The sequence below is a fragment of the Carassius gibelio genome, chromosome A24 (assembly GCF_023724105.1).
Source record: "Carassius gibelio isolate Cgi1373 ecotype wild population from Czech Republic chromosome A24, carGib1.2-hapl.c, whole genome shotgun sequence".
Taxonomy (NCBI): Eukaryota; Metazoa; Chordata; class Actinopteri; order Cypriniformes; family Cyprinidae; genus Carassius; species Carassius gibelio.
In genome coordinates this window covers 18,328,337-18,389,284 of record NC_068394.1, presented here as the reverse complement: position 1 = coordinate 18,389,284, position 60,948 = coordinate 18,328,337, and the positions used below count along the sequence as shown (strand labels likewise).

The 60,948-nt window shown below is 36.0% G+C and overlaps 3 long non-coding RNA genes across 4 annotated transcripts; 2 read left to right on the top strand and 1 right to left on the bottom strand.

Moving 5' to 3' along the window:
- The first annotated feature begins 12,839 nt into the window (after positions 1-12,839).
- On the top strand, positions 12,840-34,147 carry LOC127945826 (uncharacterized). The gene is made up of 3 exons (XR_008150947.1): positions 12,840-13,571; positions 14,252-14,346; positions 33,528-34,147. It is a non-coding gene; the product is annotated as an uncharacterized LOC127945826 (long non-coding RNA).
- A 2,130-nt stretch (positions 34,148-36,277) lies between these two features.
- LOC127946586 (uncharacterized) lies at positions 36,278-38,606 on the bottom strand. 2 transcript variants are annotated; one of them, XR_008151122.1, is made up of 5 exons: positions 38,508-38,606; positions 37,498-37,625; positions 37,276-37,356; positions 36,608-36,735; positions 36,278-36,487 (listed from the first exon to the last, which is right to left on the bottom strand). It is a non-coding gene; the product is annotated as an uncharacterized LOC127946586 (long non-coding RNA). The 2 variants fall into 2 exon arrangements; XR_008151123.1 differs by having other exon boundaries at positions 37,276-37,351.
- A 1,744-nt stretch (positions 38,607-40,350) lies between these two features.
- LOC127945965 (uncharacterized) lies at positions 40,351-41,623 on the top strand. Its single transcript, XR_008150986.1, has 2 exons — positions 40,351-40,438; positions 40,757-41,623. It is a non-coding gene; the product is annotated as an uncharacterized LOC127945965 (long non-coding RNA).
- The last annotated feature ends 19,325 nt before the right edge of the window (positions 41,624-60,948 follow it).

Below are 60,948 nucleotides of genomic sequence, written 5' to 3'. Positions count from 1 at the left end.
TAATAATAATAATTAAAACAATTATTGTGGTCTTTTTTTCTTTCTTTGCTTTCAAAATGTTAAACCATAGAGATGTTTTTTTGGTGGGGAAAGGATGAAGCATGAACCACATCAGATTACATGTTTATGTAATTACAATACAGTCTTTGAGATTTTATAATCTTGGTAAACCATATCACATTCTCAGCAATTGTTAGAATTAATATAAAATAAGTTACTGGGCAACTGTTCTTACTCGCACTTGGAAATTGTTGAGTGATAATTGAAGGTAAACTTGCTCAGTAGCTCACCTGGTACAGGTTGTGATGCAGAGCTCTGGGGCATGAGTCCTATGAAACACAATACAGATGCAACTAAAATGGCATAGTTGCTTCAGCAAATTAACTTTTATCTCAGGTTTACCTTTAACTCTACCGATTAGGTTTAGGTAGAGTTTAGAGCACAGGTAGGAGCTATTTAAAAAAAAAAAAAAAAAAAAAAAAACAGATTTATAGAGCATTAACTCGCCAGTTTTAGAGCCACTCACCAGACTTTTAATATCTGACCTGTCTTAACACTTAAAACAACCAGTGTAATAAAATTCATTTTCATGACTTTAGCACATTTTACCTTGATATTGCCAAGAAATTAGCAAGAAGCAATGCAATATCTTTGGCACAGCCATCATTTCCCAATTAGCCTGGGCTGTTTTTAATGTTTCTTTTGTTGTTGTTGTTCTTTTGTGTGTGCGTGTAAAAAAAAAAAAAAAGAGTCTTACTCTGTGTGAATGGGTCTTACCTATTTGAGTCTCGCAACCGCACGACTAGAATATTTTGCCTGGCTGTTAGTGTGAAGTAAGAGTTGAGAACAATTTCAAACAGATTTCTACAGTTCTCTCTCTCAGAGTAGCTGGGTTTCAGAGAAGCCTATAGAGTACGAGCAGTATCCTTCCACAAACTTTCACAAATGCACACACGAGCAGTACTTCCTCCAAACCGCTCCCTCCACAAATCCCAATTCACACGACAACTCCCTTCTCTCCTCGTCCATCTCCCCAACTACAAATATTAAATGTGCAGAGTGATAACACAGCCAGGAAGTCAACATTTAAAGCAAATGTCAGCAACATGTTGAGGCCTCCTGTCCAGTTCTCAGTCCTGACACTGCTCCCGAGTGACTATTGAGTCCTCACAGCTGAGGATTTAATCATTTCAGTCCTCTCGTGGCCACTGGGCTTGTCAAAAAACACGAGCAAGGAAGGAAATCATGGCGAGGCAAATTAAAGCAAGGCATCTCCGGTATAACCATCACCAAATTATTCAGCGACAAACTCTAGCTATAGCTCAGGCACAAAGCTGTTATCTCTATTATTTGTAATTCAGTTCTTTAGTGGCTCTATAAATACACTTCACTCTTCAGCAAAACATATACTGCATCTATCTATATATATATTCTTTGTTTTTGAATCCTAACATGCAAAAATACATGGTGCTACCCTATATTTTTAGGACGCATCTTCATTACAACATTTTTTTTTTTTTTTTTGTAAAAGTTAATCAATAATTCACAAAAGTTCATCAGGTGCTGCATCTGGGCCCACTGAACTATGCAGAAATGTGCAGAGTTTGATTTAAAATGGTCTTATTCACAATGTATGTTATATTTTGATTATTATTATTATTATTATTATTTAGAAATCAAGTGTTTCGATAAAAAAAAAAAAAAAAAAAATATATATATATATATATATATATATATATATATATATATATATATATATATATATATATATTTCTGGTGTACAATGAGAGTCATATATTGGTGTTTCTTTCATGTTAGACAGTTTATTTGTATGCATTTATTAATTTGTTTTAGTTCATGAAATATTTATATTTTCTTATATGAAACTTTCGTTTATTTTTACTCTTTTCACATGCCTTTTATTTTACTTTTTACACTTGTCCAAGACCTATACTTTTAACTTTACAAAGTGAAAATCCATCATAAAAAGACAATTTTATGATTAAATTAATTAAATTAAATTATTGTTTTAAATGATTCATCTAAACAAAGTGAAATATACACAAACCATTTCAATATTTTGCATAAAAGACAGTGTCAGTGAAGATCTTGAGACAACATAATGTTAGAATAAAGAACAAAGTAGAAATAAAGGTAAATATCACATATATTACCAACATATTAGTATTGTGCATAATTTCCACTAATTTACGACAAATTATGCAAAGTGTTATAAAATATGATTTAATTGTAAATATTTTGGATATGTAAAATGATAGATATGAAATAAGCTTTAGTTAAAGGGGAAGTCGTGGCCTAATGGTTAGAGGGTTGGACTCCCAATCGAAGGGTTGTGAGTTCGAGTCTCGGGCCGGATGGAATTGTGGGTGTGTGGGAGTGCATGAACAGCTTTCTCTCCACCTTCAATACCATGACTTAGGTGTCCTTGAGCAAGGCATCGAACCCCCAACTGCTCCCCGGGCGCCGCAGCATAAATGGCTGCCCACTGCTTACGGTGTGTGTGTGTGTGTGTGTGTGTGTGTGTGTGTGTGTGTGTGTGTGTGTGTGTGTGTGTGTGTGTCTGTCTGTCTGTCTTCACTGCTCTGTGTGTACACACTTAAACAAAGTAGTCATACAATTTATATATATTTTTTTATTAATTTATTTATTGTTAATTCTGTCATCAACCTGTCCAATATTTTATTTTATTTTATTTTAATTTGGTGTGGTATCTGTTGGGTAAAACCTGAACAATTAAAACATTTTTTTTTTTATTTATTTTTTTTTTATCTTGAACTGTGTTCTCGCCACGAGTATGTTTTTCAGCAGGTTTGCAGAGACAAACCTAGTTTTAAAATAACTTATTGAAAACAATTACTTTACATCATTCAAGACACCTTAATTAAGCGATTCCTGGTATGTGAGAAGATCACATCACATCACAGGAAAAAGTAAGAATAAAATTGTTGCCTGGGTCCATTTTTGACCCACATATGCGTTTTGGGAATTGCTGAAATTATTGCAGGCACTTCATTTTCGAAAGGTTCAGCCAGCAAGTATTGCATTAGACTTTCAAATAAACTTGAGCTCCTTTCTCATAAGAGATTGGCACAGCAATAAGGAAAGTGATTTCAAAGTGTTGCAGGACTGAACGGCCTGGGGTGTTGGTTAACCATACTGTTTTAATTAGCACTATGTACTTCCAGACTGATATCAGAGAATGTAATTGGAGTCGGAACAAGTGTGTGCCATTTTCATTTTTACATTTCTGGAGCATGATTGGTGAATTGCTCGGCTTTAAGTGCATTCAAAGGAGAAGTCATAAAATGCCAACAAGTTTAATGGAGAAAGAAACTTTTCAAATCCTTTCTCCCAGAAAGTTAATTACCGACACCACTACTGCACGATGAAAAATGTCATGGCTTTTGCTATCAAGCCAATTTCCTTAAATTGGTATTACTTGAGGAAATGTGATTTGTATCTGAACAATGCTGCACCACACACCTGCCACAACAATATTTACACTCATTTGAATATTCACTCATGTTTTCCAACATTAGTTCTTGATTGTTCCTGTCTAAAACCCCAGCGCTTCTCCCTTCGAATGACACGGGGCTGCAGAGACAGACATAATCTCGCTCATTATGAGGAATGTAATTGGAGCAGTGTAGTTGTGAGGATGTTATCGGAAATAAACAGCACGTCAGGCAGCCGCCCTCCTGCCTCAGAGCTCCTGGGGAGCTGTAATGAGACTAATAACATTAGCTGTCTGGGCAGGCTTCTCTCCACTCTTCCATTCTCTGTGGGGAGTCAATCATAGGCCACGAAAAACCGGGCACATACAGGGGGGGCTGGCCGTTTCATCGCACGTCTTGAAAATGGAAGATATCTGCAAGACCAAGAGTAATGAAATAGAAATGAATAACAAAACTGTTAGCATTTCTTTAAGGATTAATGAGCCCTTACAGTTACGCTGGTGTCATTATTAAAATATTAGGACTCATTGTCAAGAGCTGTTTAATAACTTTATCCAAAGTTGCTAATAGCTAAAACTCTAAATCTATTTATTAGTGATAAATGGGGTATTGCTGAGGCATAAAATTGTTCGTACAACTACAGCACATATTAAGAGAGCTTATTAGGAAGCCTCACTGTTGCTCATATTAACAAACATTGAAGGGTGCAAGTCCACCAATTATCAGATACGGCTGAATTGTCCCCCCAAATATTTGATATCACTGATGCAGTTTTCTTGCACTCCATTACATTGGTTGAACAGTGATGGCCAGTGTCAAAATGTTTGAGATGTCCAAATGAATCAAAGCAAGCTGACAGAAATTCTGCTGACAGAAGCCTAATGGGAATTCCTTAGAATAGGGAACATTTATTCACTATTAACTATGACTTTTCCCTCAATAAATTCCTAAATTCCTTCCTTTGCTGCTTATTAATGGTTAGTAAGATTAGGTATTGGGTAGTACTAAGGTCATGTAGAAAAAGGCATTATTATGTGCTTAATTAGTACTGATACATGGGCAATATTTAAGTAATATGGCAGCTAAGAAGCAACTAGTTAAGAGACCCTAAAATACTGTGAATTTGAATGCAAAGCTTCAGCTTTTTAACCATGAGAGACTGTTAAATATTTAACAGAAGAGCCTGTCCTCCACCAAAATAACGACCATGTAGGTCGTTATGTGCAAGCATTTATTACAACCTATATTTACGTTTTAAAGTTAAGCACCCTCTAGCGGGTGTAAAAATAATGACAGTATCGCGTTGCATCTGTCGTCATGAATTGACGTATAACGTCATTACCAATCAAAACGCACGTTGATTTAAATGCAATGTATGGGTGTTTTACACCAATCTCACAGTATTTCCTACATATTTTACTACTGTAGGTGGCTTATTCGTTCTAATGACCACACCTAACCCTACCCCTAAACCTAACCCTCACAGAAATCATGCTAAATTATGATTTATTGAGCATATACATTTTCGTGCACGTCTGTTCCCCGGGATCTAACCCATGATTACATATCAAGGTATAACGCAATAATCTACTAACTGAGCTACACGAAACGCAAACCAGAGGACAAATAAAAGAGTACAAAACATTAATATGAAAACGACCTTTTGCCGATAGGGGCGCAATTGTAGTATACGCTCTGATGAGTCGTATTTCAGGGATTTGGAAAAACGACCAATACAAGCGTAATGGTTGGAGGACAGGTTGACCTTTACACATGGTTAATTCATGTAATGCAACTCATAATTAAATATGAGAGACAGGAGACTTTAACAAGGCTGTTAAGGCATGTAGGAATAGAATTAAGAGGGCATTTGCATCTTTTATTTGCAAAAAGTTAAAATGCACAGCTTTACAATGTGTTCTAGTTCTTTACATATTCTTTCCTTCTTTCTTTACTCTTTTTTTTCTTTATTTAATTTTAAACCGTTAATTTTGTTCATTTGTTTAAAAGAAACAATTCATCCAAAGTAGATACATTAAAAAATAATAAATATATATATATATATATATATATATATATATATATTGGGCTTTGAGACTTCAGATAGTGCTGCTGGTTGAGGAGGTTATTACTTTTCTGATTGAAGTGGGCTCTTCTGACTTGGGCCTCCTCATCAATACCCTAGCAACCACTCAGAAGACCTTAGCAACACATATAACAATGCACAGACAACTACTGACACACGATACAATAACAGCAGTGAGGTTTGCATACAGAAACCCCACATTTTCTTCAGAATCTTTGATATGAAACTATTCACCCATCATCTTTGCATGTCAACAAAGTCCGTGGACAACCCATAAATTATGTCTGTCACATTCAATAGCATAGATACTCTCTCTAAAACATTTTCAGCTGTACGAGTTGTACCTCAAATGTGTTTGCAGTTGACATTGCAGGTTTGTGGTCCTGACTGACTGTATGTGGCAAGGCTGTGGACCGCCTGTCAGTCATCCGTAATCCCAGTAGGAGGCGGGGTTACAGAGGCCTGCTCCCACCCCCTCTGAGACCCCTCCACTGGGCACAGCTAGATCAAAGGCCACCGGGTGGCTGGGAGTGACAGATGGACCTCATTTGAAGTCATGACGAACTTCAGCTAGAAAGAGTTGAAGCATCTGGGGGCAATAATGGGGAACACAGCAGATAAGAAGCTTATTGTGAACACTGATGTGTAGGAGGGAAAAAAAATGAGGGGGGTGGAGGGTTTGAGCAAACATGGGGAGATTTATAATCCAAGCATGCGTGAGCATTCAATAGAGACATATCATCTGAAAGAGTGAAAGAGACAAAGAGATAGAGAGAGCTCAGCTGACAGCATTTAAAGCATCACAGATGCGATCCCAACATGATGACAGTTCTGAAACATAGTCAGCAATATTATAATGTTGTTTGAGATACTTTAATTTGGTGAATTTCCAAGGCAGCATCAAATTTAATTTTTTCAAAAAGATGAGTGAAACATTCTGCAAGACACTTAATTGCAATAAGTAAAAGTTTACATTTGTATTAAAAGCAATAAGCTGAATTTTAGAGTGCTTTTTGACTTACTTAAGTAGATGTAACAGTATTTTTTTTCAATCTAATTTCATAATCACTACTGTCTTTGAAATATGGTAAGTACAGTTAAATGTACAAACATGCATCATTTATAGTAAACTATCAAGCATTTATGGTCATCTATAATATTAAATGTCATTTTTATTGAATGTTGTATTTAAATAGATTTGCAATTGCATATTTGCAATAATGAAGTGGCAGTTTATCTAATTTAAATATATTAATGTCAATGTTATATTGAATAACAAAGTAATTACGTACATTACATGTGCTTTTGTATGTAAGTCAACATGACAAAATATGTCCTTAAATGCTTATTTAAAGAACAAAAATAATTGTTACAAAACAACGATTCAATCAACTGTATTCAGTTTTGTCTACATGGATGTCAATTGAGGGAAAGCTTCACTAAGCTGAATAAACAGCTTTTGTGAGGATACAGCTTATCGTTTAATCTATGAACAAATCTTCAATGTGTTTTGTATGGTGTTATTTTTTAGTCAAAAGTTATGATCGTGTAAGACATGCTCACGAGCACATTATGTTATTTCACACGTGCAAAAATGAACCTTCAGCTGGCATGATAAAAGTACTCGCGCACAAATTCAACAACCGAGAGGTGTACATGTAGCTGAGAGCGAGCGCCTGGCATACTCTCATAGGTTAACTCTGCTTGTACAGTGGAATCCTGCTCGCGCACAGCGAGCTTCTGCTCGCGGAGTGCTGTTTTGCTCGCCCAGTGGATTTCTGCTTGCTCAGCTGATTTCTGCTCCCTCAAGTCTACACTGTAAAAAATTGCTGTAGTTTCTACAGCAAAATTTTACAGAATTTTACTGTATAAACATTTTACAAGATGCAGCTGTAATTCGCAATGCATTATGGGTCAAATAAGGTTTTACAGTTGTTAACAGTATATTTCCACCTCAACTGTAATTAATTTACAAGAAGCAGGTGTTTCCTACACTAACTTACTGTAGTGTGGCATTATGGGATTGCGCATGCATCATTCAAATTCAGAAACCCAGCCGACTGGAGCAGCCCGAGAACGATTGAAGATAAGAGGCTTTATTCATAATTCCTGGTAAGTTCACTTAATTATACTTATTTAAGTTAATCTATAAGCGATTTCATGTCACAATAGCCTCCTATCCTGACATTTAGTGGCCTTGGTAACTTCTGTGCAGTAAACTGGGAATTGCTATCATAGCATAGTTACGCCAAATGTTCGATTTTTGGAAGTAAAATGTTCTTATTGAGAGCATTTAAAAGTAGTGTTTACCCAATGCGAACGATTGTCATAGTAACTAACGTTACTATCTATCTAAATAACTGATGAAGAGCAAAATTTGAAATTTAATTCGTTTATATGTGTTCAACTATCCCATATTGACTCGACGCCTTACTATAATAAGTGAAAGACATCTTTATATACCTGACTGGACAAGTTAGCCTGATTAAAAAAGAAAAAAAGAAAAGAAAAAAAGACAGAGGAAGCATCGAAACGCGAGAATGATTCTGATTATATTAACGTTTCATTCAACATCAAAAAAGCTTAACAGCACACATAAACTCACAGAAAATACATGAGGTAAGTTAAATGTTCAATTGTTGAGTTTATTTATAACATATAAGAAGCATCACAAGTGAGCTGTTTTGCTGAGTATCATGATTGCAAATACATAGTTCAGTAAACAATTAGTTAACAAGTTACTCACTTTTTTAGACACAATATTAACTGTTGTTGTATATTTCACCGACGAATATAGTTCCAAACAGAGACCAAAGCAAAACTATTTTGCTCATTCTCAAATCAAAACTCTCCAAACTTGAGCTAAATGATTCATCTTTTTGAACATGTCTTTTTGTTTACAGCGTAAATAAACATAGAAAGCATGTCCATGTGACCCAGCTGACACAGAACAGGCTATGAAGTGTGTGTACAACAGATACTCTTCAAAAATGGCACTACACTGAAGCAGAGGAGGTGAATTGTTGAATAAATCTATGAATAAATGAATACATTTTTGTTTTCTTTGCATACAAAAAGTATTGTGGTCGCTTCATAACGTTACGGTTGAACAAGTGATGGACTATTCTGATTATGTCTTTCATACTTTTCTGGGCCTTGACTGTGTTATTTACTGGAGAGTCTATGGGACAGTCACAATCTTCCCAGTTGCATTCAGAATATCTTAAATTGTGTTCCGAAGACGAACGAAGCTTTTACGGGTTTGGAACGACATGGAGGTAAGTGATTAATGGCAAGATTTTCATTTTGGGGTGGGGTAACCTTTTAAGTACTGGTAAATGCTGATTGCATTATATAAGTGGCATTTTGACATTTATTTTATTGAGCTAGTTTCATTTGATACATAACTTTATCCTGATGCTTTTGCTTGTTTTTATGTGCAGATGTTTTCTTGGAATCACAACACTCACTGGATACAAGACGGATACATAGAGGCAAAACAAGTGGAAAAGTCTCAGAAGAGGGACAACCCTCATGTGTGCTCATCTCAGAAAGTTGATGGACTTTCAGTTTGTATTTATTAAATTGTCTTTTGCAGGAATATTCTTAATTTAATAGAACATAAGCTCAAACAACAGAATTTGTGGTTTAATGTTGATTCCAGCATTTTATTTGAATCCTTTTCTTTAAAACATTTTATTTTTATTTTTAAATGTTTAAAAAAATTATACAAATTCTGTTGATTGACCTTCATTATAGAAAGTTGAATGTTCTACTCTGAATGTGGCTTTTTTAAAGTTATTTGTGATGCTATTGCTTGGTAACTTAACCCAACTCCGTGCTTCCTCTTATGAGAGCTGTCAATCAAGTTACAAGGATGTCCCTGTGTGAAAGTGACCAATCATAAGAGGGTCAGTGCCCTCCTTGGTATCCACCCCCAAAATGTCAAAAGTCATGTAGACTCAAGGGAGCAGAAATCAGCTGAGCGAGCAGAAATCCACTGCGCGAGCAAAACAGCACTCCGCGAGCAGAAGCCCGCTGCGTGCGAGCAGGATTCCACTGTACAAGCAGAGTTAACCTATGAGAGTATGCCAGGTGCTTGCTCGCAGCTACATGTACACCTCTCGTTTGTTGAATTTTTGCACGAGTACTTTTATCATGCCAGCTGAAGGTTTTGCGTGTGAAATAACAATGTGCTCGTGAGCATGTCTTACACACTCATAACTTTTGACAAAAAAATAACGCCATAGTTTTGCGCTAAACAATAGTTTTGGACTGAGCTATTTTTAGAGTTTGCACAAAAAAAAAAAAAAAAAAGAGAAGAGTTTTATAAGAGAAGTCATAGACTTTTTGCAACAGGTGGGATTCAGCTCATGACTCATTCATTAGCTGTGTCTCATTTCAAAGGCTGTGCTCTCCGGAGGTTGCATTCGAAGGCTACATATGTCATCAAGGCTGTCTCATTTAAAAAAAGGATGTAGGAATCTCTGAATGTGACCTTCTTTCACCTCATGCATCCTTCACTTCTACAGATAACCCACAATTCTTTGAGTCATCTTAAACAACTGTTATTTATTTGAAAACAATGGCGGTGCTGACAGATGTAACCAAAGACTATGTAACGTTACTAGCGAAGATGCAAATGTAAAAAAAAAAAAAAGTATTAAATGAAAAATGTAAGTATTTTCACTTTTTTTGTATTACCTCAGTTGGTAGATGTGGTAAACAGGATTACAAGTGTTTAGTGACATTTAAATGTTGAGAAGGAGAGAAATTGTAAATTTGTTTAACTCTCAGTTATTTTACATTTAGGGTGCATTCACACTTGGTTTCGCTTGCCTGGTCCGAACCCAAGTTCGTTTGCTTAATCTTACAAACATTCTACAATAAAGTGATTTCTACTTTAAGTTTTATGAAATTAATTTTCAATATTTTAATCTTCATTTAACTAGCGTGAGAGTGCAACAACATAGCAACGTGATACTTCCTGTTTCCTTTCCAAGGACGTCTTGTTTAATTCTGGGCGAGGACACTCTGTATGTGCATCCATTGGAAGATGTGACCTACCTACAAAGGCTGCGACCTCCAGAGGATGCAGCCTTGGAAATGACACACAGCTAGTCCTATGGTATCTGTAAATGGATGTTAAGTCGAACAACTCTGACTGAACTTCAATGATGTCAAGGCTATAATATGATCGCTTATCAAGGCACATGTGATCCAAGTTGACAGTTACACTTTCTCCAATTATAAGTAATACGTCTGTACCCTCTCATCTCTCAATAGTAAGACAATCTCTAGCTGTAAACATACATTTGTTGCTGCTGTAAAGCAATCTGCCCTTTTCGCAGAATTTCGTACATGCTCATCAAACTTAAAATGTCGGATCAGACATTTGGAATGGAGTTCGGAAAAGAAACAGAATCGATTCACCTTATCACAAGTCACCATCAAAATGATTTTGAGACTTCATATTTCTGATGCTCACATTAAATTGCCACTAAGTACACTTAAGTGGCATTTTATTTCATTTATATTAAATTACCTGAAAATACAGATTTTATTTATTTATTTATTCATCTATGTATTCATTTATTTATTTATGTGTATATAATTACACAGGTACAGTGGGGTTTAAAAAAAATATATATATTTTGCTCTTTGTCTGAAATTCTAAAACTTTCTCTTCGGTGTCAGATTTTTGGACCCAATTTATATTTAATCATCTTACATGATTAAATACTTTTTACAATTAATCATATTCATACGTCAAATTCTGCTGGTCAGCTCTCAGCATCTCACAAAAGCCAAAATCATGTTTAGCTTGCTTCTTTTGTTGGCTGATTGCACCTGTTTAAATGCTCTAATACAATGCACTTAGCAGCCGTATGCTTATTCTGGACTTTAATGACTTTAACTGATTTTAGGCACATGATCTATAGCTGTTGTAATGGATGACGCTTCTTTTGCTTATTGATGCCAGTGAGAAAGTAAAGTAGAACAGACCCACATACATTAAAAAAGACATCTCACTGCCTCTTATGTCACATCCCCCCCCCCTTATTAGCCAGTTGTGGTGAACCGTGTCATTTCTGTTGACAATTCCCTTGGAGCGACAGGAAGATTCTATTACATCTGTTTACTGGCTTTTGAATTTTGAGCATTTTAAGAGGGTTTGAGAAGGGCTTGTAAACATCAAAGGACCACAGTCAGCGGGTGTGCATTTCCAAAGATTACATGCTTATCTGTGACCAAAATATTCCGAAGAGGGGGAAGAAGAGTACAAGCATCATTAAGAAGTCTACTAACCTATTTCCGCCATTTAGTGCTTGTTTATTGTGAATACATTCTTTTGTGCCGAAACAAAACTCCCACATTTATAGGAATGAAACCGGATGAAAAACATTTTCCACAATAATCAACAAAACATTCAGAAATAATTAAATACAATTATAGCTGTATCGGAAAGCAAAGAATGAAATCTCTAAGCAGAAAATATCTTGGATGAATATGCAGCATGTAATAGTGTCAGCCTGAAAATGGAAGCAGCAAAAAATATGTGTGCTTAGCTTGAGGGCCCGTATCTGTTTAACTCTGATAAATCTCACTAAAGCCTCGCAGCCACATTTAATATTAACATCTTTAGCATGAAAAGAAAAAGATTCCGTTGTGAAAATCACTTCTTAAATCTTAAATTAAATTACTTTATTTTATTTTATCGAGTTAAGAGACAATCCAGTTTAACTAAGCGGGGCATGCTATGTGGCATCATACAGATCATAAGTTTAACTTTTTATACATAAAAAGAGAAACTGTTCAGCCAAAAATGTTAATCCCATACCCGTGTACTGCCCCTGTGGAAATTAATATATTATATTATCATTATTTATTTTCAATTGACCAGTTCATGGTGACCATACAATCAATCAATCAATCAATCAATCAATCAATCAATCAATCAGTTGATCAGTCGATCAATGGTTCTTTGAAGAACTATTTGCTGAATGTTCTTTTATGGCAGGGGTGTCTAAACATGTAATGTAGGAAATAATGTACATTAATGTAAAAATAAACCTTGACAGAGTGATCAGGATCTGAGCAAGTTTTTCAGAGAGTGTTTAAAATGGACTACAAAGGTCAAACAGAGCTGAAAAATGGTGAATCAAATTGTTGCCATCAATATTTCTTGCATGCCTTAAATCTCATGCAATCAAATCCTTTTCAAGGCAAGTCAGCTATATTGGGATCACACTCAGACAGCTATTTTCAGTCATGCAAGCACATCAAGCAATTGAATGAGAAATGCCAAATCACTTTATGGCTTTTATTTTTGTGTGATATCTGGAGCTTCCAAAGCTGTTATCAAACAATAATTGTCTTAAAGATATAGTGATGATATTGCAACACAGTCTCACTCTCTACTCGTCAAATGTCTGACGCATGGTCAAGTGATCTGGCGTCACTTTTTTGACGCACTGGGTATACCTTTGGCGTTATTTTTCAACGTGCAGGTTAGTCCGATAGACTTCTATAGAACTCAGTAGCGTTTATATTTGACTTCTTGGTTCAGCACACCACAACTACACTGAATAAATAAAAATAAATAATAGGCTACAAAAATATATATATATATGACAGAGATCGTTTTTATCTGGCCCTCCAACTTGTTTTTGAGGTTTAAATATTCTCGCAATCTGATATTAAAGTGATCTCTGTGCCAAAGCTTAGCGCGTTCATCAGTGGTGAGTTTAACAACACTCAACTGCAGGTAAAACAGCACTCAGCGGTGAGTTTGACCAAAGCAACACTCAACTGCAGGGAAAACGACATAAAAGGTGAGTTTAACAACGCTCCAAGGCGCGTGCAAGTAAGCAGTTTAACCGTTTTCTTACAACCAATTTCGCTTATCGCTTATTCATAGTTCATCATCTCTATGAAATCACGTTCAAGAAGTCTCATTCAGCACACATCGCGATACTTGCCATCAGTTTCCATGTGCCACAGGGTCGGTGAGTAGATATAATTACGCTCTTTTAATGCCTGTTATAAAATGTATTCTGTCTTTATTAATCAGATTAGCGCCATATTGTTTACTCGCTGTATTATATCAGTCATCCGAGGCTGTCTTTGAGTTTCATTGCGTTTAACTAAGTGAACACACCTGCTAACTAGTGTGATTAAACCCTGTCGGTCACGTGACGTGCCATAGACTTTCAATATATTCATTTCATGTCAAAGATGTACATTTGTAGTAAAATCATGGTAACCATGGCATGTACAATAGCAACAAATTAAATATGAAGTTAAAACCCAGGAACGGGACATTTACCATGTTTTTACCTCAGTAACTGTAGTTCTACTATGGTATATTAATAATCAATACAACAATAAAATAATCATCAAACTAACTTTGGTTGTACAACTGTAATTGTCGTTTTTGATGTGCTTTTATATTACAGATATCACACATTTACTGTACCATGCTTTTGAACATTTTTATGTAAATCCAAAAAAAGTAAATGAATGAAAGGACACATTTTTCCCTTCCTGCAGTTCATTCATATCAGTTTATATTTTAAATATTTTGCTCACAAAACATTATTAAAATTCTGTTTATAATTCTATTTTATTCTACCCCTCCCCCTTTCTTATTTTTATTATTATGTTTTTTTTTTTTTTTGTTGAAAAGATGTAAAGGAAGCAGTCATCCCTGTGGTGTTTGTGGAGAGGTTTTCCTTCAGAAATGGAGAAGACTGAAAGCTGCGGAGGCAGACATTTGCAGCAGTAAGTCTGTGTTGGTTTTACCTTTTTATCAAACTGCTGTTATAAATTGCACAGCATTTGTTGTTTCTTAAACTTTTGCACTGTCCAAATACCCACACTTACCATCTTTGCACTTGACCAATCGATTATTTATTTGACGTATTTCCTATGTTTAGGCCAAGTGTTCGAGTGAGCATGGTGACCACAAGTGTGTGTCGAACTTTTCATGACCTGATGACTGTGTTTCCCAATCCTGATCCTGGAGAACCCCAGCACTGCACGGTTTTGGTGTCTCTCTTATCTGCCTTGGAGTCTTCACTGATGAGCTGATGAGTTGAATCAGGTGTGTTTGATCAGGGAGACATCTCAAATGTGCAGTGTTGGGCTTCTCCAGGACCAGGATTGGGAGCCACTGCCTTACGGGACACACTTAAGTGTTTACAGAGATTTTTTTTTTTTTTTTTTTGATTATTATTCAACTTTGCATTTTAAAAGAAATTCTAATTCTCTTTTCATTAGTCCCTATTACAGAGGACAATTAAATTTTTGGGGCTTCTAATTAAGTGAAAAAAAAGCAGTTGCAAATGATGTACAAAATAAATATACTTTTCTGTACACCAAGAAAACATGCAACACTTTGTTTTACTTCCAAATTATTCTCAGTATCTAATTATTAGGGGCCAAGCACCGAAGGTGCGAGGCACCTATTGTTTTTGTTCCGGTTCTTATTATTAGGGGCCAAGCACCGAAGGTGCGAGGCACCTATTGTTTTTGTTCCGGTTCTTATTATTAGGGGCCAAGCACCGAAGGTGCGTAGGCACCTATTGTTTTCGTTGGCGTTATTAGGGGCCAAGCACCGAAGGTGCGAGGCACCTATTGTTTTTGTTCCGGTTCTTATTATTAGGGGCCAAGCACCGAAGGTGCGTAGGCACCTATTGTTTTCGTTGGCGTTATTATTATTATTCTTCTTCTTCTTCCGCCGCAAGTCTATGGCAGCCCATAGAACCGTTTGCGGGAAAGTTGTATAATTTGGCACACTGATAGAGGACAGTCCCAACATTAACTATAGCAAATTTGAAGCCTCTAACTCCTACTCTCTAGCGCCACCACTTGTCCAAACTTTCAATGTTTGTATGCTAATAACTTTTGAACCGTAAGCCAGAAAATGGAAATTCTTTTTTCCTCTGAATCCTTGGCTCAGGCCAAGTCGAATGAACCCTAAAATTCAAAAATCGCAAAGTTTAGTTTTTTCGCTATTTTCAATTATTCGAAAAACCTACTTTTTCGAACTCGTCCTAGACGGTTAGTCCGATTGCCACGAAAATTGGCTCAGATCATCTTCAGACCATGCTGGCAAAAAGTTATGGAATTCAAGTTGATTCGTCCAACTGTTGTCGAATGACACGTAAACAAATTTGACGAAAAGCACGCAAACATGCACGTGAGGCTATATCCCGGCAACGGTTTGTCATATTGAGACCAAACTTGGCGTGTGTTATAACAAGCATGAACTGAGACTACCTGCTGTGTTTCGACACAGCGCCACCTAGTGGTCAGGAGATATGAAAAATGCATATTTTGGCTTATAACTACTGAATGGTTTGGCCAAAAATCACACAACTGGTCTCTTTAGATTCAGTGAGTCATGTCGAGTCGAATGATATCCAATTTTCCTGTGTCGGCCATTTTAGGCGTCGGCCATTTAGAATTATGATTTAAAATGCTGTATTTTTTGAACGCAGCATCGTATCGTTTCGCAAATAATTACAAAAATATTCGGCTCCATGCCCTGAAGGTACTCAAAAAGTTTGGTGGCAGCGCCACCTTGTGGCCAATAGTTATAATGAAATATCACATAAACGCTAATAACTTTTGAATAAATTAGTCTATTAAAATTAAAATGGTCTCGCTATATTCTGTGGGTCATGCCGAGAGTATTGATACCAATAATGTGAAAATTGGCCTTACTTCCTGTCCGCCATTTTGCTTAATGTTGAAAACCTACTTTTTCGAACTCCTCCTAGACCGTTAGCCCAATTTTCACCAAATTTGACGTGCATCATCTTCAGACCATGCTGGCAAAAAGTTATGGATTTTGTGTCAATATACGTAACGGTTCTCATTTAGCGCATCAACGAATTTGCTGGAAGGGTGCCAAAATGCATTTGAGGCTGTATCTCTGCAACACTTTGACATATTTGCACCAAACTTTGTATGTGTCATCGCCACCTCACACTGACCATGCCACATAAATTTGGTAACAGCGCCACCTATTGGTCAAGAGTAATAAACCATTCATTAACCATGAGTAATTACACTTTTTAAAATGCTAATAACTTTTTAATGCATTAGCCTATTTGAAGGAAACTGGGCTCAAAATATTCCCTGGCTTATGCCGATAACATAGATACCAAATATACCACGGTAAGCTGAACTTCCGGTCCGCCATTTTGATTTATGTTGAAAACATACTTTTTCGAACTCCTGATCAACCGTATGTCCGATTTTCACCAAATTCGAATCAAATGATCTTCAGGCTATACTGATTCAAAGTTATGGATTTTGAGTCGATAGACAAAACCGTTTTCGCATACCACATCGACGAATTTGAGGCACAATGAGAAAATGACACTTGAGGCTGTATCCCTGGAATGCTTTGGCATATTGACACCAAACTTTGTGTGTGTCATTGAAAAGACACACAGAGTACACCAAATTGATTTTATAACAGTGTCACCTATTGGTCAAGCTTGATAAACCAAGTAATCATGCTACTAGAGGTGGTATTGGTGGTTTTTTTTTTTTTGCCATTTCAAATACAATAATTCCAAAATTGCTGTTATTGCTCATTAATGTATTTGGTGTGATGCTTCATGCGATGCTTAGCTACTACATTTGTCGTTGGAGTGCTTGGCCCCGTAATTGCTGCTTGCAGCTATATTTATTATTATTATTATTATTATTCTTCCGACTGGGAGTCTATGGCAGCCCATAGAACCGAATGCGGGAAAGTTGTTTTGGTTTGACATTCTGATAGAGGACAGTGCCAACATTTAGTACACCAATTTTGGTGTGTCTAAGACATTCCCTCTAGCGCCACCAACTGTCCGAAATTTCACTTTAATTTTGTTAATAACTTTTTAACCGTAAGTCCAATCAACAAAATTCTTTTTTCCTCTGATTTCTGAGCTCATGCCGATTCGATTGCACCCTATGCCGTCATTTTCCGTCATAGAAATATGGCCGCCATTTTGAATTCTTTGAAAAACCTACTTTTTCGAACTCGTCCTAGACGGTTTGTCCGATTCACACGAAAATTGAACCAGATCATCTTCAGGCAGTGCTGACCAAAAGTTATGCAAATCAAATTGATTCGTCAAACCGTTTTCGAAAAACGCTCAAACAAATTTTACGAAACGCTTAGAAAAACAGTCGTAAGGCTGTATCTCTGCAACGATTTATCGTATTCAGACCAAACCTGGTACATGTCATAACAAGCATGACCTGAGGCTACTTGCTGCGTTTCGGCGCAGCGCCACCTACTGGTCCGGAGATATGAAAAATTGCTATTTTTGCTTATAACTTCTAAACAGTTTGTCCAAAAATCATAACATTGGTCTTGTTAGATTCAGGGCAACATGCCGAGTCGACTGATATCAAATTTTACCATTTCGGCCATTTTGTCTGTCGGCCATTTTGAATTTTGTGCTAAAATGCTGTATTTTCAGAACGCATCAACGGATTGTTACGAAACATGGTATGGGTCATCAGCACAATGTCCTGAAGGAGTGTGAGAAGTTTCGAAACAGCGCCACCTAGTGGTGATCATCCTTTTTTAAATGCTTATAACCTTGGGTGTGGTCGACTTATTTTCTCGAGACTCACCAAATTAGACTCCTGAAACCTTACAGAGTCCTACGATACCAAACATGCTAGGTTTCGCCTTACGGTTTGTGTAGCGTTGTGATTTAGCGCTTAAAAAACATCTGGCTATATCTTCGAAACCACTTGTCTGATCGAGACGAAACCACCGTCAGAAGTTCGGAAACATAGGTCGATAGCTATACGCCAATGCCCAAATGCCTAAATATTGATGGTAAGGTGTAGTAATATTCAATCAAAGTCAAGAGTCAGTCATTTTTTACGTGCTTTTTCATATAAATGTCTATAACTCTGAAGTGAATTGAGATATTTTCACCAAAATTGACACACATATGTATGGGCTCACTCTGAGCACACATAAAAAGAAATGGTGGGACTGAGCCTCTTGGTGGCGCTATAATAGAACAAAATATGAAATTATCATTGACTTCAATACAGTTTTGTGAAATAAAATGCAATACTAAACAAATGCATTGATGTAATATTACGAAACTCAGAATGTGCCAACAACACCATCCCCTGAAGGTACTCAAAATATTTTGAAACACCGCCACCTAGTGGTCAACAGTTATAACTCAATTTAAATAAAGGCTAATAACTTTTGAATAAATCTGGCTATTGACATGACGCTGGTCTTTTTAGATTCCTTGGGTCAAGTCGAGAACATAGATACAAAGTTTTCCTTATTTGGCTGAACTTCCTGTCCGCCATTTTGATTAATGTTGAAAACTTACTTTTTCGAACTCCTCCTAGACCGTTAGTCAGATTTTCACCAAATTTGACGTGGATCATCTTCAGACCATGCTGGCAAAATGTTATGGATTTCGTTTCGATATACGAAACTGTTCTCATTTAGCGCATCAACGAAGCTGCTGGAAGGGTTCCAAAATGCATTTGAGGCTGTATCTCAGCAAAGCTTTGACATATTTGCACCAAACTTTGTATGTGTCATCGTCACCTCACACTGACCATTCCAAACTAATTTGGTAACAGCGCCACCTATTGGTTACACGTGATAAGCAAATAAATCCTATTACTAGTTGTTGTGTTTATTGTTTTCAAGCCATTTTGCCTAAAATAATCTTAAAACTTTCTTAATTACTCATTCCTGCCGTTCGTCTGAAGCTTGCTTCTGTAGTGCTTGGCCCCGTTATTGCTGCTTGCAGCTATATTTATTATTATTCTTCTTCTTCTTCCGCCGCAAGTCTATGGCAGCCCATAGAACCGTTTGCGGGAAAGTTGTATAATTTGGCACACTGATAGAGGACAGTCCCAACATTAACTATAGCAAATTTGAAGCCTCTAACTCCTACTCTCTAGCGCCACCACTTGTCCAAACTTTCAATGTTTGTATGCTAATAACTTTTGAACCGTAAGCCAGAAAATGGAAATTCTTTTTTCCTCTGAATCCTTGGCTCAGGCCAAGTCGAATGAATCCTAAAATTCAAAAATCGCAAGGTTTAGTTTTTTCGCTATTTTCAATTATTCGAAAAACCTACTTTTTCGAACTCGTCCTAGACGGTTAGTCCGATTGCCACGAAAATTGGCTCAGATCATCTTCAGACCATGCTGGCAAAAAGTTATGGAATTCAAGTTGATTCGTCCAACTGTTGTCGAATGACACGTAAACAAATTTGACGAAAAGCACGCAAACATGCACGTGAGGCTATATCCCGGCAACGGTTTGTCATATTGAGACCAAACTTGGCGTGTGTTATAACAAGCATGAACTGAGACTACCTGCTGTGTTTCGACACAGCGCCACCTAGTGGTCAGGAGATATGAAAAATGCATATTTTGGCTTATAACTACTGAATGGTTTGGCCAAAAATCACACAACTGGTCTCTTTAGATTCAGTGAGTCATGTCGAGTCGAATGATATCCAATTTTCCTGTGTCGGCCATTTTAGGCGTCGGCCATTTTGAATTATATTTTAAAATGCTGTATTTTTTGAACGCAGCATCGTATCGTTTCGCAAATAATTACAAAAATATTCGGCTCCATGCCCTGAAGGTACTCAAAAAGTTTGGTGGCAGCGCCACCTTGTGGCCAATAGTTATAATGAAATATCACATAAACGCTAATAACTTTTGAATAAATTAGTCTATTAAAATTAAAATGGTCTCGCTATATTCTGTGGGTCATGCCGAGAGTATTGATACCAATAATGTGAAAATTGGCCTTACTTCCTGTCCGCCATTTTGCTTAATGTTGAAAACCTACTTTTTCGAACTCCTCCTAGACCGTTAGCCCAATTTTCACCAAATTTGACGTGAATCATCTTCAGACCATGCTGGCAAAAAGTTATGGATTTTGTGTCGATATACGTAACGGTTCTCATTTAGCGCATCAACGAATTTGCTGGAAGGGTGCCAAAATGCATTTGAGGCTGTATCTCTGCAACACTTTGACATATTTGCACCAAACTTTGTATGTGTCATCGCCACCTCACACTGACCATGCCACATAAATTTGGTAACAGCGCCACCTATTGGTCAAGAGTAATAAACCATTCATTAACCATGAGTAATTACACTTTTTAAAATGCTAATAACTTTTTAGTCCATTAGCCTATTGCAAAGAAACTGGGCTCAAAATATTCCCTGGCTTATGCCGATAACATAGATACCAAATATACCACGGTAAGCTGAACTTCCGGTCCGCCATTTTGATTTATGTTGAAAACATACTTTTTCGAACTCCTGATCAACCGTATGTCCGATTTTCACCAAATTCGAATCAAATGATCTTCAGGCTATACTGATTCAAAGTTATGGATTTTGAGTCGATAGACAAAACCGTTTTCGCATACCACATCGACGAATTTGAGGCACAATGAGAAAATGACACTTGAGGCTGTATCCCTGGAATGCTTTGGCATATTGACACCAAACTTTGTGTGTGTCATTGAAAAGTCACACAGAGTACACCAAATTGATTTTATAACAGTGTCACCTATTGGTCAAGCTTGATAAACCAAGTAATCATGCTACTAGAGGTGGTATTGGTGTTTTTTTTTTTTTTTTGCCATTTCAAATACAATAATTCCAAAATTGCTCTTATTGCTCATTAATGTATTTGGTGTGATGCTTTATGCGATGCTTAGCTACTACATTTGCCGTTGGAGTGCTTGGCCCCGTAATTGCTGCTTGCAGCTATATTTAGGGGCCAAGCACCGAAGGTGCGTAGGCACCTATTGTTTTCGTTGGCGTTATTATTATTCTTCTTCTTCTTCCGCCGCAAGTCTATGGCAGCCCATAGAACCGATTGCGGGAAAGTTGTATAATTTGGCACACTGACAGAGGACTGTCCCAACATTAAGTATAGCGAATTTGAAGTCTGTAACTCCTACTCTCTAGCGCCACCACTTGTCCAAACTTTCAATGTTTGTATGCTAATAACTTTTGAACCGTAAGCCAGAAAATGGAAATTCTTTTTTCCTCTGAATCCTTGGCTCATGCCAAGTCGAATGAACCCCAAAATTCAAAAATCGCAAGGTTTAGTTTTTTCGCTATTTTCAATTAATCGAAAAACCTACTTTTTCGAACTCGTCCTAGACAGTTAGTCCGATTGCCACGAAAATTGTCTCAGATCATCTTCAGACCGGCCCGGCAAAAAGTTATGGAATTCAAGTTGATTCGTCCAACCGTTGTCGAATGACACGTAAACAAATTTGACTAAAAGCACGCAAAAATACACGTGAGGCTATATCTCGGCAACGGTTTGTCATATTGAGACCAAACTTGGTGTGAGTTATAACAAGCATGAACTGAGACTACCTGCAGTGTTTCGACACAGCGCCACCTAGTGGTCATGAGATATGAACAATGCATATTTTGGCTTATAACTTCTGAATGGTTTGGCCAAAAATCACACAACTGGTCTTTTTAGATTCAGTGAGTCATGTCGAGTCGCATGATATCCAATTTTCCCATGTCGGCCATTTTAGGCGTCGGCCATTTTGAATTATGTGTTAAAATGCTGTATTTTTTTAATGCAGCATCGTATCGTTTCGCAAATAATTACAAAAATATTCGGCTCCATGCCCTGAAGGTACTCAAAAAGTTTGGTGGCAGCGCCACCTTGTGGCCAATAGTTATAATGAAATATCACATAAATGCTAATAACTTTTGAATAAATTAGACTATTAAAATTAAAATGGTCTCGCTATATTCTGTGGGTCATGCCGAGAGCATTGATACCAATTATTTGAAAATTGGCCATACTTCCTGTCCGCCATTTTGATTAATGTTGAAAACCTACTTTTTCGAACTCCTCCTAGACCGTTTGTCCAATTTTCACAAAATTTGACGTGGATCATCTTCAGAACATGCTGGCAAAAAGTTATGGATTTCGTGTCGATATACGAAACGGTTATCATTTAGCGCATCAACGAATTTGCTGGAAGGGTGCCAAAATGCATTTGAGGCTGTATCTCTGCAACACTTTGACATATTTGCACCAAACTTTGTATGTGTCATCACCACCTCACACTGACCATGCCACATAAATTTGGTAACAGCGCCACCTATTGGTCAAAAGTAATAAACCATTCATTAATCATGAATAATTACACTTTTAAAAATGCTAATAACTTTTTATTGCATTAGCCTATTTGAATGAAACTGGCCTCAAAATATTCCCTGGCTTATGCCGACAACAATAGATACCATATATGCCAGAGTAAGCCGAACTTCCTGTCCGCCATTTTGATTTATGTTGAAAACCTACTTTTTCGAACTCCTCATCAACCGTTAGTCCGATTTTCACCAAAATTGACTCAGATGATCTGCAGACTGTGCTGACAAAATGTTATGGATTTTGTATCGATAGACAAAAGCGTTTTCGCATACCACATCGACGAACTTGAGGCACAATGACAAAATGACACTTGAGGCTGTATCTCTGCAATGCTTTGGCATATTGACACCAGACTTTTTGTGTGTTATTGTCATCTCACACAGAACACACACAAATGATTTGATTACAGCGCCACCTGTTGGCCAAAAGTGATAGGCATTTTAATCTTATTACTAGTGGTTGTCTTTATGATTTTTCAGCCATTTCAATTACAATCATCCTAAAATTGGTTTAATTGCTCATTGTTGCACTTCGTGTGATTCTCCATGCCATGCTTAGCTCCTACATTTGCCGTTGGAGTGCTTGGCCCCGTTATTGCTGCTTGCAGCTATATTTATTATTATTCTTCTTCTTCCACCCCAAGTCTATGGTAGCCCATAGAACCGATTGCGGGAAAGTTGTATAATTTGGCACACTAATAGAGGACTGTCTGAACATTAACCGTAGCAAATTTGAAGTCTCTAACTCAAACTCTCTAGCGCCACCAATTGTCTAAACTTTCAAAAACTTAATGCTAATAACTCTTGAACCGTAAGCCACAAAATGAAAATTCTTTTTTCCTGTTATTCCTTGGCTCATGCCGAGTCGAATGGACACCGAAATTCAAAAATCGCAAGGCTTAGTTTTTTCGCTATCGTCAATTGTTCGTAAAACCTACTTTTTCGAACTAGTCCTAGGCCGTTGCACCGATTGTCACGAAAATTGAATCAGATAATCTTCAGACCATGCTGGCAAAAAGTTATGGAATTCAAGTTGATTTCTCAAACCGTTTCCGAATAGCTCATGAACGAATTCTTCGAAAAGCACACAAACGTGAACGTGAGGCTATATCTCCGCAACGGTTTGGCCTATTGAGACCAATCTTGGTGGGTCTTATAACAACCATTCCCTGGGACTACCTGCAGTGTTTCGGCGCTGTGCCCCCTAGTGGTCAGGAGATATGAAAAATGCATGTTTTTGCTCATAACTTCTGAACGGTTTTGCCAAAAATCACAAAAGTGGTGTCTTTAGATTCAGTGCATCATTCCGAGTCGAATGATACCGAATTTTCCCAATTCGGCCATTTTGGGCGTCGGCCATTTTGGATTTAGTTGTAAATTGCTGTATCTTAAGAATGAAGTTCCGTATCGTTTCGCAAATAATTACAAAAATGTCCGGCTCCATGCCCTGAATGTACACAAAAAAATTGGGGGCAGCGCCACCTTGTGGTCAATAGTTATAACGATTTTTTCGAAAAATGCTAATAACTTTTGCATACATTAGCCTATTGTAACAAAGCTGATGTTGATAGATTCCTTGGGTCATGCCGAGAACACCGATACCCCATTTGTCAATTTTGGCAAAATTTCCTGTCCGCCATTTTGATTCATGTTGAAAACCTACTTTTTCGAACTCCTCCTAGACCGTTGCTCAGATTTTCACCAAATTTGATTTGGATCATCTTCAGACCATGCTGGCAAAAAGTTATGGAATTTGTGTCGATACACGTAACCGTTTTCAATTAGCGTACCAACGAATTTGCTGGAAAGATACCAAACTGCATCTGAGGCTGTATCTCTGCAAAGGTTGGAGATATTTACACAAAACTTAATATGTGACATTGTCACATCACATTGACCACGCCACATCATTTTGGTCACAGCGCCACCTATTGGTCAAGAGTAATAAACCAATCAATAACCGCTAATTATTACATTTCCAATAATGCTAATAACTTTTGATTGCATTAGCCTATTATCATGAAACATGTCTCAAAATGTTCCTTGGGACATGCCGACAACATGCATACCAATTATGTCATATTAAGCAAAACTTCCTGTCCGCCATTTTGATTCATGTTGAAAACCTTTTTTTTTAAACACATCCTCAACCGTTTGTCTGATTTTCACCAAAATTAAATCAGATCATCTTCAGACCGTGCTGACAAAAAGTTATGGATTTCGTGTCAATAGACGAAACCGTTTTTGTACAGCGCTGCTTCAGATGTCAGCCATCTTCACAAAATGAGTCTGAGGCTATATCTCTGCAAAGCCCATTAGTGGTCTTCCAGTGACATCTAGTGGTCGTAAATGCAATTTATCATACAACACTGTCTCTTTAACCTTTATAACTGTTATATGTTGTCTTAATTTCATTCCAAAGAAGCATACGCAATTTATGTATAATTTCACAGTCTAGATAATAGTACTGCACTCATTTTAAATAACCTAGATATGGCTGACAGTAAAAGAATAGAACAGAATTACAGACACACACAAACATGAAATGTTTAAACTAGTATATTAATACTCAATAAGCATGCTTAAACCCACACACAGATGCACACATTTTGTTATATATATAGATAATTAAAATAAATGATGGGTGATAAAACCTATTGCAAGTCTTCTGTTTTTATGGGCTTCTATGTCATTTTTCAGGTTTCATTGCAATCATAATCTGGCATAATTATAAACATTAGATATATCTGTATGAATAAATTGGTAAACTTTGACTCAATGTGATCTGAAATGCTTGAACAGTAATATTAAATAATAGTAATATACATTTTTTCTAGATGAATCCCTCAACAAACCCATAAACTGTAATGTTTTAGTCTTTAGTGAGCTCATTAGTGGTCTTCCGTTGACATCTAGTGGTTATAATTGCAATTTTTTATTCAACACTGGGTTTTGAAGCTTTATAAATATTACAGTGTTCTTTTTTACCTAATCTCTGTTAAATTTTGCATGATTGTTTAGAAAAAATACAGATCTAATGCATGTGTGATTATATTACCCTCCTTTTTTTTTGCAGTTTAATGCCATTCACAACAGAAATCTTTTGTTTTTTAGGCCATATTAACTGTTATAGCACCAGCTATTTTCTGATCTTAATGAAACTTTGCATGCTTGGTGGGTCATCTTTCACATGTTATAACCAAGTTTCATAAAGTTTTGAGGTTTTGTTTCAGTTTTATAGGCTTTAGGTTACATGTGGCCACGGCCCTTTCCTAAATGACCTCTTATAGCTAACCAAAGGACAAAATGAAACATATTTTTGAAAATTATTGATCTAGAGAGTCCAGAGAATATTATTGCAGTGGTTTGATCAAGACTGAACAAAAAACCAGGTGACCCAAAACATTCAAATTCGTGGACCAATTTTACGAAAAAGGCTATAACTCGGGAACAAAATGAGATATCTTCACCAAACTCAGAACTCATATGCATGAACAAAAACTTTAGTCAAATTATTATTTTTTTTCCATATCTGCCACTTGGTGGCGCTACAGGATGAAAAAAAATCAAATGGCTATAACTAAGCAACCGTTGATCCAATCGACTTGAAAATTGATATGGCCCAATGTGGCACAAGTGCTCTATGAGGAATTTCACTTATCTTAACAAAACATGGCCGCCATTGGCCAAACAACTTTAAGCACCTATTTGACAAGGTTAATGGAAGTCGATAGGAACGAAACTCGGTGGGCATGTTCGACTCATTGCCCTAAAGGTCTGTAAGTATTTTGAAAGAAATTGCCCACAACATTGTCACCTCCCACAGAACACAACAAAGCGATTTGATTACAGCGCCACCTATTTTCCAAAAATGATAATGCATCATTTTACTGGAGTTTTACTGGCTGTTTCAATTACACTCTTCCAATAATTGCTTTTCTTACTCGTTGCATTTGGTCTGACGCTCCATGCCATGCTTAGCTCCTCGCTGTGGAACTTTTATTAACGTTTTTCAGCCATTTCAATTACAATCATGCAATTATTAATTTCATTATTCATTGTTGCATTTGGTCTGATGCTACATATGCTTAGCTCCTGATGTTGCCGCTGGAATGCTTGGCCCCGTGATTGCTGCTTGCAGCTATATTTATTATTATTATTATTATTATTCCGACTGGGAGTCTATGGCAGCCCATAGAACCGAATGCGGGAAAGTTGTTTTGGTTTGACATTCTGATAGAGGACAGTGCCAACATTAAGTACACCAATTTTGGTGTGTCTAAGACATTCCCTCTAGCGCCACCAACTGTCCGAAATTTCACTTTAATTTTGTTAATAACTTTTTAACCGTGAGGCCAATCAACAAAATTCTTTTTTCCTCTGATTTCTGAGCTCAAGCCAATTCGATTGCACCCTATACAGTCATTTTCCGTCATAGAAATATGGCCGCCATTTAGAATTTTTTTAAAAACATACTTTTTCGAACTCGTCCTAGACGGTTTGTCCGATTCACACGAAAATTGAACCAGGTCATCTTCAGGCAGTGCTGACCAAAAGTTATGCAAATCAAATTGATTCGTCAAACCGTTTTTGATAAACGCTCTAACAAATTTTACGTAACGCTTACAAAAACAGTCGTAAGGCTGTATCTCGGCAACAACTTATCCTATTCAGACCAAACCTGGTACATGTCATAACAAGCATGACTTGAGGCTACTTGCTGCGTTTCGGCGCAGCGCCACCTACTGGTCCGGAGATATGGAAAATTGCTATTTTTGCTTATAACTTCTAAACAGTTTGTCCAAAAATCATAACATTGGTCTTGTTAGATTCAGGGCAACATGCCGAGTCGACTGATATCCAATTTTACCATCTCGGCCATTTTGACTGTCGGCCATTTTGAATTTTGTGCTAAAATGCTGTATTTTCAGAACGCATCAACGGATTGTTACAAAAAATGGTATGGGTCATCAGTACAATGTCCTGAAGGAGCGTGAGAAGTTTCGAAACAGCGCCACCTAGTGGTGATCATCCTTATTTAAATGCTTATAACCTTGGGTGTGGTCGACTTATTTTCTCGAGACTCACCAAATTGGACTCCTGAAACCTTACCGAGTCCAACGATACCAAACATTCTAGGTTTCGCCTTACGGTTTGTGTAGCGTTGTGATTTAGCGCTTAAAAAACATCTGGCTATATCTTTGAAAAAGCTTGTCTGATCGAGACGAAACCACCGTCAGAAGTTCGGAAACATAGGTCGATAGCTATACGCCAATGCCCAAATGCCAAAATATTGATAGTAAAGGGTAGTAATATTCAATCAAAGTCAAGAGTCAGTCAATTTTTACGTGCTTTTTCATATAAATGCCCATAACTCTGAAGTGAATTGAGATATTTTCACCAAAATTGACACACATATGTATGGGATCACTCTGAGCAAATATATAAAAAAATGGTTGGACTGAGCCTCTTGGTGGCGCTATAATAGAACAAAACATGAAATTCTCATTGACTTCAATACAGTTTTGTGAAATAAAATGCTATACTAAACAAATGCATTGGTGTAATATTACAAAACTCAGAATGTGTCAACAACACCATCCCCTGAAGGTACTCAAAATATTTTGAAACAGCGCCACCTAGTGGTCAAAGGTTATAACTCAATTTACATAAAGGCTAATAACTTTTGAATTAATCTGGCTATTGACATCATGCTGGTCTTTTTAGATTCCTTGGGTCAAGTCGAGAACATAAAATACAAAGTTTACCTTATTTGGCTGAACTCCCTGTCCGCCATTTTGATTAATGTTGAAAACCTACATTTTCAAACTCCACCTAGACCGTTAGTCCGATTTTCACCAAATTTGACGTGGATCATTTTCGGACCATTCTGGCAAAAAGTTATGGATTTTGTGTCCATATAAGAAACGGTTCTCATTTAGGGCATCAAAAAATCTGCTGGAAGGGTGCCAAAATGCGTTTGAGGCTGTATCTCTGCAATGCTTTGACATATTTGCACCAAACTTTGTATGTGTCATCGTCACCTCACACTGACCATTACAAACTAATTTGGTAACAGTGCCACCTATTGGTTACACGTGAAAAGCCAATAAATCCTATTACTAGTTGTTGTGTTTATAGTTTTCAAGCCATTTTGCCTAAAATAATCTTAAAACTGTCTTAATTACTCATTCCTGCCGTTCGTCTGAAGCTTGCTTCTGTAGTGCTTGGCCCCGTTATTGCTGCTTGCAGCTATATTTATTATTATTATTATTATTATTCCGACTGGGAGTCTATGGCAGCCCATAGAACCGAATGCGGGAAAGTTGTTTTGGTTTGACATTCTGATAGAGGACAGTGCCAACATTTAGTACACCAATTTTGGTGTGTCTAAGACATTCCCTCTAGCGCCACCAACTGTCCGAAATTTCACTTTAATTTTGTTAATAACTTTTTAACCGTAAGTCCAATCAACAAAATTCTTTTTTCCTCTGATTTCTGAGCTCATGCCGATTCGATTGCACCCTATGCCGTCATTTTCCGTCATAGAAATTTGGCCGCCATTTTGAATTCTTTGAAAAACCTACTTTTTCGAACTCGTCCTAGACGGTTTGTCCGATTCACACGAAAATTGAACCAGATCATCTTCAGGCAGTGCTGACCAAAAGTTATGCAAATCAAATTGATTCGTCAAACCGTTTTCGAAAAACGCTCAAACAAATTTTACGAAACGCTTAGAAAAACAGTCGTAAGGCTGTATCTCTGCAACGATTTATCGTATTCAGACCAAACCTGGTACATGTCATAACAAGCATGACCAGAGGCTACTTGCTGCGTTTCGGCGCAGCGCCACCTACTGGTCCGGAGATATTAAAAATTGCTATTTTTGCTTATAACTTCTAAACAGTTTGTCCAAAAATCATAACATTGGTCTTGTAAGATTCAGGGCAACATGCCGAGTCGACTGATATCAAATTTTACCATTTCGACCATTTTGTCTGTCGGCCATTTTGAATTTTGTGCTAAAATGCTGTATTTTCAGAACGCATCAACGGATTGTTACGAAACATGGTATGGGTCATCAGCACAATGTCCTGAAGGAGTGTGAGAAGTTTCGAAACAGCGCCACCTAGTGGTGATCATCCTTTTTTAAATGCTTATAACCTTGGGTGTGGTCGACTTATTTTCTCAAGACTCACCAAATTAGACTCCTGAAACCTTACAGAGTCCTACGATACCAAACATGCTAGGTTTCGCCTTACGGTTTGTGTAGCGTTGTGATTTAGCGCTTAAAAAACATCTGGCTATATCTTCGAAACCACTTGTCTGATCGAGACGAAACCACCGTCAGAAGTTCGGAAACATAGGTCGATAGCTATACGCCAATGCCCAAATGCCAAAATATTGATAGTAAAGGGTAGTAATATTCAATCAAAGTCAAGAGTCAGTCAATTTTTACGTGCTTTTTCATATAAATGCCCATAACTCTGAAGTGAATTGAGATATTTTCACCAAAATTGACACACATATGTATGGGATCACTCTGAGCAAATATATAAAAAAATGGTTGGACTGAGCCTCTTGGTGGCGCTATAATAGAACAAAACATGAAATTCTCATTGACTTCAATACAGTTTTGTGAAATAAAATGCTATACTAAACAAATGCATTGGTGTAATATTACAAAACTCAGAATGTGTCAACAACACCATCCCCTGAAGGTACTCAAAATATTTTGAAACAGCGCCACCTAGTGGTCAAAGGTTATAACTCAATTTACATAAAGGCTAATAACTTTTGAATTAATCTGGCTATTGACATCATGCTGGTCTTTTTAGATTCCTTGGGTCAAGTCGAGAACATAAAATACAAAGTTTACCTTATTTGGCTGAACTCCCTGTCCGCCATTTTGATTAATGTTGAAAACCTACATTTTCAAACTCCACCTAGACCGTTAGTCCGATTTTCACCAAATTTGACGTGGATCATTTTCGGACCATTCTGGCAAAAAGTTATGGATTTTGTGTCCATATAAGAAACGGTTCTCATTTAGGGCATCAAAAAATCTGCTGGAAGGGTGCCAAAATGCGTTTGAGGCTGTATCTCTGCAATGCTTTGACATATTTGCACCAAACTTTGTATGTGTCATCGTCACCTCACACTGACCATTACAAACTAATTTGGTAACAGTGCCACCTATTGGTTACACGTGAAAAGCCAATAAATCCTATTACTAGTTGTTGTGTTTATAGTTTTCAAGCCATTTTGCCTAAAATAATCTTAAAACTGTCTTAATTACTCATTCCTGCCGTTCGTCTGAAGCTTGCTTCTGTAGTGCTTGGCCCCGTTATTGCTGCTTGCAGCTATATTTATTATTATTATTATTATTATTCTTCCGACTGGGAGTCTATGGCAGCCCATAGAACCGAATGCGGGAAAGTTGTTTTGGTTTGACATTCTGATAGAGGACAGTGCCAACATTTAGTACACCAATTTTGGTGTGTCTAAGACATTCCCTCTAGCGCCACCAACTGTCCGAAATTTCACTTTAATTTTGTTAATAACTTTTTAACCGTAAGTCCAATCAACAAAATTCTTTTTTCCTCTGATTTCTGAGCTCATGCCGATTCGATTGCACCCTATGCCGTCATTTTCCGTCATAGAAATTTGGCCGCCATTTTGAATTCTTTGAAAAACCTACTTTTTCGAACTCGTCCTAGACGGTTTGTCCGATTCACACGAAAATTGAACCAGATCATCTTCAGGCAGTGCTGACCAAAAGTTATGCAAATCAAATTGATTCGTCAAACCGTTTTCGAAAAACGCTCAAACAAATTTTACGAAACGCTTAGAAAAACAGTCGTAAGGCTGTATCTCTGCAACGATTTATCGTATTCAGACCAAACCTGGTACATGTCATAACAAGCATGACCAGAGGCTACTTGCTGCGTTTCGGCGCAGCGCCACCTACTGGTCCGGAGATATTAAAAATTGCTATTTTTGCTTATAACTTCTAAACAGTTTGTCCAAAAATCATAACATTGGTCTTGTAAGATTCAGGGCAACATGCCGAGTCGACTGATATCAAATTTTACCATTTCGACCATTTTGTCTGTCGGCCATTTTGAATTTTGTGCTAAAATGCTGTATTTTCAGAACGCATCAACGGATTGTTACGAAACATGGTATGGGTCATCAGCACAATGTCCTGAAGGAGTGTGAGAAGTTTCGAAACAGCGCCACCTAGTGGTGATCATCCTTTTTTAAATGCTTATAACCTTGGGTGTGGTCGACTTATTTTCTCAAGACTCACCAAATTAGACTCCTGAAACCTTACAGAGTCCTACGATACCAAACATGCTAGGTTTCGCCTTACGGTTTGTGTAGCGTTGTGATTTAGCGCTTAAAAAACATCTGGCTATATCTTCGAAACCACTTGTCTGATCGAGACGAAACCACCGTCAGAAGTTCGGAAACATAGGTCGATAGCTATACGCCAATGCCCAAATGCCAAAATATTGATGGTAAGGTGTAGTAATATTCAATCAAAGTCAAGAGTCAGTCATTTTTTACGTGCTTTTTCATATAAATGTCTATAACTCTGAAGTAAATTGAGATATTTTCACCAAAATTGACACACATATGTATGGGCTCACTCTGAGCACACATAAAAAGAAATGGTGGGACTGAGCCTCTTGGTGGCGCTATAATAGAACAAAATATGAAATTATCATTGACTTCAATACAGTTTTGTGAAATAAAATGCAATACTAAACAAATGCATTGATGTAATATTACGAAACTCAGAATGTGCCAACAACACCATCCCCTGAAGGTACTCAAAATATTTTGAAACACCGCCACCTAGTGGTCAACAGTTATAACTCAATTTAAATAAAGGCTAATAACTTTTGAATAAATCTGGCTATTGACATGACGCTGGCCTTTTTAGATTCCTTGGGTCAAGTCGAGAACATAGATACAAAGTTTTCCTTATTTGGCTGAACTTCCTGTCCGCCATTTTGATTAATGTTGAAAACTTACTTTTTCGAACTCCTCCTAGACCGTTAGTCAGATTTTCACCAAATTTGACGTGGATCATCTTCAGACCATGCTGGCAAAATGTTATGGATTTCGTTTCGATATACGAAACTGTTCTCATTTAGCGCATCAACGAAGCTGCTGGAAGGGTTCCAAAATGCATTTGAGGGTGTATCTCAGCAAAGCTTTGACATATTTGCACCAAACTTTGTATGTGTCATCGTCACCTCACACTGACCATTCCAAACTAATTTGGTAACAGCGCCACCTATTGGTTACACGTGATAAGCAAATAAATCCTATTGCTAGTTGTTGTGTTTATTGTTTTCAAGCCATTTTGCCTAAAATAATCTTAAAACTTTCTTAATTACTCATTCCTGCCGTTCGTCTGAAGCTTGCTTCTGTAGTGCTTGGCCCCGTTATTGCTGCTTGCAGCTATATTTATTATTATTATTATTAATAATAATATTTCACATACATTGGAAAGGTTTCCGTGAGCAGATCAATTACACTACTGATAACATTCCTTTAAGCATGTAATATATTTTTTTATAATTCATATGAATATAGCTTGCTATTATTGACTAGCTTTTAATAATAGATGCATTTAATATATAATTATACAGCATCTTTACAGAGGCTGGTTTTATGGTCTAAAAGTAGCATGTAATAATATTTCCTTCCTTTCTGTCTTTCAGGATTGTTCGCAGATAATGATGTTCTTCTCGATCATGCACAAGGACTCACCTCTTTAACTCTTTATCTTCCCAACACACACAGAAATGCTCCCTTTATCAGTGTTTAGACTTTGCAGTGCAGTTTTGTTTTAGTTCTAAGCTTATAATGAATACATTGTGACCTTCCAGCAACCCATATATTGTATACAGAACCAGTGATCAAAACAATGGTTGAAAATAGTATTTTTATATTGATAAAGCATTATGTTCTCTTTTTCAAGCTTCATACAGTAAACTTTACTTCTGGTGCTTTTATCATAAAAAAACAAACATCAGTTCTCATCAGCAGTTTTCGTAAAGGACGTATTCATGCACAGCCATCCCCTAGTTCCAGTCATGAAGTGAATGATGTTATTGTCAGTTTTATTTCTGCAATTTTATGTAGCAGGTGTTTGTTTTCCTGAACGTTATCTTTCTTCCATTGTTCGGACAATCAGTGTTTATTTGATGCTGTGCTGATGGAGGTTTATAGATGATATTGCACACTTGACATGCATGTCTTCATGGTCTTTATTTTCTGAGTTTGAAACAGTGTGTTGTATCACTTTTTGGTCAAATAAATTCTTCAGTGTTCTCTGAAAGACTATCTGTATTTACTTTTTTTAAAAATAAAAGTATTTGCAAAGAATTTTTATTCTTCATAGTGGCAAAAACAACTTATTGACAGAGGATGCAGTGCAGTTATATGGGCAATTTGTCTTTGAATCAGTTTTTTTAACTCTGTTTTTATTGCTAGAGTTCAATTGGTAAAGAATGGCAAATCACAGAAAAACTAAAGTGAATAATTTTTATAGATTTAAAACAAAACAACATGCAATTTAAATGTTACAAGCTAATCATTTGATTAGAAAATGCACCTGTCTTTAAAAAAAAAAAAAAAAGATTTAATGAGAGGAATCGGTTCGATAGAACTGCGAATGCTGGCCATGTGCTCATCAATATTGCCCAATTTTTGTCAAGCTGAAAACAATAATTAGCGCATTTGCATTATTGTTGGAGGAAGGTGTAGACGTTAATAAAACACAATCTAATAGGTAGCAAATGTTATTGATTGTTAACCAATCTATCCCTTCAGCCGAAAAACGAAAGTCATCGGTCATAAATGGATAAGGAAGCGTGACGCCGCTGCTCAGCTTTGATATCATTGGCTGTCAATGTCCCTTGTCATCGCAGGGTTGTCTGTGGTTGGACTATCCTTTAACCCATACTAAACAGCGCATCGTGTTACAGAAGAACGTTTTGCTACTATTATCACATTAGTAATATATTAAGTCAACAATTAAGGGTTGCTATGTTGAGGAAAATTACCTCTTTAGCGAGATCCTAACCCTAACCCTAATCATAACTTTGATGAACTACAAAAAACAGCCCCTAGTTTCGCCTTTCCATATATAGAACGACGGAGGCTTGTGGGTAATGTAGTTTAAATCGTTTTATTGACGAAATGAAATAAATAATATATTTAATGGAAAACTGGATATATGAATAGTTTCATTGTGTAAACCTCTATGATATAATTGAAAGACAGAGTGAAATTTGGTATTTTAGAGGGAGCAATATTTAAAATGGCTTTATGAAACATTTCCATTTATTTCTGAAAACTGTGCCCGACATTATTTTATCAGCATAGCATAAGTAAAAATTCTTCTGGTTTTCTCTTTGATTCATTAATTGGACTCTGATTTACAGCCATTTCAAATGTACAGTTTTTGGCTCTTCCGGGGGGTGCTACTGGGCCCCTGGGGGTAGAAGGGCAGTAAAACCTACATGTATGTATTCTCCTCATAATGGACAACAAACTGAGCTGAGTCACATTTATATCTGACAGTTTTCATAGACTAACCTTTTCTTATTCTTATGTCATGAGCAGTAAAGCTTTTGACAGGACATGGTGAGGCCATCTGATGAAACATGGCAAAATTAGAAAGAAATGATTTAATAATAAAAATTATAGATTATTTATTTTATTTTTGAAGTTAACAGTAATAAATATAATGGATGAACCTGCAACAACATGCCATTATCTATTCCCCACTGTTAAGCAGTAATCAAGGACAATTTATACACATTGTGATACTTCACTTTTCCACAAGGAATAATTCATGGAGTACTCAGAATACTATATATATTAACTAATTAGCAACAATCAGTGTAAAAATGCCTCCTCATCCCCTTATCTGGGTCCTCAGATGCTGAACATCAGTAATGTGCGTGCTCTTGGATTTAATGCAGTACAAGATCCATGTTGATCATTCCTGCTACATTCTCAGTTATCCCTCAAGTGTTTGTAACTATAAAGTAAATGGCTTTTCAAAATAATTCATCTAGTAAATCCCTTTATATAGATATATAGGCATATTTGTGATTAAATATATACAATAATAACTTTCTGGTGTATTGTTGTTCCAGATGTCATTAATGTTTAAGCAAAAAATAATCCTGGTAATTAATATGTAGTTTTTCAAGTGTAGAATAAACCCATAGTAGCCTACAGTATCTAGTAAAATTATGAATTTACCAAGAATTTTCAACACACAATATTCACCATATTAATTTTATTGAAGCATAGACTATGAAGTTGATAAAGTAGCTTCAAGACAAACACAATTCAAGGAAAATAATAAAGGATCAAAAATTCATTAATATCATAAATTAATCAGTTCACACAGATGAGTGATGAAATGTCCTTAAAAGTAAAAAATAATCCATCCAGTCAACTGTGATACAGATCATGTGATGCATATAAGACATGTGATACTGTTCCAGAAAATAATGATTCCCATCATCACATCTAAACTGGTTTCATCTCCCCATCGTGATCTTCTTCTCTCGTGTCTGGAAACTGTTTGTGGTTGATATCCAGCACTGATGTGGTGTAGCTTCTCTCAGCCAGAGGATCTCTCAGTCCTAAGATCCCAGACCTGGTCAAAGTGAAACAAACAATACAGATTAAGTTGTTTAATTGACAGAGAGCTCAGCTTATGTTCTGTGTGATTTTAGCAGGGTGAGCAACTATGACCCTTGTAGTACTGTACACTTACCATTCTTCAAGCTGTTTTGAGACCTTTTGAGAAGGTTTTTCTCTGAAGACAATTTACCACATCCTCTTCTTTCAGTCCTTTCAAGAGCATCACTTGGTCAAAACCCCTCATTTGGCTGATGAGATCATCTGTACAAATTAAAATACTGCAATAAAAATTTCATTCTGCAAGAATTAAGGCAAAGGACTTGCTCATGAGACACCCCTTAGCATGTGACAGAATTTTTTGCCTCTATAATTCATCTATTGTTGCAGTAAATGTGTCTTTTTTCCCTCTCTAATTTATCTTCAAAGTTCCTGACTTCTCTCACAAATGTGTTTTAGTGTAAGGCCTGGCTTCAAACCAATCAACTATCAATCCACAATTTATAATACAACATTTATGAAACAATGAAATAATGTAAACCACTTACATAAAACTTGTATTCTTTTATTTAAGACAAACAGTTGGTGTTTTTTTTTTTTTTTTACTTAAAGTTTAAAAATATTCCAGTCACACTTTGCCTACATGATTTAATTGTAATAGCTGTATATAATTTTTTTTTTATTAAGAATAAAAACATAGAAAGAATAAATTACGGCTGAGATGAACAGTCCTGTGAGATAAAATCATAAAGTGCTGTAACACATAACACAGCATTGCACAGCATTGCTTCAACACACACATACCAGAGGACTTCTGTCTTTGTTTGGGCTCAAGATGGCCGTCTTCATTCCTCATGAGCAAATCATTTCCTTGGTCTTCCTTCTCTTCGGAAAAACAAGATAATCTTACTCTGTGTGCAATTAACATTGCTCATTAAACATATAATTAAGTTCATTTAAAATAAGATTCAGACCAGAGCATTTGATGAGTAAATGTTGATTCAAAAATATTTTAAACAAATGTACCTGGGAAGAGCTGATCATGGCAAGATTCGCTGAGACTCAGTAACAGCTCTTTTAGTTTTTAGGAAGGTTTGTGAGGGTTGGCTCTTAAAAGAGCTGTTGAGCTTGAACAGCATTATCTGCAAACAATCCTGTAAGACAGAAAGAAAGAAAAATATTACTACATTACATGCATCTTATACATTACTGTGCGTATGTGTGTGTGTAATTATACAGCTATATTCATATATATATATAAAAAAAAAATATTACAAGCTAACAGGACTGTTATCAGTAGTGCGCAAGTCTTAATAATGCCAAAGCGCAGTGCCCTTAATGAACACTAAACCCACATTATCTCCAATACCGCTCCGGAGCTCTATACCAGGCTTAGTGTATCCCATCATGCATCAATTTTTGGAATAAATTGTGAGACCTTTTGTCGAGATCTCACAAGGGGTCACGGAAACCTTTACAATGTATGTAAAATATTAATAATAATAATAATAATAATAATAATAATTAGATATTGAAAATAATTTTTCAATTAATTTATTTTAAAATGCAAAGTTGAATGATCAAACTAAAAATCTCTGTAAACACTTAAGTGTGTCCCATAAGGCAGTGGCTCCCAATCCTGGTCCTGGAGAAGCCCAACACTGCACATTTGAGATGTCTCCCTGATCAAACACACCTGATTCAACTCATCAGCTCATCAGTGAAGACTCCAAGACCTCAAAAGTGTGTTTGTGAGATAAGAGAGACGCCAAAACCGTGCAGTGCTGGGGTTCTCCAGGATCAGGAACGGGAACCACTGTCATCAGGTCATGAAAAGTTCGACACACACTTGTGGTCACCATGCTCACTTGAACACTTGGCCTAAACATAGGAAATACGTCAAATAAATAATCGATTGGTCAAGTGCAAAGATGGTAAGTGTGGGTATTTGGAGAGTGCAAAAGTTTAAGAAACAACAAATGCTGTGCAATTTATAACAGCAGTTTGATAAAAAGGTAAAACCAACACAGACTTACTGCTGCAAATGTCTGCCTCCGCAGCTTTTTGTCTTCTCCATTTCTGAAGGAAAACCTCTCCACAAACACCACAGGGATGACTGCTTCCTTTACATCTTTTCAGCTAAAAAAAAAAAAACATAATAATAAAAATAAGAAAGGGGGAGGGGTAGAATAAAATAGAATTATAAACAGAATTTTAATAATGTTTTGTGAGCAAAATATTTAAAATATAAACTGATATGAATGAACTGCAGGAAGGGAAAAATGTTTCCTTTTATTTATTTACTTTTTTTGGATTTACATAAAAATGTTCAAAAGCATGGTACAGTAAATGTGTGATATCTGTAATATAAAAGCACATCAAAAACGACAATTACAGTTGTACAACCAAAGTTAGTTTGATGATTATTTTATTGTTGTATTGATTATTAATATACCATAGTAGAACTACAGTTACTGAGGTAAAAACATGGTAAATGTCCCGTTCCTGGGTTTTAACTTCAAATTTAATTTGTTGCTATTGTACATGCCGTGGTTACCATGATTTTACTACAAATGTACATCTTTGACATGAAATGAATATATTGAAAGTCTATGGCACGTCACGTGACCGACAGGGTTTAATCACACTAGTTAGCAGGTGTGTTCACTTAGTTAAACGCAATGAAACTCAAAGACAGCCTCGGATGACTGATATAATACAGCGAGTAAACAATATGGCGCTAATCTGATTAATAAAGACAGAATACATTTTATAACAGGCATTAAAAGAGCGTAATTATATCTACTCACCGACCCTGTGGCACATGGAAACTGATGGCAAGTATCGCGATGTGTGCTGAATGAGACTTCTTGAACGTGATTTCATAGAGATGATGAACTATGAATAAGCGATAAGCGAAATTGGTTGTAAGAAAACGGTTAAACTGCTTACTTGCACGCGCCTTGGAGCGTTGTTAAACTCACCTTTTATGCCGTTTTCCCTGCAGTTGAGCGTTGCTTTGGTCAAACTCACCGCTGAGTGCTGTTTTACCTGCAGTTGAGTGTTGTTAAACTCACCACTGATGAACGCGCTAAACTTTGGCACAGAGATCACTTTGATATCAGATTGCGAGAATATTTAAACCCTTAAAAACAAGTTGGAGGGCCAGATAAAAACGATCTCTGTCATATATAATTTTTTTTTGTAGCCTATTATTTATTTTTATTTATTCAGTGTAGTTGCGGTGTGCTGAACCAAGACGTCAAATTTAAACGCTGCTGAGTTCTATAGAAGTCTATTGGACTAACCTGCACGTTGAAAAATAACGCCAAAGGTATACCCAGTGCGTCAAAAAAGTGACGCCAGATCATTTGACCATGCGTCAGACATTTGACGAGTAGAGAGTGAGACTGTGTTGGATATTGACAGCTTTTTTTGTTTGGAACAGGGGTATTTATTTATTTTAATGGCACAATGAGCATTCCAGTTTCTCACATTCATTGTAATAGCTTACCTGTTTCTGTGTTTATACTGTCACTGGTTAGTCACCATATTTTATCTTAGAACTGCAGCAGAGGGAAAATCAGTGAATAATGACAATTATTTGTATTATTATTATTATTATTATTATTATTATTATTATTAAATAATAATAACAATTATATATATGAATATGAATAAGTCTGTGTTTATTTTAAATTACCCCCAGTTTACAGCCTGGATGAAAGTCAGAGGTAGTCTGTACATGTGAATTGACAGATTTCATAGAAAACTGCATAATGTATGATGGTTGTCAGGGAATATTAATGAAATTATCTTTATTAAATTGATTAAACCATGTGATCAAAGACTACACTAATAACATTTATTCATTTATCAGATGCTTTTATCCAAAGAAGCTTACATATGAGGAATACAACAAGCAAGAACAGGGAGGGATCAATGAATAGTGAATGCATATAAACAGGTATGGGCTGATGGAAGAGATGGGGAAACTTGATGTGGTCACTATGAACTGGTTTTAAAGAGAAGAGTTAAAAATATTTATCTGAGATATAAATAAGAAAATCATGAATATGATACATTTCATTATCACAATAATAGTTTTTTTTCTGATGCACTGTGAAATAAATCAGGAATGTTTTGAGTAAAAAAAGTTTTGAGTAAAAAAAGCATAAAGCAACATGAGTTTAAAATCAGTTATTTATAATGCATTCATAAATTTGTTATTTGTCATTTATGATAACTGTTACAGTTGCTGTTTCTGATTTTTTCTACATGTCAGTTGCTGAATGGAGAATGTTGCTCCTGAATCCATGCTAGATGAACAAATGTCTCACTGGGTGTTATGAGTGCAAGAGAAGGGCGAACAAGGGAATGGCTTTTGTGTGATGAGGACAAAAAAAAAAAAAAAAAGATCAATACCAGTTTCTTCCAAATTGCACTGGAAAGCTTATGAGAGTCCCGACTGCATTCATTCAACACTTTTCTCTTCTTGACTTCACCTATTATAATCATCACATTTCTAGGAACACTGAAAGAGGTCGCGAACCCTCCCTGTGATTTCTGACATCTACTCCTCCACTTTTCCAGTATTTTACACACGCTTTATCTGAAATGCAATGCATCTCCATGGTGTTATTATTTCTTACAAGGCCAATTTCACAAGTACAGAGATATAAGTAATTCCATCTGTTGAAGCTGTTTTGGTTATCTTTAAAATTGTCATTCCAATTGTCAAGCTCAGTCTTTTTTAATATGATTTATTTTCATCTAGATTCTCAATGTTACTTGGGTTCCCCATTCAATGTGTGGAATGTATTGCATCAACTGTTTTTTTTTTTATTTATTTTTTTAGCATTAACAGTTTAACACTCAATGTTAGGGTTTTGTTCAATATGTAAGAATATATGGTCAGTAGTTACAGTCTGAAGAGGTGTACTCATGATGCAATTTCATGTTGGGTTCATATGGCTTTAAAAAAAAAAAAAAAAAAAAAAATTAAGGGATACAGTTTACCCCCAAATGCTGTTGAATGCTGTTAATTCATTCACCCTCAGGCCATCCCAGATCTATGTGACTTTTTTTCTTCTGTAGAACACTTAAGAAGTTTTTAGCGGAAACCATGGAGGAATTAAAACCTTTAACATAAGCATACGATTGAATCAACACTTGTCTGACAGTCTCTATAGGATCTGGAAAACCATCAGCTGTAGGCTGATGAAAATGTCAGCCATATCATAATTAACCTTATCTACAGCCAAAGCACATTTAAATTACTGTAGGATCATGTTCATTGAATCCCAGGTGAACTATGCCTACTGCATTTGCTAAGGATCTGGTTGGATTTGTAGAGCTGTTTAGTCATAACACCAATTTGTTGGAAAACCTTGAAGGCTAATTCAACCTTGGGTTCCTTTGTAAAATCTAATGGATTTTAAGGAAAGAGGTTTTCGATGTATGTGTGAAATACGGATTAGGGTTAATATTGCTTAAAAAGACTTCAGATTGCTCGAAACTGCTTTTATAACAGTCAAGGAAAGATTTTTTTTTTTTTTACCAGAACATCATGTGGCAGATGTAGCTTTTAGTTTAGAGGTAGGATGGATTCAAAAGGATTCACATGAACAAACGAACATTAATAAACATTTACGGTTTGATTTGGAAGACAGAATTCAAAGTAGATTTCTAAGAACGTCATTCCTCAAAGAACACAAACATATTCTTCCTGAAAACTGGTTCAATATGCCACAACTTGCTCTTGAGTTATTACATAAAAGCAATCCAATAAAGAGCTAAAGCTTAGCTTGAGGAAAGAGACACACATTCATTTTGTTTAAGTTTTTTTTTTCCCGTCCTGTTTGTCCTTTTTATTCTTATAATGTGCTCTTCTAATAAAGGGATCATTCACGCCAAAATGTGCTTAAAATGTGCTTTTCCACATGCCGTTCAAGTTTGATTCTTCATTTAGAACAGATTAAATAAATTTAGCATCAAATCACTTGCTCACCAATGGTCCCTCTGCAGTGAATGGGTGCCAAAATTTTTATTTTTGAGTGTATTGTTCCTTTAAAGCAGAATTGATTAAAGGGAAGTCAAAGTATTTGCCTCAATTTAGACTCAAATGCTCACTTCACATTAATTGCTGGCAGTGTGTCTTAATATCACAATAATGATTGATTGATTGATTGATTTAGTTATTTGATGGTCTGTTTGTGTAAAAGGTTATTATTTGTACCAGGCTTTTGCTGGTCTTGTTCATGAAATATTGTGCCACATTTCAAAACATTCTTCTGACGTGCCTTTAAACACAGTATGTTTATTTTACATGATTTTATCAGATTATTCTTTAAAATATTCTAGTAAATGAAGCCAAACTTGGAGCAACGTGTCTTGAGGTGACAAGGGACACATCAAGGACCACAATGGAAACAAGTGTTTAACTTTATTGTGTTATGCTTAATAAATGTATGGTGGTCAAGAGAGATCAATGCACAGCAACCAAATAAAATAAATAAATAAATAAATAAATTACGAAAACATCAGTTTGACAACTCAAATGCTGCAAATACTCACAACGTGACTGAATGCAGTAATGCAGTGCAAACACTCACTTCTCAACCAAATACAGAAACATGACGCAAATACTCACATAGCAAATTGGAGAAGTTTAAGGGAACTGCAACAGCGCTTATCCATGCTTATCAACGTCTACTCTGAAATGTGAGATTTTTTTTTATTTTAAAATCCGCTTCATGCGATTCTTTACCTTGTTTGGATATTATTAGCCTAAATAAGCTGTAAAAAATACAGTTACTGTAATTTTAAAGAGAATACCGGAGGCTAAATTTCATGTTTTTTCATGCCCTCATGTTGTTTTTTGTAATTGTGTGGAGTCATATGAAAGCATGAACTTGTAAACACTTTCATAGTTATCTCAAAAAAATGGCCTATACATTGCATAATATGCTATTACATTGATGCCAAATATCAATTGAGACAAAAAGCACACATGGATATTTCAGATTAGTTTTATGATAGACCCCTCACACCCTGCTGAAAACACCTCAGTTTAATGGTGTGAGAAAATTACGGTGAAATATTCAAATTGTTGGTGTGAGGTGTGGAATATATAATGAGTTGCTATTCATCAGGACACTCTCTGTAATAATTCAGGGAGTACGGCTCATCATTAGGTTTATTACTGATTCATTTCACCATCTGTCTTCCTCTGGAACATCTACAGTGGAAAAAATAAATAAAAAGAATAAAAATCCACAGTATGAAAAAAAAAAAACCTTCCGCCCATTTGTTAAAAAATATAATGTGATTTGTCAATGGCTGAATTTTTATTTAATACTCAAATCATGTCACAAAAAATGGTGTCCTATTAGGGTTGTGATGTCATAAAGCTTGCATACAGTGTTACTGTAAATAAAGTACTAAATTAAAAATGACAAAATAGAGGATTTATTTAAAAGATCTCAAAGAAGTTATTTGACATTTTGAAGTATTTTAGTAGCGGTTTATGGCTGTTTTAAAAAGGAAGGTGATCAATGAAGTAAGTAAACACTTATCTTCAATTCTGTATGAATATAAACCAAAACTAAAGCAAAATATAATTAGTCTTATGAGCTATATATATATATATATATATGTATATATAGCTCATAATATGTATATATATATAGCTCATATATATATATATATATATATATGAAACTGGGAAATAATGTTGTTACTAGGGGTGTAACGGTACGTGTATTCGTACCGGACCGTTTCGGTACAGGGCTTTCGGTACGGTGCACGTGTGTACCGAATGAAATATTTTGTGTGAAGAGCATAGGTACATATTAAGTGGAGGAAGTCTCCACGTTCAGCACAAATCCCGCCCTGCAGCTGATTCTAAGGCTGGTGACACACTGGCTGTGTGGCGTGAGCGTGGCGTTTCTGCTGCGTGACGGCTGCTTCGTGTTTTCTGTGTCTTTACACACCAGAATCGTGCCCGACGCGGCGCTGGCGCACTGCTGCTCCTGTAGATGACATAGATGGTGGCCGCCTACAGACCAGGATCTTGTCTTCATTACAACAATATCTATACTTCATGTTGAGCAAAAATATAAAGCCTACTGATAAAGGACACCGTCAACAGTATTGACGGCAAAATAGATTATGTTTGACAGGTGCAATATGCCAGTGTGTCACCGGCCTAAGGTTTTCAAAAGGCATCATGTGAGTGTGAACATCACTACAACTAGAAAAAAATGGTTGTAATTCAAACGCAGCTCCCGTCGACATTAAACAGACCTTTGCTCTTAATTCCGATCGGTCCAACGCAATAAATAAATCTGAGTAGGTCTAAAAAACTGAAACTGTCCATGCTACACTTTACACTTTGGAAAAGTTTAATATATATTTTTTTTTAAATATGAGTAGGCCTACAAGCTGGGATTGTTAATGCTGCACTGTAATCATAGTTATTGATTTATATTTCTCATTATATTTTATTATATGATATTGGTTTGAGACTGAGAGTAGTTTATTTAGTGAAGAACTTTGCAGCAGTATTTTAGCTAATTTAATTTAATTTAATAATTGTTAATTGTTAACAATGTGTTTTAAAAAAGTTTATAGTAATAAACAACCTTCAGTTGAATGTTTGCCTTTCTTTCCCTTACTGTACTGAAAATAAACCGAACCGTGACTTTAAAACCAAAGTACGTACCGAACCGTGATTTTTGCTTACCGTTACACCCCTCATTGTTACACATGTAACTGACTGCTGCTTATCACCATCACCATTTAGATACTCACTCTGAACGTGATGATTTTCCTGACAAAATTTCATTATTTTTCAAAACCAGTCGGTTCAAATGTAGTCTACTGCACGCACTCCTGAAAATTCATATGTAGACATGGCAGGTTATATATGTGTGCACAACCTAAAAAGAAAGATATATCAGCTTGTCTGCTTGAGAAGAACTCGGCGGGTTCTCAGTGGTGAATGCTGGATTGTGGGGATGTGAGTGAATGTGTCTCCGGCGGAGAGACAGGGGTAGATGTTGATCGAGGCTGCAGTCATGCGGCGCGTGGTGGGCCGTGCATCGCTCTCACTCTTTTCTTTCTACTCACACAGCTGTGACAAAAGCTAGATTGAAAAGAGCTTGACAATCTGCCTGAGATCTGACAGGGCTGTCACAGAATCACTCAAAATCCCTTGCATAATTACAGCATTATCTCTGATCCTGGAGACAGTATGAAATGTGCCTGTGAGCAGGGATATCCTCCATTCCAACTAATTCTTAGCTGTCACAAACCACTAAAAAAAAAAAAAAAAAAAAACTTCACGGTAGCTTTCCATTAGAAAACAGGCAGAAAGATCCTGGTACAAAATGATTAAAACGCAGGGTTACCATGACGACTGCTGGGTTCTAATAGGATTAACTTCCTGCAGTTGTGATGAAAGTAATGTTCGAACAAACGCTTGTTTTGTTAGAGCTGCTGCCGTCTGAAGCTGTGCCATGTCAAGTAGGAGCGAGTGAAAATGTTGCGCATCCTTAAGCATATTTGTTCAATTTGATATGGATTCCTTGTGTTGTGGTTTCATACTCTGTAAGCACATTAAACATCAGCCAAACATTTGCCTCAAGAAAGGATTTAGCGTTGATTTTAAAGTCATCTTGACTTCAAATTAAAGTGAGGATTTAACTACATCAAAAACATTTTGGGGAACCAAAAGTAGCAGTGCTATTAACTTAACATTTTTCAATGTTATGACAGAAGTTATAATGAGATACTTATTCCAGTGTAGCTCGAGCATTGCTTCATTGTTCTACATCACTCATTTTTATGTCACACTGCATTGTGAGCTCGGCTTTATAGCTGTGCAAACCGAGGCAATAATCAAACACTAATTTGGTTCTCGATTAGCATTGTAGCAACTTAAAACATGACAAATGAAACATTTATCCAAATGTTATAATTTCACATTATTACAAAGTGTAAGTTGCCTTTTATTTAATTAATATTACATTATCGACAATATCATTCTATATACTTTTAATGGCACATTTAACACCACACAAGGTTGTAGTCAAACAGTAACATGAGAAACTTCAGAAGCAACAAAATGGATAACAGCACAAACCGTTTACTAACAAACAAGTGAAGAGTGATGAAAAATAAATTGTTTCCCACAGCAGATAACTAGTTTAAAAGATATCTATATAAAGTCTTGACCTTTGGCGTCAGCGATTGAAGTCTTTGGAGCTTTACAGAACAACATTTTTCCTGTGTGAACAGCTGTAGTTCACGCAAGAGTCAACCAAGCTGAATTTAATTGATATTTAAAGGTCACTTTAACAGGTTTAAGATAAATTATATATATATATATATATATATATATATATATATATATATATTAGGGGTGTAACGATACGCGTATTCGTATTCAGAGGTGGAAAGTAACGAATTACATTTACTCGCCTTACTGTAATTGACTAGCTTTTTTGTGTACTTCTACTTTTTAAAGTAATTTTTAAAATCTGTAATTTTATTTTTACTTAAGTATATTTTGTTTGAAGTATTGTACTTCGCTAAATTTTAAAACACATTAATTACTGAGTAAAAAAAATAATAATAATAATTCGCTCCCTGGAAACTACGTCAGTAAATAGAGAACAAACTGGCTCTAAAATCACAAGAAAGATGCAGACGGACAAAACAGGCGTTAGTGGTGCAGACACCGCTGAAAATGAAACGCAGTCATATTCTGAAGTTGAACTCGAAGGAAATGAAGTGAACCCCTGGCCATATTTATGCTCTATGCAGTGAAAACTGTGCTTACCTAGAGAGACCAAACTAGCAGCTTATAAAATCTCGACATCAACCCTTCGCAAGCATATAGAGGTAAGCTAAATAATTGCAACGTTGCATTGGTGGTTAAAATTAAGCTTTGACATTTTAGCAAGAGGTTTTGCACAAATTAGCCAAAAAGACTGGTGCGGAGTGTGCGATTTATCTGGGATATATCGTCTGCTATAATATCGTTGTTTTAACAATGTGCGCGCGCATTTACAGTGCGTTCTTTCACTGTGTGATTCAGTCTGTTAAAATGCATTTAAACTGATCACAAAATTGAAGATATAGGGGCAGAAAATTTACATATATAATTTTCATATAGTAAATCAAAATCACACAAAGAATACGGTCTTTTCCTCCAAAAATCATCATGATTATATATATATATATATATATATATATATATATATATATATATATATATATATATATATATATATATACATATATACATATTTTACAACAGGTCAGTAAACAAGTTAATTAAGAGACTTGCGTTTTAGATACCATATTGCCTGTTTTTGCTCTATTTTTACAACAAAAAATAATAACAAACATAGCCACCAAAGCACAGTTTTACATCTCTGAGCAACATGACTGTTTAGTTCCTGAATTAATTACCTTGACATCAGTGTATCATATCGAACCGAACCGTGAATTTTGTGAACCGTTGTACCCCTAATATATATATATATATATATATATATATATATATATATATATATATATATATATATATATATATATATATATATATATATGAATGGACAGAAAACAAACTGAGAGGCAGAGAGAATGGCAAGTTGTGTTCAAACGGTTTGAATATTGTTTTCAGGTTTAAGCGTTTAAATCTAATCATTTAAATTGAGAATACTATTTGATATTTGAACAAGTTCTTTGAAACAAACTATACAAAAGATCCAATTTGTGGAAAAGAATGAGACTGTTTACCTCAGGCTATGGATTACATGTAGGAAGGTTATAAATAATGGTGTTTCTTGCACAGACTGATCGTTTCACTTCATAAGACCTAAATAAATCATCAGGAGTCACAGTGTGATGGGCCATAATGTAGATGTAACACACTCTCACTCACACACACTTAGACACACAAACACAAACACACACACACACACTCACACACACACACACACACACACACACACGCACACACACACACACACACACACACACACATTCAAATCTATGGACATGTGTTTACAGTTAATCTTAATGTAATAATTTATTTTTGCTTAGATTTTCTAGAGTAATAGTAGTTTATAATAACCATCAAAATAATCAATCAAATAGTTATTATTATAATTATTATTTTGGTTTGCATTTCTTTATGTCATCTTTATTTACATCGTTATTCATTTGGAGTGTGAGTTGCACAAATGAGTTGCATTGTATGATATTTATACTAGTTTCTATTTAAAAAGTTTACGGAAACAGAATTAAAGTGTTATTGGTTCAGCTTGGACATACCATTTGCTGAGATGGTACGGGAAGCAAGAAAACTGAAAATCTTTATTAATTTGATGTCTTTAGTTGTGTGTTTATGCTACTTGGCTAAATTTGCTTTTCTTTCATTTTGATTTAAAATGAGTTTACTTGAATCGATTTTGATTTGTTAAGTGCTATGTGCTTATTGTAATGTATATTGTTTTCCCCTCTCGTGTTGAAAATAGGCCCATTGTCTTTGTTTGACCTTATTTCTTTGTTTTTTATTATTATTATTATCTAATTTTCTTATAAAGCTTGAGTTTGTAAGTTTTTTTTTTTCTTGTCCCATGTTTATTTGGTGAGAGTCAGTGATCCTTCCTCCTGATTCCTCGGTCCCTCACACATGGGCATTAATTTTGTCCTGCCAGCAAATTTGACTTTTTTTTTTTTTTTTTTTTTTACTCTCAGGTGCCAGTAGCCACTGACTTTGAATGGATTGGAAATACTGATGTGAGTTATATTACATAAATTATGTTTTTAAATGAGAAGAAAGACACTGTGAGAGTGTAAGAACACTGAACTCAATCTCTCTTTGCACATCAAAATCCTGATGAACCTGCTAATGCTTATTTTGGAATAATGAATGACTGATTTTATCAATATCCACCATGGGCGTAGGTTTGCTCTCAGCTTTGGTGGGGACACCCCCATACCCTCCATTAGACTCACGTTTATGTTGACTGCAAGATTCTAAGATTAAGGTAAAGGCTAATTGACATTCAGTTACTTGCTAAATAGCATTCATCCTGGGTAACACATACTATCACCAGTTAATACTATTTTCCACAGTAGAATCTTCATTTGAAAGCCTGGTCAGTTAATACTGCTTGTTTATTTGTGTTGCTAGCTAGTTATTTTGCTTACTTACACTCTGACTCTGCTTTATGAAAAAGCTTCTTATGTCCCTTTTGCATAAGGCATCTACAAAGTAAAAAAAGGGGCAAAAAAACGGAATATTATTATTTTTTTTTTACTCTGGCCTTTGTATGTGGCAGAGAGACAGCCCTTGTAACTTACTGTTGGCGTCGTCAACATGCGCGCACACACACACCACCCGCTCGCTGCAAGTGCAAGCACAAAAGTAGTCCCGCCCCGCGCATGTAGCCTGTCAGATGCCCCACCGCCAATCAAATTACGCCGTTTCTTGTACTGTTGTCATCCTGGCCGTTAGAATCGATCCAAATAGCAGTGCAAAGATCCAAATAGCAGTTCAAAGGAGCTTGCTAAATACTGGTGGGGACAAATTTGTGATCTCAAAATATTGATAGGGACTAGTACCTAGCACCCCCCCCGCCCCCCCTTAACCTACGCCCATGATATCCTCTATATATGGTAACTATATTAGTATACACACGAATGGATAACGTTCTGTTTGTTATAACTGCATGCTGCTGTTATGTCACCTGCCACTTCAAACGCTGAAACAGCTCAACATATTAAATATGTTGAATACTCAACATATTTAGTAGTTACATGTTGTAACTATTTTACACTTTGCCAAATTGTTTGTGAATTGCTATGAATTTCATTTGTATACATTTCCGTACAACTTGCCTCCAGCCCACTAAGGAATAGGCTTAAGTCTGATTGGCTATCAGTGTTTTTATCATTCATCACCTGAAAAAAAATTTCAAAAAAAATTATTTCAACAAAACTGTTCCACTTCATAATTATCTATATAGCTGTTATGTGGATGATTTCCCATAGAATAAGAAAAGTTAAAACTGATCATCCTTGGCATGAACTCAGTTTACAGAGAATGTTCCCACATTTTAACATGTTTCTTGTTTCAGATCATTCAGTGAACATTAAAAAGTTATATTAAAAAAAAATTATAAATTATAACATAAGTAAATAAATGATAAAATGAATTGTTCCCTTAACATTTTTTATATATATATATATATATATATATATATATATATATATATATATATATATATATATATATATATATATATATATATTTAAATATTCAGAAATAACATTCTTTCAACTTAATGGGAACGTTAGCAAAAGGGCCCAAGCTGTTGTTTAATTTGCATCCCTTCAAGGGATGATCTGTTTGATGGTTTCTCATCTGTAGTTTGCTGCCATCTCTATAAATGACACCACAGTGCTTGACTCAATCAATAAGATGTGTGGAATTATATAACACTTAAATTTCAGTCTTTTTTTTCATGGGTTAAAATCCCTCTATGTCTCTCCTTCCATGAGCCACCCACGCCACCTGTGCCCTGAGATATCCAGTCATGTCACACAGACTGCTAATTGGGACAATCTGTGATTTCCCTTCGCAAAACCATTTGCCTTCATGTTCTTGGGAGAAATTATTAGGAAATGTCCTTTGTCTCAATTTTTCTTTTTTTTTTTTTTTGCTTCGGATCTTTTGTAGTGTAGTTTTTCACCAGGAATTATTCAAAACATTTTTGTTGCCAAGTTGAATTCACACTTCTCTTGCTCAGTTTCAGTGCTCATGATATTTATTTCACAAAATATTTATTTGCAACTGGTCAAATAAATGTTTTCCACTGTGATAATATATAATCCTGCTATTGTGCTATATTAGTTACTTGCACATAATTCAGTTGATATGACTCATCCAATCATCCAATCAAATTAAACATTTTGAATAATTAATTTCAAAATAAAGCAATAAGTGATTTAAGCACAGCAGTAAATGTTACAATTATTTTATCATATTCTTAGGCATGAAATTGCCTTAACCAATATATATTGGTTAAAGGGACAATAAGTAACTTTTTAGGTATTTTATTATCTAAAATCAATATTTTTATTCATAAATATGCCCTCAATGGTGTACAAATACCTATGCCAATGTTTAAACTAATCCTTGTAAATGAAGAATTTATTATCTTTATATACATGGGACGGGTAGGTCGACGGAGGCTTCCATGTGGTTCCGCCATCTTGCAAAACTATAATAGCAGAGAGGGACAAAAAGTACTAAGCCAACGCGTTTCCACAGCGCGTTTTCGGTCAGAGCCAGAAACGCAGGCGCAGAGTAGTGAGAGGCGCTTGAAACTGCACCGGCAAGTTTAAAAGTCTGGATTGCATTCTTATTATGGACCATACATATGCCGGGCCACAGGAGAAGAAAACATAGTCGCCAAAACAGTCAAAAATAGAACGTAAAAGGAAACGTGACCTTAGATTACAGAAAACAAGAGTTAATGTCGGGGAAGCTTTTTCTAGACATAACTACTAATTACAATATTTCATGTTTTCCACATCAGTAATTCATACTGTAACATTCGTTTGTTAGTTGTCATGTTGCAGTTTGTTTGAAATAACACACCTGTTCACCTGAAGGAAAACTCGACGAAGTGCTATTAGAAGACATCCTGTCAAAGCTTTTTGGTACATATCGCCTACCGTAGATACAACGCGCATTTGAAAAAGCGAGGCGCTGGAGAGCAAAATTAGTTTGAATGCAAAATACAATTTCAACACTAGATGGGAGTAATTCCTACTTAGTGTCCCTTTAAGGCAGTAATGTTCAATATATAATATATATATATATATATATATATATATATATATATATATATATATATATACACACAGACTATAAACAATGCCAGCAATGTTCAATAAATTGAAATGTTACAGCATAATAAATAGAAATGCTCTTAACAGCAATTAAGAAATAGTTTGATAAATAATGTAATCAATGTAGTTATTTGCTTACCACATTTCACTGTTGCACGGTCAAAGGTGTACGATTATCAGCTAAAATATTTTAAAAGATTCACACATGGCTTAACCAATCATATATATATATATATATATATATATATATATATATATATATATATATATATATATAATGATGAGAGAGATGTTCGGATCCATGTGCAGAACTTTTAATGAGAATGGTCAGACAGGCAATGATCAGCAACGGCGTCAGGTATATATGGATAACCAGAATCGAAAACAGGAACAAGCAGATGCCGGGGGCAGGCAGCAGAGAATCAAAGTCGGTATAAACAATCCAAAGGTCAGGTACAGAGAGCTCAAACACAAGGAAACCGCTAGGAAATGACAGATACAGCAAATCAAGACTTCGCAGAGAGAGAGAGTGAGTGTGCTGCTTATATGTGTGTGTAAATGAGGTGCAGGTGTGGCAAGGAGATTGACTGAGGAATGATGTGCAGGTGTGGCAGGGTGATTGTGATGCAGAGACTCATGGGAAATATAGTTAGGGTGTGGTGCAACAGATAAGAGGTGCTAGAGTCCGGGTGACATCTGGTGGTTAATGTGATATTTGTCCTGATTGGAGTGCCCTCTACAAAAGTTCATGGGCACTCCATGTAATGATCGTGATATATATATACACCTACACTATGGAGAGACAGAGAGACAGAGAGAGAGAGAGAGAGAGAGAGAGAGAGAGAGAAAGTTGTCCGGGTCATTGAACAGCAGTAAATGTATTTCTAGTCATTTCTCTTGAGGGACATTAATCTGAGAAATTACAGTTGAAGTTGAGATGAGGGAATATATAAATGAAGGACTAAAAGCTTTTTCAGACAGTAGAACATTTATGAACTTTTATGTTATTAGAGGTTATGAGTGGAAACTAGGTTCTTCTAGATCTTTCTTCTCGTCTCTGCCCAGCAACTGAGCCGAAAAGAAACAGAGAGAATACAGGGAGAAGAAATGGAAAAATAAAAATAAAAATTTTGTTGCTAATGCTGTATTCAGTACAGGTCAGAAAGTCTGCATTTACTGCTGCCAACTAGGGAAGGGTCAGGATGGTCAAGCTTGTGAGTACACTTGCTAATCTGGACTTAACAATAGTTGATAAAAACATCTCAAGACCGCATTGATTCTGTTCCATTATGTTGCTTTATATGGTTTTGAAAGCAAGAATACATCTGATCGGTGTCTGGTGGAAATGAATCTAAACAAGGCTAATGACATAAGTCAGATGTACACCCCTTTTCCTGTTTGGACATGTCATTTGGTAAAACTTTTCATAGTCAACTTTACACATTCTATGAACTATTGGTAACTTTGCAACTACACTTCAATCAGTCATTAGAGTATAAGTAGACTTTATTAAGATCTGCTAACTTTTTATTATGATGGTCCCCCAACATATTTTCTATTGCCTACAAATACCTTTGCAAGTACATGTCAATGTATTCTACTAACCCTAACCTAACAGCCTACTAAGAATCTAATAAGAGTTAGTTGACATGTAATTGCAATTTAATGGGTTAGTTGACATTAAGTTACTTTTAGTTAGTGCTGGGTAGATTCTTTTTTCGAAAAACTTGTACAAATTGTATTCTGTTACTGATTACAGATAACAAGATGCAAATTGTAGTTAGAAATGTCATCTAGGTTAATCTGACAATCCTTTTTGGATTACTTTTTACCTAACTTGTTTTAAATTTACCATTAAATGTATAAATTGATATAACAAAGCAAAGAGAGAGAAAATATATTCCATTATTTGATAGCAACATCATGAAGTAATTAAACATTACATTACACAAGGGTTTCCTAAACTGGGGTTAATGTAAGAAATGCAGTGGGTTTGAATTCAGAAGCATGGTTTGCAGATGTATTTACATTACATTCACATGGCCATTCTGTATTATGAATATAGTCAAGGCTAAATGGTGACACAAAGTAGAATTTTTGGAAAGGAAATTCAGAAGAAAAAACAACAAATTATTAATAATTAACTGGCATTTTCTAAATGAAAGTGACATACAGTCATGTATGGTGACCCATACTCAGAATTCGTTCTCTGCATTTAACCCATCCAAAGTGCACACACACAGCAGTGAACACACACACATCGTGAACACACATCTGGAGCATTGGGTTCAGTTGTGGTATTAAGGGTGAAGATACAATCCCTGCTGGCCTGAGACTCAATCTCACAACCTTTGGATTATTAGTCTGACTCTCTAACCATTAAGACACGACCCCCCACCCCCCCCCAAATAATATGTAATCATATAATCCATAAACAAATAACTGTAATCTTAATTTATTCAAGGTTGCAGTCTGAAATGACTGTATTAGAGACACTTTAATATTTAGAAATATTTAATTTGTGGCATAGCGAATAACTTTTGTGTGGCGGCACATTGCTCTATTGTAAAAGGGTGCATCAATCAGATGTTTAGCGTGAGGTCAGAAAAAGATGTGCCTGTGTATGCGGATATGCTCCTGTGCGTTCCTAATGGCTCTGGCTCTTACGCCATGAGTTAAGACTTCTGCTCTAAATATTAATCAGCCTCAGTTATTGCTGGGAATTTACATTATTGATCGAGGGGGTGGCAGGCGGAGACAAATGCAATGAGCCAGTAAAAAAGATAAACATAGGGAAGCGGCTCCGATCAATCATTTCTATCTTCTCCTTCTAATCTCTCTCAGGATGTCAGAGACACTAATGAACCACTAAAGACAAAAAAGGGCTTATAAAACTGTAAAATGTACAGCTGTAACCTGATCAAAATCGCTGGATGCTTTAAATATATTTGCACTATAATAGTCACTCACATCTACGACTGAATGCATTTATGATGTCAGAGATCTGGCTTGTGACATCACTCGTCTACATTGTTTCTTGTCAGAAAAGTATATAAATCTAATGACCTCATACATACATATTATTATCACCATATTAAGTCTCATTTACTGATTTTTAAGCTGAATTTTCAGCATCATTATCCCAGTCTTAAGTGTCATATAAGCCAAATATTCTAATATACTGATTTGCTGCTTGGCATAAACATCTAATTGCTTTCAATGTAAAAAAATAAAATAAAAAAATAAAAAATATTAAAAAAATGTAATAATACAATAATAATACAATCTTATACAATGTAATAATATTTAACATTATTACTATTTTCACTGTATTTATGATTAAATAAATGCAGTATGTATGAATATATGTATGCATTCAATTACTTTTATTTTACACATTCCATTTATTGATTGCTGGCTGATTGCATAGGTTGTAAGTAGGGGTGTAACGGTTCACAAAATTCACGGTTCGGTTCGATACGATACACTGATGTCACGGTTCGGTTCGGTTCGGTTCGGTTCGATACGTTTTAGATACAGCAAAATGTAAAAACATCTCAACTTTTCAGAATGCCGCAAGCGCACCGCGGGTCATGTGACAAGAACCAACCAATCAGCTTCATCCTTTCCCGTAACAACGTTGAGAGCTCAGCCAAGATGAAGGAACAGCTGATCATAGTTGTATATGGATTGCAATTTTGAAATAAATTCAGTAGCAGAGCTACTGCAAGCGATTTTTAGAGCTGCAAATCCATTTATCCTTCGCTGAAATTTCCGCGTCTCATGGAGAGAGCACGTCATTGTTGCTTAGCAAAGACAGACGCCTCATGAGCGCTTCTGCCCGAGCGCTTTGGAAAGGAGGAGAAAGACGCGCTTAGCGTTTTCCATGCGTTTTTAGGCACGATATGTGAACGGCCCCTAAGGCGCTCGCTCACTCAGCACGCGCTGAAGGCTTGTTGCAAAATGTCTAATGCATTTAACAGACCAGAAATATAAGATCCTAAAATAACCAACAGGTCTGGTGTTTGGGTTGGATTCCCTGTAAGCTATAGTGTCTAAATGCTGCAGGGATAGTTTGCTGCGTGCATGTTTCTCCTTTTTTTCGTCTTTTCCTAGATAGTACTGACGCATATATCCCAGATATTCCCGCTGTTTTTTTTTTTTTTTTTTTTGTAATCACGCTGGTGTACCCTGTCATGTTGCAGATGCGACATACCGTTGTTTTTTTATCCACCACTCTCTTGCCATCACCATTATAGCTTAAAGGGAATCCAAAGTGCACCCAAACACCAGACCTGTTGGTTATTGGAGGATCTTCTCATTTCTAGTCTGTTAAACGCATTGGCTATTTTGCAACGAGCCTTCAGCGCGTACTGAGTGAGCGAGCGCCTGCTGAGTAGCCTAACATAAACATATAAGATGGTGTTTTTTTCTTCTTCGGGAGTGTCAGGGGCGTTGCCTGTTACGTTGTTTGGGTTATTGGGCTACCTTGTTGAACGCATATCATTATATTTCTTTCTTTCTCTCTCTTTTTTTTTTTTTCAAATATAATTAATTACTCCAACGAACCGTTCGGTATACATAATGCGTACCGCGTACCGAACCGAAAGCGTCGTACCGAACGGTTCAATACGAATACGCGTATCGTTACACCCCTAGTTGTAAGCTTTTATACAAAGATAATACACATATAATAACCACACACCATTACCATAAATCCACAAGTCTGTAATTAGATCATTATTCCACAGCCCAACTTTGGAATAAACTTTTGGAATAAATATCACCTCAACTCACATTTTGTTCTTATCCGCTAAATTAGGAATATAGGAAAATGTCTGCATGAGATGGTATCTATGCACATCAAAGACTGACAAATCTGCCATTGTTACATTTATAAACCCAGGTCAATTATGTGGTTTAGTAACTTGCAGTGTTGGCAGGGGATCACTGCACAACCGGAGGCAAAGCATGCATCAGCTAGGAAAAAAAAAAAAAAAACCCTCACATGTTCCTCAGCCTTCTTGATCTCTCTGATTTGTCTTCACAGCAAGAGCTGAATGGGTCGGGAAACTCACCTCCATTCCCTGTCAAAGTTGAGTACTTCTAACCGCTCTACATGCTCTGGCTTCCGGCTCCCATCAATTCTTTCATCTTACAGAGAGAGAGGACGAGAGATAGAGAAATAGATTGAAAGCGACAGAGAACGAAAGACCGTTCAGTATGGATAAGCGTGCGTTTGGGCTTTCAGGTACAGCCTTAAAAGACCAAAGAAAGACCAAATATCAAATTTCATACAGTCTCAATCAGGCTGAGCAAATCATGGCACTTTTTCACAGTTCATTTTCTCTTGCACAAAGGCCATGCACATGCTGCAGTTTTCTAGTTTTCTTCTGAAAATTCACATTCAGAAACCACACTCAACCCTGAAAGATCTAGTAAATCTGTATTATCTTTACATAACTAGCGATACTCTGTACACATTCACAATTATCATTTTAGTGTTTCATTTCTGCAATAACATAACTGTAAAGGTCATTCACACCAAATAAGGTAACATTAACGGTAAGGTAATATTAACATAAATGTTCTGTTTATTATTTTCATGCACACATTTTGTCTGATTTGTGTCTGATTTAAAAGCAGTCGCTCTTTAATGTTAGGTGGATTCTGATTGGCTGTCAATGTTGTCATTGTTCATCCGGTGGAGAAAAAAAAGGGACCCACTTTATATTAAGTGGCCTTAACTACTATGTACTTACATTTTAATTTATAATTTAGTACAATGTATTTATTGTGTACATACATGTTTTTACATTGTACTTATATTTAAAAAAAAAAAAAAAACTACATGTAATTACATCTGTATTTAATTTCTCTAATTACATTTATAATTACACTGTTGACCCATACTTTACACCTTAACCCACCCTTAAACTTACCCATACCTCCAACCCTCTCCCTGACCTTACCCCTATCCCACCTCAATAGCAGCAAAAGGGTTTTACAATACAATATGAACACAATAAGTACATTGTACTTATTTTTTTATGTAAGTACATAGTAGTTAAGGCCACCTAATATAAAGTGGGTGATTTCAACAACATTGTTCTTCTGTGTTATTATCATCATGGGCTTCACTGTTTTCACAGAATTATAATGAATATTATAACTTTAAAAAAGTATTGTTATAGGTGTCATCTTTGTTGTGAAAATTGAAATGTGTGTAAATTAATATACAGAACAAAAAATGGAATGATACATTAAAATTAGATTTAGATTCACTGTCAGAATGAACAGCAATGATCCAAATGATCAAAATCAAATTTAGTCATCAGTGGTTTAAAACAACTGCCAAATTTTGTTCTTGTCTAAAATATTGTAGTTAAAAATATCTCTAACATAATTTTAATACATTTATTTGGATTCCGTTGGAACCTTCTGATTCAGTTATTTTTTTTTCCTTTTATTAACAACCACAACAACAATATAGTCCATCAACAGGACATGCTAGAAGAGGAATGAAGGATAAATAGGGACAGCCAGCGTGTGAAGCAGTGCTGCCTAAAAAAAAAAATCCCAGGATGAAATTGAGAACACAGAGGCAATCATGGTAGATCATGCGGTTAATCAACACTGCTGCTGGTACTTGAAGGATGTTGGGTCTCAAGGGTCAATATTTGCACAAGTGAAATATGTTTCTCAGACTTCATACTGGTTGAAGAAGGCATGTTGAAATGAAGATCCATGACAATTCGCCAGAGCAAATTAATAGAGTCCCTCCGAGTCCACCGAGCCTCTTATCAGAAAGCCTTATAGGCTGATACCAAAGAGCTCACGCTCAACCCACACGGCACTTAATCCTCATTAAAACTACTGTAACATCACAGTAAGAATTTCTAAATGTGGGTTTCACCATTTTAAATAGCATTATTTAACATCCATAATGCTCGTTAATAATGAATCCATTACAGATAATCACCATGTGGAGCAGAGCTGTGCCACCAATATCATTAAGGACACATCAAATGGTCTCGTTGTTTTCAGTGAGGCTATGCGCTCTTCTAAAGCTTACAGCAGTACAGTAGAGCAGTGTAGTGTACTGACAACAGTTTAACTTTAAAAAACCTTAACCTTTAAAGTAAGATTTTTGTTTCTTGGACCAAGACATTTCCACCTTTCTCTCTGCACTGAACCTTTCTCCACATGGTGGTGACAATACTATATATTGATATGTTTTAATACTCTTTCAATGATTTTCATTCAATAATTCAGAGCCTTGTATTGACATGGCATTTACAAGTGTGGTCAGCGTCGATATGAGATTTCATATTTGTAGACACATTTTTGTCTTTTAGATCAGAAACAGATGTGAGCACAGTCTCAAGTGCTGGGCCAATCTTTGAACATTTTATGTGTCATATATTGGAATCCAGTGATACACAAAATAAATATGGAGTAGCTAGAAATCTTTGTGTTCATGTTTCTGGTCTTAACATGAGTTGTCCAGTAAACACTTGAACACTTAACATCATTTTGATAAAAAAAAAAAAAAAAAATGAAAATACAAGTTTACTCTGAACACAACAAAACAAGTAAGTAACTTAAAGTGACAACAACAACATTATAAACCAAAAAAAAATAAAAAAATAAAAAATTATATATTGTTTATGTTTCAGTGCATGCTGGAAACAGTAAGTATCAGCATAGTACTGGACATAACACTTATACAGTGATGTTTGTTTGTATATTGTTTATTTACTTATTTGTTTTCAGGATTTTTAATATCCGAGAAAGTGGGGATAATTGATTCTTTTATAATTAATGAGTTAGAAAAATAAATAAATAAGTCAGGGATTTTCAGGAAGTTGAACTGGAGTGATTGGAAGTGCAATTTACTGAATTACAATTAAAATAAATTCAATACAGATAAATTAAGTGTTTTCTACCCTGTTTCACAAAAGTTATCTGAAGTGTCTATTTACACTAAGTGCAAATAGCCCAGGGTTGCCAAGACTGAGAAACAAAACCATTACAAATGCATGTTTCCTCCGCTGAAAAAGCATTCCAGTTAAGATCGCTTTAACCCAGGGACAAAAAAAAGAAAGAAAAAAAACAGCCTGCAGCTACAGTGAAAGAGTAACCCACTTGGCAACAATACAATTGCCTTGTTGGAACTAACTTCACCCACCATTATCTGGTTAAGCTAGACAAAAGGAGCAGTGGCGTGGACATTAAAGGTGCATTTAAATTTATCATTGCTCTTAAAAATTTCACAGGTAAAATCCAGTAATTTTAATAGCAATCTGTGGAATCAATGCAATAAAAATTCCGGAATTCACAAGTCGGTAATGCAAATTCGCCTCCCACTGAACAGAAAAATGCTCGATTTGAAATTTATTTCTTTGTGAGTTGTATCTTTACAGTATATTCAATAGACAGTGGAATTTACTTTCTTTTTTTTTTGCCTACACAATTTTGGTATTGTGAGTGGATGACACACCAAGCCGACATCAAAGAACTAGTGGCGACGAAAGC